The sequence below is a fragment of the Bos indicus genome, chromosome 10 (assembly GCF_029378745.1).
Source record: "Bos indicus isolate NIAB-ARS_2022 breed Sahiwal x Tharparkar chromosome 10, NIAB-ARS_B.indTharparkar_mat_pri_1.0, whole genome shotgun sequence".
Classification (NCBI taxonomy): domain Eukaryota; kingdom Metazoa; phylum Chordata; class Mammalia; order Artiodactyla; family Bovidae; genus Bos; species Bos indicus.
In genome coordinates, this window is record NC_091769.1 from 39,069,504 (window position 1) to 39,141,592 (window position 72,089).

Here is a 72,089-nt window from a genome sequence, read left to right on the forward strand (position 1 = left end):
ATGCCTTCCCTGATCAAGAATTAATGATTGAAAGGATGTGAACATGTGGTGACAAACTGGCCAGGAGAACTGGTATCAACTTAAACAATAAATAAGCAATATGGCAGTCACAGAATCTTTAGTTCCTTCCTGAAAGACATAGATAAGAGTATATTTGCATATTCCTGCAATTGTATTGCAATTACTAAAGCCTCCTCCAAATGGTAACCATGAGCATGTAGCATGCAGACCTGTTACAGCCTGAGGATAGCAGTTTAAACCCCTGTGACACCACCCTGATACCTCACCATCAAACAGAGAATTGTGCACTAACTGATCATACCTGGATTAATTCCTTCCTTCACCTTGCCTTTAAAAATGCTTCTTGAAACCATTCAGAAGGGTTTTGTTTTGTTTTTCTGAACATTAGCTTCCCTGGACTCCTTGTCTTGCCCCTGAAGTAAGTGCTGCACTTTCCTTCACCACAGCTCAATGTCAGTAGATTGGCTTTACTGCATGTGAGCTAGTAGACCCAAGTTTGGTTTGGTAACAATTTTATTAAAATTAGAGAGCTGTTTATTTTCATTCCTGATTTCTTCTATATTTACAACAATGTGGATTGTTGACTGTCATAATTTTTGCTTTGTTCTTGCTTAAACTTCTTCCATGGAGTCTTCATTCATTACATGAGCTCAATTTTTATATTATGGATTTAAATTATACTATTAAATCTAAAACCATCATTTAGACATTTATAAATAATAAAAATATAAGAAAAACTTAAATTCATTGGGCATATGTCAAGTAGAAGGAATATTTCCAAGTACTTTAAATTCATTACTTTGTTTAATTTTCAAAATAGCAATGTTTGTTACTGTTGTTGTTCAGTCGATGTCATGTCCAACTCTTTGCTACCCAGAAACTGCAACATGCCAGACTTCCCTGTCCTTCATTATCTCCCTGAGTTTTCTCACACTCATGTCCATTGAGTCAATGATGCCATCCAGTAATATCATCCTCTGTTGTCCCCTTCTCCTCCTGCCTTGAATCTTGCCCAGCATTTGGGTATTTTCCAATGAGTTCATTCTTCACATCAGGTGGCCAAAGTACTGGAATTTCAGCTTCAGCATCAGTTGTTCCAATGAATATTCAGGGTTGATTTCCTTTAGGATTGACTGGTTTGATATCCTTGCTGTGCAAAGGACTCTCAAGAGTCTTCTCTAGCACCACAGTTTGAAAGCATTAATTCTTCAGTACTTAGCCTTCTTTATGGTCCAACTGTCACATCCGTACATGACCAGCAGAAAAACCATAGCTTTGACTACAGAACTTTGTCAGTAAAGTTGTCTGCTTTGAATACGCTGTCTAGGTTTGTCATAGCTTTTCTTCCAAGGAAAAAGCCTCTTTTAATTTTATGGCTACAGTCACCATCTGCAGTGATTATGGAGCCCAAGAAAATAAAGTCTGTCACTGCTTCCGCTTTTCCCCCATCTATTTACCATGAAGTGATGAGACCAAATGCCATGATCTTAGTTTTCTGAATGTTGAGCTTTAAGCCAACTTTTTCACTCTCCTCAATCACTTTCATCAAGGGGCTTTTTAGTTCCTCTTCACTTTCTGCCGTAAGGGTGGTGTCATCTACATATCTGAGATTATTGATATTTCTCCCATCAATCTTGATTCCAGCTTGTGCTTCCAGCCCAGCATTTCTCATGGTGTACTCTGCACAGAAGTTAAACAAGCAGGGTGATAATATACAGCCTTGACGTACTCCTTTCCCAATTTGGAACCAGTCCATTTTTTCCATGTCTGGTTCTAGCTGTTTCTTCTTTTCCTGCATACAGATTTCTCAGGAGACAGGTAAGGTGGTCTGGTATTCCCGTCTCTTGAAGAATTTTCCACAGTTTGTTTTGATCCACACAGTCAAAAGCTTTAGCGTAATCAATGAAGCAGAAGTAGATTTTTTTGGCATTCCTTTGCTTTTTTCTATGATCCAATGGATGATGGCAATTTGACCTCTGGTTCCTCTGCCTTTTCTAAATCCAGCTTGTACATCTGAAAGTTCTCGGTTCCCATATTATTATTATCATTAACCCCATTTGTAAATAAAAACCAACTAAAATTAGTAGAAATTGGCCAGACTACTTAAGTCTATGGACAGAGCTAGAGTTTCAGCTCATATTATCTATTGATAAAGCCCATAATAGAACCTCTAAATTCTATTTTCTTATATTTCACTCAAATGTCTATTACTTCAGAATATACAAACTCACTTTTTTAAAAAATCCCAATCTGAGCTCTCTCTAGCATTTATATTCCTTTTTAAATTAATTTATTAATTTTATTTGTGGTTGTGCTGCATGTTCATTGCTACATGTGGGCTTCTCTAGTTGCAGTGAGTGGGGGCTACTCTTTGTTGTGCTGTACAGGCTTCTCATTGTGGTAGCTTCTCTTACTGTGGAACACAGGCTCAGGTTGCCGGCTTTCATAGCTGCAGAACAGGGGCTCGTTAGTTGTGGCTCGCAGGCCCTAGAGCATGTGGGTTACAATAATTGTGGCACATGAAATTTAGTTGTCCACTGCTGCTGCTGCTGCTAAGTCGCTTCAGTCGTGTCCGACTCTGTGCGACCCCATAGACCGGAGCCCTCCGTCCATGGGATTTTCCAGGCAAGAGTACTGCAGTGGGGTGCCATTGCCTTCTTCGAGTAGTTGTCCACAGTGTGTGGAATTTTCCCAAATCGGAGATTAAACCCATGTCCCCTGCAATAGCAGGTGGATTCCCATCCACTCTACCATCAGGGATGTCTCCTAACATATATATTTCTTATATTGCCATGATTAGTCCTACTTGGAATTCATGATTCTTTCTTGTAACTTACTTCTTTCCCTCACATTTGGTACTAATTTTGTTCTCCCTTGGTAATATTTCCGGCTTAAAATTACATTCCTGTGTAATTTTCTCTGCTACTACCCTGGCCTACACTTTCCTTTAAATGTTTGGATTACTGCCTTAATGCCTAATTATTCTCTCCTAACTTCCGCTTCCCCAGATTACACTCCAATTTGCCATTTCCTAGCTATGTGACCCTAACAGATTAATTTATCTTCCAGTGTATCAACTTTAAAATATGGATAATAATATCTACCTAATAGGGTTGCTCTAGATTTCAAAACATAACATTAAAGGATTTCCATAATTTGGCCCAACTGTATCTGAACTATTTTAGTTCCTCAAGCAATGTTTTTTAGAAAGGCTAGTTGGGTTTTCCTTTGTCTTCTGAATCTTTATATCCAAGTCCTTACAGTTCACTTAACCTAACATGTCTGTCTCTTCCCCTCCTGATATCTAGTTTCTATGTGTGCATCAAGTTCCAGCTCAGGCCCCACTGTCTCATGGTCAGTAAGTTTTGGGATCACTTTATTTTAACACTTACATAGGTGTGAGACTGTTGAGTGTCCCTTGGTTCACGCTTTCTCAGTTATATGGCATCTTACCTTTTATGCCTCACAATACCTAATTTAATGCTTCCTATTCAGGGGGTTGGAGGAGGGCATGGCAACCCATCCAGTCTTCTTGCCTGGAGAATCTGCGTGGACAGTGGAGCCTGGCGGGCTGAAGTCCATGGGGTCACAAAGAGTTGGACATGACTGAATGACTAAGCATGCACATACAGGGTTTAGTAAGTATTTAGTAACCATTTGTTGAATTATTTTGATTCTTAGATCAATTTCTTGTTACACAGTTTGTTCCCAGGGGTTTATGCTGAAACTCAATGGAAAATGTCATTTTTTCCCACAGCTGCTATTCCTCACTTGTATTATTGTGTTGTCATCATGAAGTATAAATCTCACCTCCAGCTACAAGAATAGTTCGATTTTTAACGACTAATTAGAATTATTCCAATATTATCCCCCTGTGGTTGGCTCAGAAATGGTGAATAAGTATATTAGGCTGAAGTTCGTCAGTGCATGGCAGTCACCAGGTTTCCATAAGAGCAAACCCAGGTCTTTTATGTATCATTTAGGTCAGTGGGTTTCAAACTCAGTGTGCATCAGAATCATCTAGCAGACTTATTAAAATACAGATTTCTGAACCTCATCCCCAGAATTTCTGGGGTCATAGATGAGGCCTAAGAATTCTCAAAACTCTGCTAATTGGAAGATCACATTCTGAGGATCACTGGTTTGGGGCTTTGCTACTCAAAGTGTGATCCACATATCAACAGCTTTGACCTCATTTGGGAGCTTGTTTGAAATTCAGGGTTTTGAACCTGAAGACCTACTGAATCTGTATTTTCAATTTAACAAAATACCTGCCCAGGTGATCCACATGCACGTCAAATTTCAGAAGTACTAGTTTAGGGGGAGACATTTATTTTCCTGCTGGCTGTCCAAGAAGCAGATAACAGATTGCTATTGCTAGTCATCTTATGATCATAGGTGGAGCAAGCTTTTAATCAAAGCTGGTGATAGAAAAGGCAGAATGAAGCTATAGAAAACACTGGGTCCTTCATTGAAATTGTTAATCTGGGTTCACCTTTGTGCTACATAATAATTTTATTTTATTTTTTGTCCTTGAACAAAAAATACCCCTTATTGTTAAGGGCATTTTAAGTTGAAATTTCTATTTCTTACATATTAACTATATAAGTCTCTGACATGAAAAGTATTCATATATACTGCCTTGGATTAGTAAGACATTGCTGTCATATTATCTAAAAGCTTATGAATTTATTTTCCAATAAACTGGTATATCAAAAGCACCAGTATTTGGTGACAGCAATTTGTGTTATTTTTATTTTTTTTTTAATTTATTTATTTTAATTAGAGGCTAATTACTTTACAGTATTGTATTGGTTTTGCCATACATCAACATGAATCTGCCATGGGTGTACACATGTTCCCAATCCTGAACCTCGCTCCCACCTCCCTCCCCATACCATCCCTCTGGGTCATCCCATTGCACCAGCCCTGAGCACCCTGTATCATGCATCAAACCTGGACTGGTGATTCGTTTCTTATATGATATTATACATGTTTCAATGCCATTCTCCCAAATCATCCCCCCCCACCACAGAGTCCAAAAGACTGTTCTATACATCTGTGTCTCTTTTGCTGTCACACATACAGGGTTATCTTTACCATCTTTCTAAATTCCATATATATGTGTTAGTATACTGTATTGGTGTTTTTCTTCCTGGTTTACTTCACTCGTATAATTGGCTCCAGTTTCATCCACCTCATTAGAACTGATTCAAATGTATTCTTTTTAATGGCTGAGTAATACTCCATTGTGTATATGTACCACAGCTTTCTTATCCATTCATCTGCTAATGGACATCTAGGTTTCTTAAAAAGTTAAAACTGTTAATATAATAAGGAAGAAAAACACACAAGGAAAGATAATTTTCTTAGGCAGTTGAACAAATGTTGAAGGAAACAAGAAAGGAGAGGATTAAAGACAAAAATATTGCTTGAGGTGAATATAGCTAATCTCAGACTGTAAGCACAATTAATTGCACATTTCACCTGAGAGAAAGAAAAATAATAATAACATAATCCATAACTACTTTTGAGTATTACCACATGCCAGACATTGTATTGTTTCTATACTTTACATAATTTAATACTGATTTATGACAGACAATATTGAAAACAGATGTATGTAATACGTATATATATATATATATTTTCAGTCACTCAGTGTCTGACTACTTGTGACCCCATGGACTATACAGTCCATGGAATTCTTTAGGCCAGAACACTGGCGTGGATAGCCTTTCCCTTCTCCAGGGGATCTTCCCAACCCAGGGATTGAATGCAGGTCTCCTGCTTTGCAGGTGGATTTTTTACCAGCTAAGCCACAAGGTAAGCTCAAGAATACTGGAGTGAGTAACCTATCCCTTCTCCAGTGGATATTCCTGACCCAGGAATTGAACTGGGGTCTCCTGCATTGAGGGTGGATTCTTTACCAACTGAGCTAACAGGGAAGCCAATATGTATAATACTCCTATTTTATTTATTAGGAATCAGAAGTTATGAAAAATTTAGTAACTTAAGTCAAACAACTAGTAAAGTATAGGACTGTACATCAGACATAAGTCTTCATTCCATAGAGTTGGTTATTTTCCATAAAGTAAGAATAAAGCTGAAGAGTTGAAATAGTCTAACTGTCTTCCTGGGAAATTTTCTCTTAGGAAAGTGATAAAGGCAGTATAAGTTAGTTTTATGTACTTTCAGTTTTAAGGCATATTAATTATAAACCAATTTTTCAATATTTTAAAGTATATAAGGTATTAACACTAGTATAGGTATCTAATAACTATTAATTTTCTCACATGAACAAGATCACCCGTATCCAATAAATTTCTGAATGGTCACACCAACAATTAAAAACTAAATAATAATGTTTAATTAATGTATTTTTTACATATAAAATATAATCTATTTTTTTTAATGTTAAAATATTCAGTAACAAATTTGGACTAAATTAACAAATTAAAAGTTACCCTCTAACTGACATATGAAAAGCTATGGTAAAACTGAGACTATTTTAACTATTTATGAACTTTTGTGCGTGTTCAATTACTGCTGGCATTAAGGCAAGAGAAAAATAAATATTGCTGTTCTTCAGCTGGCATTTTAAAAAAGAAATTAAGGCTATTCCTTGGAAAGAAAAACCATCATCCTCTAGAAAGTCTTTGTGGTGATTATACCTCTTAGGGAAAATCTTTCTCTACTTGATCTACAGTAACTCTTACATTATTTGCAGAGATGATTTTATGTAAGTATTATTTCATAACCACCAATTTTACATATCACCCTCTTAAGTGAGAAAATATAACCTTAGGGAGAAAAGGAACTATAAAAGAAATATTCTTTTGATCTATAATTAGCAGCATATCATTCATGGTAATTTAAGAACAAGGAATACAGCTATAGGCACTAAATCTGTTTCATGTACATACAAGATATTAATGAACCCTTTTAAAATCTGGGGGCTTTTTCTGTTAAAATGACTACAAAATGGATATTCTTTGCAGAACATTTCAATACTATGTCAGAAAATATCTAAAACAGTAAACAAAATTGTAAATGATTTGAAAAGAATATTATTTACATGCAAAGTGTTTCTATTACTTTGGAAGGCAATATTATAAATATTGGTTATATATTATGCAACAATCAGTGATGAACTCAGACTTTCAAACACTAAAATGAATGCATGGCAATATTTTATACTAATGACTTTTACTACTTTTTAAGAGTTTTTATGTTAATTTTGAAATAATTTCAAAATTATAGAAGACTAATACAAATGATTCCTATATGAAAATTCATTAATTCACCAGTTAACATTTCAAGAGAGGATCTTGTGTTTAGTCAGACTTGGTAGTTGGAGATGCTATTTCACTTCTCTGAGTTTTAGTTTGCAGCTCTGTACTATAAGGGAAATATCTAACTTCTCTGAACTTTAATCATAAAGATGTCATGAGAATTAAATGAGACATTATATTAAAAGCACCTTCCTTCAAAAGTATCTTGCACAGTGTTGGTGATAAAAAAAAGGTAGCTTAAAAGAAGACAAATAGTATATGTTTAAATAATAGTTATAGAATTCAGACTTTAACTTAAATGTATTGAAAGACAAACCACTTCTTTTATCCTTTTCAGGATGCATTTCATTGGGCCAGGAACAAAAAGGTCAATGTCATTTTGAAAATAAAATATTTTGTATAAAGACAATCTATTTCATTGAATGATATAGTATTTATAATGCATGCTTTAATTATATATCTCACAATACAAATCAATAAAGCTGTATAGCTAGTAAGAAAAGAGTCAAGGTTTCAAGATAGACTTTTATATTATGGAAAAAAATTATCTATTGACATATATAAAAAGCATTAGTTTTAGATAAGAAGAAATTGCTTCATAATTTTCTTGTAAGTAAAAAATTACCTCATGTCTATGTTTAAATCAACAATTATCTTAGAAAATTGATGTACTCAATAAATAACCTTTTTATTGATGAGAGATAGATCCCAAGAGAATGCTTTGCCCCTGAAGTTTTTCTCCTTTCATCCTAATTGCTCCTGTCCAATATGGATGCAAAAAAAAAAAAAAATTAAAATCACTAAGACAAAGAGCGCTGCTCACAACCCAGTTCTGCAAAGGCTAAGGTGTAACTCCCTGCAGAGCTGCCCAACAGTGTACCCTGAAAGGGCTTCAGGATGAAAGACAGGATGAGGCATTTTGTGCTTTGGACAAGCAGACTCTTAGATACCTTAGGAAGAATTTTAATGACCTCAAGTTTTTGCATCTTACCATAAAAAGGGCTTCCCTGGTGGCTCAGATGGTAAAGAGTCTTCCTGCAGTGCTGGAGACCCGGGCTCAATCCCTGAGTTGGGAAGATCCCCTAGAGGAGGGCTTGGCAATCCACTCAAATATTCTTGCTTGGAAAATTCCAAGGACAGAGGTTACTGGCAGGCTACAGTCCATGGGGTTGCAAAGAGTCAGACTCGACCGAGTGACTTCACTTTCTTTCTTTTCATTCATAAAAAAGCTCTAAAATTTTTGAGGTATCTATTCTTTGTCATTAGCAGCAATCTTACCAAGATACATGATTAGCTGCATGTATTTCCTAGCTGAAAGTCACATATAAACTGGCTTTCCCCCTACTTCTTCAGAGCAGTCACTCAGACTTAAATTAGTGACTGTCTTCTGGGCTCTAGTCCTATGCTGAGGATTAAATCCTGAATACAACTTAAACTCACAATTCTCATTTTGAATATCTTTCTTTTAAGTTGACATTAACATTTGCCCAACCACAGGTGGAACCAGTGGCATGTCCTTCTGGAAGCACATGACTGCCTGTCCAAGCCAGCTTGTGATTCCCTTCTTTGAAAACTTATTGTGATATTATGATTTATAGTAAGAAATATACATTTGGCCTTTGATTTTTCCTGTGATAGGAGCAATGATGGTGTTTTGTTATGTTAATGAGATGACTTTTGGAAAGTCTTTAGGTAGCCAAAGGATGAGGGCAGTTGGTAGGGGAAAAAACCAACCCCATAATTAAAGAGTTGAAATATTTAGAAACAACCAAAGTTATCTTCTCTTACCTTTGGTGATTTCAACCTCAGGAGACAGGAGAAGAACTAGAGGTTGAATTGATTGCTTATAGCCAATGATTTAATCAGTTGTACCTATGTGATAAAGCCTCCATAAAACTGCAAAAAGGACTGTAGAGAGCTTCTGAGTTGGTGAAAAAGTGCCTTGGAAAGGGCATGGAAGCTTTTTTCCCAATCCTGCCTACCTTGCTGTTTGCATTTCTTCCACCTGGCTGTTCCTAAATTATATCCTTTTATAACAAACCAGAAATCTAGTTGATAAACTTGCTCTGAGTTCTGTGAGCAGCTCTAGCAAATTAGTCGAGCCCAGGGAGGAAGGCATGGACACCTTTGATTTTTAGCCAATTGGTCAGAAGTACAGGCAACAACTTGGACTTGGAAGCAGGGTAGGGGCAGTCTTGTGCTACTGAGCCCTTCACGTGTGGAATCTGATGCTCTCTCTAGTTAGATGGTATCAGAATCCAGTTGAATTTTTGACACTATTCTGGTGCCAGAGAATTGCTTGGTGTTGTGTGGGAAGTGGGTAGGGGAATTAGATCTAGGAACACAAAAGAATTCCAAAGAGTGGTTTGGTCTTGGATCAGAGCTTGTCCCATTTTATGATTTTTTTTTAAGCTTTCTATGTTTAATGCTTTTCTCCCCAGTGACGTCATTACTTTTTATGGAAATTGCCTTGTGCATGCATGTGGAAAGGTAAAGAATCTTCCTGTAATGCAGGAGACACAAGAGACATGGGTTCAATCCCTGGGTCAAGAAGATCCCCTGGAGAAGGAAATGGCAACTCACTCCAGTATTCCTGCCTGGAAAATTTCATGGACAGAGGAGCATGGTAGGCTATATAGTCCATGGAGTCACAAAGAGTCTGACACGACTGAACACACACACACAAACATGCAAATCTTACTCTCATCACCTACCTGGAGTGTAAAGCAACCTCTTTTTGTCTCTACTTGTCTGATACTGAGTTAAACTGTGGCTAAATCTGACTTTATATTTTTAATGATTTGCCACCTCCACTTATTTTGAGATGGGCCTTTACTCATTCCTTATAGTGCAAGGAGTAGAAATGGGAGCAGAGGGCCTCAAGATTCTTCTCCCCCTCTGGAGGAGATTCTTCACACGTGTTTTTGCTGCTAGTCTTACTGCCACAGTAAATTTTCCCTCAGTTGGAACACCGCTTCTGGCCATCCTGTTCCTGCCCACACATTATTACCTTATCCTCCTGCTCAACTTGAAGCTCAAATTGTGGCACCTCTCATTTGCGGCCCTCCTTTTACTTCCACCTGCACCTCTTTCCTAAAGCCTTTAAGTGATCCCTTCCAAAATTGCCTTCAATCTTTTATTTTTAGACACTACCATGACTAAACTATTTTTAAAAATTCATTGAGTTTTGAATATGCAGATATATTCATACTTTAGAAAGTTTTTTGGTATTTCTATCATCTTTCTCATAAGGATATCCAATGGCCTTAAGGCTTCAGCAAAGCATGTCATTAATAAAATGTGTAGGTAAATCACAAACTGGGAGAAAACGTTTATAAACATGTATCTGATGAGGGACTCATATCCAGGATATATTAAAAAAAACTCTACAAATCAATAATAATTATAATACAAACTGTCATATAAAAAGAAATAATATTTGAGTAGACCCTTCTAAAAATATTTTGGTGCTCAAAAATTGCTTGAAAAAACTCTTAACAGGGAAATGAAAGTAAAAAGTACAATGAGATATTGCTAACTATTCATTTGGTAACTAAATTTGGAAATACTGACAATGCAAAATGTTGGCAAGGATGTGGAGCAAAATAATTTCATATATTTCTGGTGGGAGTGTAAAACAATCAAGTCTTTTAGAACACATTTTGGCAATTTTTTGCAAAAAAATCATACAACTACTCTATGACCTATTTATTCCATACCTTGGTATTTGCCCAAAAGTAATGAAGACATGCCATAGAAATATTGTACATGACTAATTATCAACTTCATTTATAATAGCTCAATGCTGGAAGTAACTCAAATAACCATCAACAGTTAAATAAATTCTGGTATGTGAATTTCAATAGAATAACATGTAGCAGTACAGATTAATGAACCAGAGACATATGATAAGACAGATGAATTTTTAACACATGTTGAATAAAGAAGTGACTCCATTTATATATAATTTATGTAGGCAGAATTAATCTGTGTTAATAGAAACCATGTTAGTGGTTGCCTCCAGGAGCAGAGCTTTATTGGAGAGTGAAATGAAATGTCTGGGTTGATAGAAATGTTCTTTTTCTTGATTGGGAAATTGATTACATGAGTATAGACATTTGTCAAACTCATGCTACTCTTTTATTAAGATACATACATCTTATAATATTTAAGTTAACTTAAATAAAGCAAATTGTTGTTCATTTGCTCAATTCTGTCTGACAGTTTGCGACCCTGTTGACTGCAGCACGCCAGGCTTCCATGTCCTTCACCATCTCCCAGAGCTTGCTCAAACTCATGTCCACTGAGTCAATGATGTCACCCAACCATATTGTCCTCTGTCCCCTTCTCCTCCTGCCTTCAATCTTTCCCACCATCAGGGTCTTTTCTAATGAGTCAGCTCTTCACATCAGGTGGCCAAAGTATTGGAGCTTCAGCTTCAGCATCAGTCCTTCCAATGAATATTCTTTCTTTAATATGTAAATAGATTTTCCCATAACTGTAGTTCCTAAGGTTAGATGTACATATTAAAATTAGCTTGACATTCTTAGAAAAATAATTTGGGATATTTCACTGATCAAATGGCATATCTCATGTTGTGGATATCTATGCAAATGTTAAAGAAAAGTGATTTTACAAAGATTTTATCAATTAGATTTCCCTGGCTTTCTCTTTCCTTGCTGTGTTACAATGTAACCCTTTCTGATGTAGAACTGGACCAGTTAGAGAAAACACGATAAGTATCAGATCAGATCAGATCAGATCAGTCGCTCAGTCATGTCCGACTCTTTGCGACCCTATAAATCGCAGCACACCAGGCCTCCCTGTCTATCACCAACTCCCGGAGTTCACTCAGACTCACATCCATCGAGTCAGTGATGCCATCCAGCCATCTCATCCTCTGTTGTCCCCTTTTCCTCTTGCCCCCAATCCCTCCCAGCATCAGAGTCTTTTCCAATGAGTCAACTCTTCGCATGAGGTGGCCAAAGTACTGGAGTTTCAGCTTCAGCATCATTCCCTCCAAAGAAATCCCAGGGCAGATGTCTTTCAGAATGGACTGGTTTGATCTCCTTGCAGTCCAAGGGACTCTAAAGAGTCTTCTCCAACACCACAGTTCAAAAGCATCAATTCTTTGGTGCTCAGCCTTCTTCACAGTCCAACTCTCACATCCATACATGACCACAGGAAAAACCATAGCCTTGACTAGATGAACCTTTGTTGGCAAAGTAATGTCTCTACTTTTGAATATGCTATCTAGGTTGGTCATGATAAGTATAGATAAGTCAAATAAAGTTTGTCTTAAAATCTCTACCCTTACCTTGTAAGATCCCTTTATATATTTTCCTGCTGAGCTCTTAGAATATACACATACATAAGTATGTGCTAGAAAAAAAAAAAAAAAAACGAGATGTTATTTAACTATCTTATTCTCTACATTGCTTTTATTCACTGAAAATACTTGGCCTCTTAAATTTTTTGAATTAGCTTTACCATTTGGCTTGTTCTTCATTAATTAATTACATAAATTTTAACACGAGGTTGTTCTCTATCTATTTGCATGAATCATGTTTTTGACTTTTTTAAATTACACTTTGACAGCAGGAAAAGGCAAGATTATCAGCAGGCAGGAGAATGGGATACTTGGGAACGTTTCATTCAAAGGCTATAAAACAGGGATCTTTATCCTTTGAGAAAGAAGATGTATTAAGACAATGCTAATACAAAGTATTAGCGAAGTATTCAGTGCCTTATTTAGAAGAACTAGGCATTTTGGAGTCAGAAAAGCTCAGACATTAGAGAATGATAAATTTTCTAGGAAGGCTACATTTCCTAGTCTGGTGAAGTTCTGAGCAAGCTATTCTGTTTATAGAAACTTACATTAGTTTCAGTTACCCAAACCAATTAATTCTCCAAAATCACTGCAGATGGTGACTGCAGCCATGAAATTAAAAGATGCTTACTCCTTGGAAGGAAAGTTATGACCAACCTAGATAGCATATTCAAAAGCAGAGACATTACTTTGCCAACAAAGGTTCGTCTAGTCAAGGCTATGGTTTTTCCAGTGGTCATGTATGGATGTGAGAGTTGGACTGTGAAGAAGGCTGAGCGCCGAAGAATTGATGCTTTTGAACTGTGGTGTTGGAGAAGACTCTTGAGAGTCCCTTGGACTGCAAGGAGATCCAACCAGTCCATCTGAAAGAGATCTGCCCTGGGATTTCTTTGGAAAGAATGATGCTAAAGCTGAAACTCCAGTACTTTGGCCACCTCATACGAAGAGTTGACTCATTGGAAAAGTCTCTGATGCTGGGAGGAATTGGGGGCAGGAGGAGAAGGGGACGACAGAGGATGAGATGGCTGGATGGCATCACTGACTCGATGGACGTGGGTTTGGGTGAACTCTGGGAGTTGGTGATGGACAGGGAGGCCTGGTGTGCTGAGATTCATGGGGTCGCAAAGAGTCGGACATGACTGAGCAACTAAGCTGAACTGAACCGAACCGAGACAGTTTTCATAGACAGTTTTAGTTCCATTTTCTGTTTTTCATAAACAAATCAATCCAATTCTTAAAAAAACATGTTCAGTGTGCAATATAACTATGGAAACCGCGCTTTCTGGAGGAGTACCATCATTTCCAGATATAGATTCTACTATGATAACAGGTATAACTTCCATGAAGAGATCTTGTTCAATTCCTCTATAGCTAGATATTTTGTTTTATATAAAACTTTGCAAGATTTCATGTGGTTTTAAATGTTTGATTCATTATCTTTGTTAACATGGTCTAATTAATGTGTCAAGTGTAAAAACAAACATTATTGTTTTTAAAAACATTTCCTTTATTATTATCTTTAAGTTTGTTGACGTAGGTAACCTGTTCATTGCAGTAACATTAAAAGTGGGCACTATAATACATCAAATACTATAAATATTTACTACAGTACATCAAATATTTTGAAAGGGGCTATAATATTGTGTAGGAGAAAATTATATAATGAAAAGAGAAGCATTAAAATATTGTTTTGCTCAAAAAACCATAAATAGCTAAAAAACGTAAAAGTCCACTTTAATACTAAAGCAATTTAAGATATTAAGCAAATGAATGGCTTAGAGGAACATTAAGATTCAAGTCCATTAATTTTTGTTCATAGGCAGTTGAAGGCAGAGAGCTTTTTGTCGTTGTTGTTGTTAGCTAATAATTATTCTGGACCTTTTGAAGATTTTTGTTTTATGTCAGAAACTAGAAGAAAAACTAAAACTGTACATAGGCAAAGGACATTGGATCAGAGAAAAGTTTCTTTTTCAATAAAAGGATGATTGAATATGCAAAAAGTAGTCATTCCCAGCTTTGATTTCTAAAGTGCTCACTATCTCAATCATAAAGTAGAGGGACAGTGACATTAAGGACTAAAGCTGTTTTCAACAGATTCTTAGTAAGATCACCTTACTGGAATTGTAATGAGAAGAGACCATAACATACAGAAAAGTTCAAGATTCAGTTTCTTTGTTAAAAGAAAATGAAACGGCCTTTATAATATTTTACAATGGATTAGGATTTTAAGCCCTAACAGTGTTCCCTATTTTTAATGTTCACTTTTTTATAAAATCAATATACTTCAAAATTTTTTAAAAATTAAGATTTTATATTTTTATTAATGCTAATAGAATTGTCACTTTTTCTCTGCTAAATGTTAAATGTATAATACTTCTAAATATGAGCTCAATAAAAGAAATGGATTTAGTAATAAACTAAAATTAGCAAGTGTTCAAAATAAAATAAAATAAAATTAGCAAGTGTATTTACATAAAATCCTGAAGCAATAAAAATGCATGTACTGAATAATAAAAGTATGATATAATTTTTAACTTTGAGAAATATAAATATTTAAAAACATGGAACATAAGATAAAATCTTAAAATGCCTCAATATTTAACTTAGTGACATATGGTATATTTCAAGGAAACTGCTGCAGTTTTAAAGATACATAACCTAGCAGCTTCACATTTGTAGGAAGAGTTGATGAAAAGTTAAGTCATACTTAAAAGATGCAATGCATTGAATACAGGACAGCAGATCCATTTATCTAGCTATACTAGTGATTGGGGCAGATCACCAATGTGATGTCTTGCTGACTGATAATGAGTGTGAAAACATTACAAATTAGTGGACTGCTCAGGCTTCAATTTTTTAAGTGTGGCTTTGGAAACAATTAAAAATGTGTCTTTTAATAGCAACTACATATTTTAAATAACATGTACCTAGGAAACAGATACAAAATAACATCTGAAAAGTTAAAAGGACTATTTAAAGCAAATAAAAATACATTTCCATTTATAAAAATAGTAGAATTAGAATATGACAATAATACCAAAAAAGCAGTGTGTTTGGGGGAGGGGGATAGAGAAGGAAAACATGATGATATAAGGTTTTCTACCTATGTGTGAAGTACATTAATATTATAGGAAGGTAGCCTGTGATAAGCTAAATATGTATTTTATATACATTATTTTCAGACTCAGAACTATTAATATTTGGGGCTGGATAAATCATTGTTGTTGAGGACTGTCCTATACATTGTAGGATGTCTAATAGCATCTCTGACTGGCCCCTAGATGCAAGTTCAGTTCAGTTCAGTTCAGTTGCTCAATTCTGTCCAACTCTTTGCCACCTGATGGCTTGCTGCATGCCAGGCTTCCCTGTCCATCACCAACACCCAGAGCTTGCTCAAATTCATGTCTATTGAGTCAGTGATGCCATACAACCATCTCATCCTTTGTCGTCCCATTCTCCTCCTGCCTTCAATCTTTCTCAGCATCAGGGTCTTTTTCAATGAATCAGTTCTTCCCATGAGGTGGCCAAGGCATTGGAGCTTCAGCTTTAGCATCAGTCCTTCCAATGAATATTCAGGACTGATATCCTTTAGAATTGACTGGTTTGATCTCCTTGCAGTCCAAGGGACCCTCAAGAGTCATCTCCAACACCACAGTTCAAAAGCATCAATTCTTCGGTGCTCAGCTTATACTCCAACTATCACATCCATACATGAATACTGGAAAAACAACAGCTTTGACTAGACGAACCTTTGTTGGCAAAGTAATGTCTCAGCTTCTTAAATGCTGTCTAGGTTGGTCATAGCTTTTCTTCCAAGGAGCAAGTGTCTTTTACTTTCATGGCTATAGCCACCATCTGCAGTGATTTTGGAACCCCTCAACATAAAGTCTATCACTATTTCCATTGTTTCTCTATTTGCCATGAATTGATGGGACTGGATGCCATGATCTTAGTTTTTTGAATGTTGAGTTTTAAGCCAGCTTTTTCACTCTACTCTTTCACTGACTTCAAGAGGCTCTTTAGTTCCTCTTTGCTTTCTGCCATAGGGTAGTGTCATCTGCATTTCTGAGTTATTGATATTTCTCCAGGCAATCTTGATTCCAGTTTGTGCTTCACCTAGCCCAGCATTTTACCATGATGTACTCTGCATATAAGTTAAATAAACAGAGTGACAATATACAACCTTGACATACTCCTTTCCTAATTTGGAACCAGTCTGTTCCATGTCCAGTTTTAACTGTTGCTTCTTGACTTGCATACAGGTTTCTCAGGAGGCAGGTCAGGTGATCTGGTATTCCCATCTCTTTAAGAATTTTCCACAGTTTGTTGTGATCCACACAGTCAAAGGCTTCGGCATAGTCAGCAAAGCAGATATTTTTCTGGAACTCTCTGGCTTTTTCTATGATCCAATGGATGTTGGCAATTTGATCTCTGCTTTTTCTAAATCCAGCTTGAACATCTGAAAGTTCTCAGTTAATGTACTGGTGAAGCCTAGCTTGGAGAATTTTGAGCATTACTTTGTTAATGTGTAAGATTATTGCAATTGTGCAGTAGTTTGAACATTCTTTGTCACTGCCTTTCTTTGGGATTGAAATGAAAACTGACCTTTTCCAGTCCTGTGGCCACTGCTGAGTTTTCCAAATTTGCTGGCATATTGAGTGCAGCACTTTAACAGCATCATCTTTTAGATGCAAGTAGCACTTTCTTTAACTGTGAAACTAAATTATTTAACTTCTATGCAGAGAACATCATGAGAAACGCTGGGCTGGAAGAAGCACAAGCTGGAATCAAGATTGCCGGAAGAAATATCAATAACCTCAGATATGCAGATGATACCACCCTTATGGCAGAAAGTGAAGAGGAACTAAAAAACCTCTTGATGAAAGTGAAAGAGGAGAGTGAAATAGTTGGCTTAAAGCTCAACATTCAGAAAACTAAGATCATGGCATCTGTTCCCATCACTTCATGGCAGATAGATGGGGAAACAGTGGAAACAGTGTCAGACTTTATTTTTTGGGCTCCAAAATCACTGCAGATGGTGATTGCAGCCATGAAATTAAAAGACACTTACTCCTTGGGAGGAAAGTTATGACCAACCTAGATAGCATATTCAAAAGTAGAGACATTACTTTGCCAACAAAGGTCCCTCTAGCCAAGGCTATGGTTTTTCCAGTGGTCATGTATGGATGTGAGAGTTGGACTGTGAAGAAAGCTGAGTGCCGAAGAATTGATGCTTTTGAACTGTGGTGTTGGAGAAGACTCTTGAGAGTCCCTTGGCCTGCAAGGATATCCAACCAGTCCATTCTAAAGGAGATCAGCCCTGGGTGTTCTTTGGAAAGAATGATGCTAAAGCTGAAACTCCAGTACTTTGGCCACCTCATGGGAAGAGTTGACTCACTGGAAAAGACTCTGATGCTGGGAGAGATTGGGGGCAGGAGGAAAAGGGGACGACAGAGGATGAGATGGCTGGATAGCATCACCAACTTGATGGACGTGCGTTTGAGTGAACTCCGGGAGTTGGTGATGGACAGGGAGGCCTGGTGTGCTGCAATTCCTGGGGTCGCAAAGAGTTGGACATGACTGAGTGACTGAACTTAACTGAATTGAAAGTGTCTTCAGGCATTGCCAAATGTCCCCTATTTCAAAACTTGAGAAATATTGTCTTAAATAAACCAAGAAAACACTAGAAATCAGTATAATAGTAAATCAGTAAATTTGATAAAAATATCTTTAACTAAATAATCAGTTAATCCAAAAGAAAGCAGGAAAATAGGAAAAATACATGACAAGAGCAGATGAATCAAATAGAAAACAGAATCACTCAAGCTAAAAGCTCAGGTGTCATCTTAGATTTCTCCCAAGATTCCTACTCTCACTTGCTATAATCACTAAATTTTGCATTTTCTTTTTCCTTAACATCTCTAATTTCCATTTTCTTCTCTGTATTTACAAAGCTTTGTTTACCTTCAGGCCTTTCATTAGGATCATTTCATTAGAGCCTTGTTCCAATCCAGTCTTCCCTCTGCACTGCTGCCAGAGATAGCTGGCTATATTATCCCCCTGCTTAAGATGCTTCAGGGTTTTTTGATTTTCTACAGCAAGAGATGAAACCCCTTAAAACAACATACACAGTCTCAACGATATTCCTCCCTACTTCTCCAAGCTTATATGTATCTAGTGACCACATTCATTATTATACTCCTTTCTCTAATCCAGAGAGTCACAGTCTTTGCTCCTGCAACTGGGAATTACCATTCACAGCAAGATTACTTCAGATATTGATTATATTTAAGCTACACTGTATGCCTACATTGGGAGAAGGCAATGGCACCCCACTCCAGTACTGTTGCCGGGAAAATCCCATGGTTGGAGGAGCCTGGTAGGCTGCAGTCCATGGGGTCACTAAGAGTCAGACACGACTGAACGACTTCACTTTCACTTTCCACTTTCATGCATTGGAGAAGGAAATGGCAACCCACTCCAGTGTTCTTGCCTGGAGAATCCCATGGACGGAGAAGCCTGGTAGGCTGCAGTCCGTGGGGTTGCACAGAGTCGGGCATGACTGAAGCGACTTAGCAGCAGCAGCAGCAGTATGCCTACATTATCATATCTCACCTTTCAGCTAATGAATACCTATCCTGCTTTAACTTTTCAACCTTTATTTGAAATCTCTTTTTATCCTCATATGAGGATATCCTCATCCATTTGCCATGATTATAGCTCATTAATCTATTTCATCAACTGTAACAATTTATTATACCTATTTTGTCTATATTTGTGTTGATCTTTGTCTATTTCACAATCATGTCTTCTCCCTTATATTTTTATCTCCATTGCTTAGCATGGCAACTACTGTTTAAAACATGATTGGTACAAGTTTAGTATACACAGAAAAACAGTAAAATATGGTATGGAAGAAGAAACAAAAGAATGCTACATTTCAGCACAAAGAAATGTCTCATTTCTCTCTTTTCTGTTTGATGATATTCCAAATATATTTTAACTACAGAATAAATGAAAATCGCCTATAAAAGGAAACCCATACTAATGTGGCTAGTCTAATTAAGAGAAAACATTTATATTTGGAGCACCACACACACAGATGCATGCCAAATATCTAAAGTGTAGCCAGTCCAGTGAAAGGAGTAAGAAGGGAGGATACAATAAGAAGGCTAAAAACGGCAACAAAGCAGCGATGTTATAGAAGTGAATAAGCAAATAATGCTTAATGAAAGTGGGGGCATGTATGGCTAATCCTATTATATTATTGAATTGACCTCAAGCAATAAATGTTGGCCATTTTGTCGTCAGCATGATATAGCCTCTAGGCCACATGCTGAGAATCTTTCTCCATTGTTTGAGACAGATGACATCAGTTCTGCCCCGATACACGTCTGAGTCAGTGTCACAGTTTGCAGATGCAATGCAGCAGTGCCGCATTTTCAACATACCATGAGAAAATCTGACCTGTCACTTCTTGGTCAAATCTTGCTTAATCACATATAATTGTAAATGTAAAGTGACAAATCAGGAGAATTTTCTTTGGTCAGAAGATGAGAGTGCTATAAAATGGCTAAGGTCAGTGTAATTTTGATGATCTTTAAAATATGATTTAAGATTAACCTTTGAGGTATTTTTACATGTGTTTCATACTGCTGAATTTATATAATTAGTTTTTTAATACTTTCAGATTCAGATTAAGCTATGAAGACTAAAGTTTAGTTAAGATGTAAGAGATAGTCTTCATTGGAATATTTTTAAAAGAAATGCAGCTTTGTTACATCTTGTTATATGTGTTAGGTTAGCCATCAAAAGTGTTTCTAGTTAATACCAAGATTTCCCAAATGAATAGATTAAATCAATTATTTATAATCATAGTGTTATTTATAAGTATAAAAGAATCATATTATAAGCATTTTAAAACTACAGATAAAACTTTTCTTTTTCTCATCTCAGCCCTGCTTACTCCACAACCTGATATGTAATGATGACTTCCTTAAAAAACCATTTTATTTTTCCAGTAGGGGTGATGTCAACAAAATGGTGAAAAGAGACAATGAACTGACCAACCCAATCTTACATACACACAATTAATAAACAATAAAGTACCTTGAAGTAAAGATATCCCAGTAGTCACAATTCAGCTCAAGAAATGTTACATTATCAGCAATATAGACCATTCTCTAGAGTCCCGTGCAATCACTATTTCTTCTGCTCCCCAAAGGTAAGTATTATCCTAATTTTTCACAGCAGTTTTTAAATTTTATCATCATACACCTCACACATGGGAGATAATGAATATTTGTTCTAAAACCATAATTTATATTTGCCTGCTTTTGAACTTAATATAAATGCAATTGTGCAGTATGTATGTTTGTGAGATTCCTCTATGTTGAGGTATATCTCTGTAGTTCATTTCCTATATATATAACTTATATATTATGTTGTATATATAATTGTTTTGTAGGCTCAATTTTTAGGTTTGCTGTAAAATTGAGAGGAAAGTATAGCGATTTCCCATGTATCCCCTTCCTCCACACATGCATAGCTTCCCTGATTATCCACACCCTCTACCAGAATGGTGCTACAACTGATGAACTACACTGTATATCATAATCACCTGAAGTCTGTATTTTACATTGGGTTTCATTCTTAGAGTTGTACATTTTATGGGTTTGGACAAATGCCTAATGATATCAATCCACCGTTATAGAGTCATACAGTGTATTTTTACTGCTCTAAAAATCCTCTACGCTACACCTGTTCATCCCCTTACTACACCCTATCTCCTGGAAACCTCTGATCTTTTTATTGTCTTCATAGTTTTGTCTTTTCCAATTCATAGAATTGCAATCACACAAATATATTGTCTTTTCAGATTGTCTTATTTTCATTTAGTAATATGTATTTAAAAATAAGATTCCTCCTGTTTTTTCATGACTTTATAGCTCTTTTCTCTTTAGCACTGCATAACATTCTATTGTCTGGATGTACCACAGTTTATCTTTCCATATAATGGAGGATATCTTATTTATTTCCAAGTCTGGGTAATTGTGAATAAAGCTGCTAAAGACATCTTTGTGTAGCAAATCACTTTTTACAAGATAAATTATTCTATCTCTGTCTCAAATATTCCTAATAATAAATCAAGTTCATGATTAATGAGTATGGATATAATACAGAGGAAAGAGGAATCACTGGGTTAGAGGGTCACATAATGACATCATATAGTTTTAATTTTCAGTGATCTCTGTGCTAAGTAGTTATCAGTCATAGGAACTGATATGATGATCCAAAGATCAGGATATGTATTGACTGGTGAAAAATACTTTTCTAAAATATGACTCATTGCTTTATCTCAAGGGACTAAGAGGGAATTTATATTAGGTATTTATTTACAGAGTCTACTGCTTGTGGTATTAAATTTCATAATGACAACTGTAAGACAAGGATCGCATATTATCTCTAAGCCAGGAAAATGTTTTGTAGCCCAGGGAAGTAGGAGAATATTGATTCATTTGAGAACAATGGCTACCAGCACTGTTAACCCATTTTATATTAAGCTGCAAAAGCCTAATCTAATAGTAATATATACCACAGAATTTTTGTTAAGTGCCAGCTGATCCTTTGTAGTAGCAAGTATAAAGAAAATGAATTTTTAAGTTTTATGGATTCCCCTGTGATATTCTTTTGCAAACTTAAATAAATCATGTTCCTGTAGTTATATAAATGGTGTTACTTTCTTCTGTTCTTCTTTGGAAGCCAAGGTTACTAAAAATACGTAGTGCCAGACCATAGAGAATTAAATCTGATAGCATATGTTGGTGGAGTCAGGAATTGTTAAAACAGGCACAGTATGTAGTATGTTGAGAGATAAAAGTGGCTTAATTATTTAGTTATGCTGTTTCAACCTTCACAGTTGACTTTTCAGGACTGAAGCTTTAAGGAGGCCATTCCAAAGAAGAGAATAATTTTTTTTTGCTTATTGTCATTTGGGTGACATCTTGGTTGAAGACAGAAATATGAATGAGAAAGCCAAAATGAATTAATTAAACTAGCTGGAGATTTGTTCCTTGGCCTAAACAGGTGATTTTTTCAAACTTGGCTGCACATCAAATTCAGCTGAGAAACTTTAGCTGCTACTGAAGCCTGGGTTCCACGCCCAGGTACTCTGATTTTATTGGTCTCAAGCGTAGCCTCAGTTTCCTGTTTCTAATGTACAGTCAGCTTGAGAACTACTGACCCAGTCAGGTAACAGAAAGGAGCATGGATTTTCAAGAGTCAGAATACACCCAGTTAGAGCTTCAGCTGTAAGTATAATTTATGAGGGTCAATAAAACCTGATGAGGCTCAGCCTTCGAAACAGCCATCAAGAGAATAAAATAAAATTATTCGTGTGAAAACTGATGGCCTAGAATTTGGCATGTAATGGGCATTAATAAATATTTTTTTATTCTTTTCTGCATCATGCCTCCACATCATAGCCCTTTAAAGAATAGGAGATCAAATATAACAGTCATTATTTATTGCCTATGTGCTGTATCTATTTTCTTTATACTCTAGTTCTGGTTCAGAGGACATTGCTGGGTCATATGAGGGATAAAGAAGTTAGTAAACATGTTATTCTTCTACCTCATCCACCTCTGATTTGTTGCTTCCTGTTCATTCTTCAGATCTCCATTTGAATGTTAGGTCCTCTGGACAGATTTTCCTAACTGCTGCCACTACCCCAACCTAGGCTGGATTTCCAGTACATCCCACCTACCTGATGTTGGTAATGAATCTGTAGAATTTACTGCTGTATCTCTCAAGGCCCATAGTACCATTTAATAATTTTAACTGAATGAATAAATGAAAGAATTTAAGATACTATAATGTTATAACAATGAGTACAAGGCAATATTTAGCTGAGTATCAAATAGATGGTAGTGATATTAACATAATTTTTAAGAGTATATGAAATGCTTTTACATAAACAATTTTATCTAATTCATCTATTTTTTTTTCCCATTTAGGTTTTCAAAAAACATTTTTTGACTGTCCACTCTCTTAATGACAAACGCTGATCTAAGTTTTGAAGATAATAGAAGTTAACAAGACCACGGTGTCTTAGTTCTCTTTGAACTCAAAATCTAGTCAATGTAGACAGGAAAAAAAAAAAGTAAACATCATAGTACTATTTCAGTAGTAGTAAACGTTCCAAAGTAAAGGATATGAAAGAAAGTGGTGTCGGTATGTGTGTCAGGGACATTGCTTAAGGAGGTCTTCTCTCAGAAACAAACAGCAGGTAGGGATCCAAGAGACAACGATGAGATGGCCATGTTAAGTTTGGTGGGTGGAAAATTACAGCTCAGTGGAACTGAAAGTGTAAATTCCTCCAGGTATGTCTGAGTTGCTGTGTTCTGTGAACAGTGAAAAGCTCATGTAACTACATCGAAAGCAAGGAGAGAAGGGTGGGAACTGAAATTGAGGATAGTCTAGACGACTAGAGACCAACACACTACAGCTTCATATGTCATGGAGAGAAGTTTGTTCTTCATTCTAAATATGATAGGAAGTTATTGGCATATTAAAGATTCTAGATGCTATCAAGTTTATATTTAAATCTATCAGATTTACATTTAAAAAAAAGCTTGCTTTGAGAATGGAATCGGCAGTGAGGGCGAGTATTGGTAAAGAATGGGGAATATATGAGCACCAGAGTGGAAACACTGTCATCGTCCATGCAAGTGATGTTGGCAAATCATCCTAAGGAACCATTAGTGGATAGAAAGAATGCATTTTGGATTCACAGTAGGCAATGCTCACTGGTGGACTGGGTGTTGGTTGGGGTGGTATTAGTTGCATATGAACAGTCCAGCTATATCCCTCGTGATGGGGGCTTGATGGTTGGGTAATATGTGTAAGACTAGGTCCTTCCCCTGCATCCTTGGAGACTTAAAAAACACAGGGCTCAGGCAGTGATTCCTGATCACTCCTCCTGAGGACAGCTTTGTGATTGTCAGAAAAAAACTTTGCTTAAGATTAAGAATCTCAACAGTTCTTTAAAGGACTACTAGGGTTTAGAAAGTAGTGTGCCAAGGCATGAAGGTAGAGAAGAAAACAACTTGAAAAAATTGGAGAGACACTGAGTATATCAGTTTGTGTGGATCAAAGATTCCTGTAGGGGAATAGTGAAAGATATATATGAAAAACAAATGCGGGTTTATTTTATGGAGAACCAAGAATGTCATATAGAGTCCATGCTTTATGGTTTTATGAAACTCAGGCTTTTTTCAAAAAAAACCTTGTGATAGCATACCAAGGAGATTGATGTAATAGTGTCCAATAATGACTTAGAGTTGGGGAAAGCCTGAAAGCAAGGAGACTGTGTAAATATCATCCAAGTAGGATTATTTATCCATCCAAGTGAATGTCCACTTGTTCACTTAACATTAATTGAGCACCTGCGGTATGCTAAAAACAATGGACTCTGCTCTTATCTAAAAGTGGAATCAAATATGTTCTGAAAAAGCTGTAGCTGGACACATTCCTAAAAAGAGGTTAAAATATAAAGCTCTTAAATCACCAAAGAAAAATATCTGGAATAGCAGCTTGCTTTTATTAGTCTGATTCTCTGATATTATGATTCATAGCTCTAAAGTGTGTTTGCCACATGAGATTGATTATTTCCAAGGACAGATTTTTAAATATCTCCCTGTAAAATTAATTGAATATTTTATATACTCACAAATGTGTGTTTTGAAAGCCTCCCAATTGATGAATATTTAAAATAACCAGATATTCAGCCAGATATAACTTAAATCAAACTATTATTGTATTTTATAATATTGATACACCTCATTCCATGCACTTTAAATGTTTTACCTATAGAAAAATTAATTGTTATAAAACTAAACAATACCACTTACCATTGGATGTTGCACTCGTCTAAGCCCTTTTAAATTTATATGTGGAAAAAATATATAAAACTAAAACACAAGTCTTTTCCTCATTTTTGATTACATGATATATTGTATGGATTTTTGTTAGGTGGAACTTTTAACAATAATATATAAAAGCCCAGCGCAACTGTATTTGACACTATCATCCGTGACAAAAGGAGGCAGAGAGGGAGCACAATAAAGTAAATATTGAGTATGTTGTAGGAATTTGAAAACAAGGTCAAAATATCTGGTTTTCCAGCCTTAAGAAAAGAACAGTGGCTAAAGATTGAAGGAAGATATATTAAATCCAATGGGAAAAAGCAAACAAACGAGAACAGAATAACAGGAGGCAATGGTGAAAGCAACTACCGGCCACAGCACTGGTGGTTTGCACGGAACAGCACTGCACTGGAGCCAGCCTCCAGCTTCTCATTTCTTCACAAAATGTTTCAGTTCCAAGACTTGGAACTCTTTCTCTGAGCACATGCCTTAATTTTATGTAAATGTCAATGTTAAAATAAAGTGCTTGAAAAACCAGTTAGATATCACATTTTCATCAGTTTTAGGAAGTGAGTTTTACCTACCCTTCTAGTCTAGAATAGATTGTCATCACATATTAGCAGAAAAAAAAATTTAAATACTCCTGATAAAACCACATATCAGTATTTACATAGTGGGAGAACTTTCCCTGTCAACTCCCAAATGTTGATTTTTTTTTTGCAATGAATTTTACTGAACCTCTATATTTTTTTTTTCCAACTACAATTTTATTTTATTTTTAAACTTTACAAAATTGTATTAGTTTTGCCAAATATCAAAATGAATCTCTATATTTTTACAACTATGCTTTGAATCCATTACAGCCCAGCAATACTTATATTGGGTTATTTATGTTATCTTAGAGAGTAGAACGTAACTTTGGGCTTTAATTACAGGTGTGAGTTAAGTAAATTTTTCAGAAATGAAAGATATTTCATAAATTCATTAGACAGATTTGAACAGGGTTATAGCTACAATAGATGCTTGGGAGTTTGCTCTCAATGAGCACTTTCTTCACATCATGTTTTTGAAAACTATGTTCTGCTTTCAAAGTATTATTTGTGTTAGAAAATACATTGATAATATCTTATTTTCTTCTAGAGAACTTTAGAAACTTTCTACAAAATCTGAAAAATGTGCATACGGTTCTTGTCTCTAAAGAACTTTAATAAAGTAAATTACTGAATAAAATTTCAGATGATTACATTAAAACAAGTAAAATTGCATAATACAAAATTCTTTATTAAGAACCATATTAGTTAATGAATAGTGTTACAACAGATTTAAAATCAAGAGCATTTAATCAAGGTATAGCATGGCTTTAAAGCTCATTTAATAAGCAATTACTTCTGTTTCACTGAAAACCAGCAGGCTGTGTCTTCAGTTAATTTCCATGTGAGGCAAAGCAAATGCCACGAGGTCTTTCTTTAAACACAGACAAAGTAAACCCAATCAAAATCAACACAGTTCACCACTATGAGATGCATGAATTTTTTAATGAATTAGTTTGCTTTTAAATAAACTTGAATAAAGATTCTGAAGTTATGCTCAGCAGTCAATTAATGCTCCTCCATTTAGTGCAGTCTCTTTAAAAAACAAAGGCTATCAGAATGTAGGTATATTTTTATAGAATAGCTAAGGTTTATTAGTTACTCAGCTGAGAATTTTTAATGTCTTTTCCATATAGAATATCATAATGCATTAAATTGTCCATGTGACAAAACTCCATGTAAAGATGAATTAATCAATGACATTCTATTTATTCTGACCTTATTTACTCTGATTTTAGAAAATAATGATGAATTATTGAGTACAATTGATAGCTCAGAGATATTAACAGTTACTAGCGACTTCACTTTCACTTTTCACTTTCATGCATTCTGGAGAAGGAAATGGCAACCCACTCCAGTGTTCTTGCCTGGAGAATCCCAGGGACGGCGGAGCCTGGTGGGCTGCCATCTATGGGGTCGCACAGAGTTGGACACGACTGAAGCGACTTAGCAGCAGCAGCAGCAGTAGAGCGTGTATAACAGATGAGAATAACAACTTTTGAGCAACAATTGAAAAGAAAAATTAGTAACCTAATAGCTGAAACTATATGTACATTCTTTGACTTCTTATGACATCTAACTTTTAGACAGAGGCTAGTGTGCCTAGAGAGGAATGAGCTAGACCTTTCTGAAAATTATAGGACAAATTATAGAGTTTTGATTTACTTTTTTTTTAATTTTATTTTATTTTTAAACTTTATTTTATTTTTAAACTTTACATAATTGTGTTAGTTTTGCCAAATATCAAAATGAATCCGCCACAGGTATACATGTGTTCCCCATCCTGAACCCTCCTCCCTCCTCCCTCCCCATACCATCCATTTACTTTTAAGAAAAGGGCAAATCATTGAAATGTTTTAAGCAGAGGTGAATTCTTTAGATGTGTGCTTTGAGAAGATAATCCTGGCTACCAGATAATTCTGGAGAATTTATTAATGGGAGTCAATATTGGAAGTAGGCACAAAATTTAGGATAGAATTCCTAAGAAAAGAGAATGGTTACTTATTTAAGGATACCTGTACAGTTGGAAGAGAGAATTGTACAAGGCTAGTGCCTTGATCCTGGATTCCCAGCCTTCAGATAAAGAAAATATATTTTTATCAAGTAAAATCAATAGGACTTGGTGATGGTTGCATAAGGAAGTAAAGGCTGACCCAAAGTGTCTGATATATTTAACTAGCAAAATTATACGCCATTAATTAAGAAATGCAAAAAAGCAAAATGGCTGTCTGGGGAGGCCTTACAAATAGCTGTGAAAAGAAGAGAAGTGAAAAGCAAAGGAGAAAAAGAAAGATATAAGCATCTGAATGCAGAGTTCCAAAGAATAGCAAGAAGAGATAAGAAAGCCTTCCTCAGCGATCAATGCAAAGAAATAGAGGAAAACAACAGAATGGGAAAGACTAGAGATCTCTTCAAGAAAATTAGAGATACCAAGGGAACATTTCATGCAAAGATGGGCTCGATAAAGGACAGAAATGGTATGGACCTAACAGAAGCAGAAGATATTAAGAAGAGATGGCAAGAATACAGAGAAGAACTGTACAAAAAAGATCTTCATGACCAAGATAATCACGATGGTGTGATCACTCCCCTAGAGCCAGACATCCTGGAATGTGAAGTCAAGCGGGCCTTAGGAAGCATCACTACAAACAAAGCTAATGGAGATGAAGGCATTCCAGTTGAGCTATTTCAAATCGTGAAAGATGATGCTGTGAAAGTGCTGCACTCAATATGCCAGCAAATTTGGAAAACTCAGCAGTGGCCACAGGACTCGAAAAGGTCAGTTTTTATTCCAATCCCAAAGAAAGGCAATGCCAAAGAATGCTCAAACTACCGCACAATTGCACTCATCTCACATGCTAGTAAAGTAATGCTCAAAATTCTCCAAGGCAGGCTTCAGCAATATGTGAACTGTGAACTTCCGGGTGTTCAAGCTGGTTTTAGAAAAGGCAGAGGAACCAGAGACCAAATTGCCAACATCCGGTGGATCATGGAAAAAGCAAGAGAGTTCCAGAAAAACATCTATTTCTGCTTTATTGACTATGCCAAAGCCTTTGACTCTGTGGATCACAATCAACTGCAGAAAATTCTGAAAGAGATGGGAATACCAGACCACCTGACCTACCTCTTGAGAAACCTATACGGTCAGGAAGCAACAGTTAGAACTGGACATGGAACAACAGACGGGTTCCAAATAGGAAAAGGAGTACATCAAGGCTGTATATTGTCACCCTGCTTATTTAACTTATATGCAGAGTACATCATGAGAAACGCTGGGCTGGAAGAAGCACAAGCTGGAGTCAAGATTGCCGGGAGAAATATCAATAACCTCAGATATGCAGATGACACCACCCTTATGGCAGAAAGTGAAGAAGAACTAAAAAGCCTCTTAATGAAAGTGAAAGAAGAGTGAAAAAGTTGGCTTAAAGTTCAACATTCAGAAAACAAAGATCATGGCATCTGGTCCCATCACTTCATGGGAAATAGATGGGGAAACAGTGGAAACAGTGTCAGACTTTATTTTTGGGGTCTCCAAAATAACTGCAGATGGTGGTTGCAGCCATGAAATTAAAAGACGCTTACTCCTTGGAAGAAAAGTTATGACCAACCTTTCAATAGCATATTGAAAAGCAGAGACATTACTTTGCCAATAAAGGTCCATCTAGTCAAGGCTATGGTTTTTCCAGGAGTCATGTATGGATGTGAGAGTTGGACTGTGAAGAAAGCTGAGTGCTAAAGAATTGATGCTTTTGAACTGGGGTGTTGGAGAAGACTCTTGAGAGTCACTTGAACTGCCAGGAGATCCAACCAGTCCATTCTGAAGGAGATCAGCCCTGGGATATCTTTGGAGGGAATGATGCTGAAGCTGACTGCAGTACTTTGGCCACCTCATTCAAAGAGTTGACTCATTGGAAAAGACTCTGATGCTGGGAGGGATTGGGGGCAAGAGGAGAAGGGGATGACAGAGGATGAGATGGCTGGATGGCATCACTGACTCGATGGATGTGAGTCTGAGTGAACTCCAGGAGTTGGTGATGGACAGGGAGGCCTGGCGTGCTGTGATTCATGGGGTCACAAAGAGTCGGACACGTCTGAGCTACTGAATTGAACTGAACTGAACTGAATACCTTGGATGTTGGACTGTGAAGAAAGTTGAGTCCCGAAGAATTGATGTTTTTGAACTGTGGTGCTGGAGAAAACTCTTGAGAGTCCCTTGGACTGCAAGGAGATCCAACCAGTCCATTCTGAAGGAGATCAGTCATGGGTGTTCTTTGGAGGGAATGATGCTGAAGCTGAAACTGCAGTACTTTGGCCACCTCATGGGAAGAGTTGACCCCTTGGAAAAGACTCTGATGCTGGGAGGGATTGGGGGCAAGAGGAGAAGGGGATGACAGAGGATGAGATGGCTGGATGGCATCACTGACTCGATGGATGTGAGTCTGAGTGAACTCCAGGAGTTGGTGATGGACAGGGAGGCCTGGCGTGCTGCAATTCATGGGGTCGCAAAGAGTCGGACACGACTGAGCGACTGAACTGAACTGAACTGAATGCCTTGGAAAAGATGATCAAGAGAGATTCTCTAGCCTATTCTATGTAGGGAGAAGGTGCCAGCTATGAACAGGGAGAGAGCCTTCACCAGAGATGGCACCCCACTCCAGTACTCTTGCCTGGAAAATCCCTTGGACAGAGGAGCCTGGTAGGCTGCAGTCCATGGGGTCGCTAAGAGTCGGACACGACTGAGTGACTTCACTTTCACTTTTCACTTTCATGCACTGGAGAAGGAAATGGCAACCCACTCCATTGTTTTTGCTTGGAGAATCCCAAGGACGGCAGAGCCTGGTGGGTTGCCGTCTATGGGGTTGCACAGAGTCGGACACGACTGAAGCGACTTAGCAGCAGTAGCAGTGCCTTGGTACTGGACTTCTCACCTTCCCGAATGATGAAAAATACTTATCAGTTGTTTATAAGCTACCCAATCTATGGTATTTTATTAGATCAGCCTGAATGGATAGGACATCTACATATAGGAGACAACTGAAACCAAAGACATCTTGATATTAACTCAGAAAACAAAATAGAAGGTACAGAAAATGAACAGAATTTAAACTGAATCTTAATTTGGACCTAATTTTAATGGTATCAAAAAGCTCATATTCTAGAAGGAAAGAAAGAAGAAACACACACATACAAAACTATTAAAATATACATTGTTAATGGCCCTAATAGTCTAAATTCTTTCTTTGAGGTCCAGGAAAAAGCATATGATTGGTTTTAACAAGGAGTTCTGGTCAGTGGAATATAAGAAAACACATAGACATCCAAGAGCAATTCGTACAAGAAAAATTGAGATCATTTTTGTGAAAATGTAATCTAATCTCAAATGAAAGAAAGGTTGAGGCTTCTCATACTGTGGATGTAGCACAACCTGTGACTAGTGGACACAAAATAAAGGGGGAAGGGTGAAAGTATGAAATGCTTCAGGACACAGTCTGCCAATAAAATGTTTGCATTTTGGGAGCATAAAGGAATCAGAAGATAATGAAAATATGCACATCATTCTTTGGAAGCACAGAGAACATAGTTTCTAACTCCCTCTAATGGAATCATAGAGTTTTCGTAGACTAGGTAGCATTTGTTAATAGGAATTTTCAATGTGAACAAAGGAAGAAGAATTTTTTAAATGAGAAAATATTTTTGATATAAATTATTTTAGGAAATATATACAAAAGTATTTTTTCCCCATAAATCCATGAGATGAAATATCTGAAGAGAGAGAGAATATGTGGAACAAATTCCACCGAAAGGAAAAGTGATGGCAGAGGCGAGGGTGAGGTGGAAGACGAAAGGGAAGGAGAGAACTACTGCAACAGAGGGTTGACTTTGGACAAAATTTGTCACCCAACACTCACAGAGAGCATAGGAAAAGAGGATGATTAGAAATTGACCTATGAAGACTAGAATTTAAGAATAGTCATGTTTCATTGTGAAGAATATGATATTATTGAGAGAAGAAATAAATGTGTGGAATTGTTTGGGGAATCTAAGTAGAATACTGATATGTGTACCATGAAAGTGAAAGTATTAGTTGCTCAGTCGTGTCCCACCCTTTGAGACCCCATGGACTGTACTCCTCCAGGCTCCTCTGTCCATGGGATTCTCCAGGCAAGAATACTGGAGTGGGTTGCCATTCCCTTCTCCAGAGGATCGTCGCAAACCAGGGATCTGCCTGCATTGCAGGCAGATTCTTTACCATCTGAGCCACAAGGGAAGCCCTTTGTTTACCATGGATGTTTCTAAACAGCAAAAGTGCCTATTAAATTCTGTGTGCTGTGTGTAGCCTTTGATCTATATATAAATGTGTTTTATATATGGTGTTGCAGCAATATACACAATACATATTGTATATTGAGTTGGCCAGAAAGATTTGTTGAACTTTCTTGGCTAACCCAATAACTTGTGTGTGTGTGTGTATGTATGTATCTATCTATCTATCTCTATATATAATAACGTGAAGTACCTTGTGTCTTATAAAGGTAGCTAAGGAATGGCTGATATCTATCAGCATAAGCACTTGAGTGGGTTGTTCAGTGACTCAGTCATGTCCAACTTTTTGCAGCTCCTTGAATTGCAGCAAACCAGGCTTCCCTGTCCTACAACATCTCTTGGAGCCAGCTCAAACTCATGTCCATTGAGTCGGTGATCCCATCCATACATCTCCTGCTCTTTTGTCCACTTCACCTGCCTTCAATCTTTCCCAGCATCAGGGTCTTTCCTATGTCTCAGCTTTTCACATCATGTGGCCAAGATACTGGAGCTTCAGTTTTATCAGTCCTTCCAATGAATATTCAGGAGTGATTTACTTTAGGATTGACTGGTTTGATCTCCTTGCAGTCCAAGGGACTCTCAAGAGTCTTTTCCAACACCACAGTGCAAAAGAATCAATTCTTCAGTGCTCAGCCTTCTTTATGGTCCAACTCTCACATCCATACGTGATGACTGGAAAAACCATAGTTTCCACCATACATACTTTAGCCTGTAAAGTAATGTCTCTGCTTTTTAATATGCTGTCTAGGTTAGTCATAGCTTTTCTTCCAAGGAGCAAGTATCTTTTAATTTCATGGCTGCAATCACCATCTGCAGTGATTTTGGAGACAAAAAAAATAAAGTCTGTCACTGTCTCCATTGTTTCTCCATCTGTTTGCCATGAAGTGACGGGACCAGATGCCATGATCTGAGTTTTTTGAATGTTGAGTTTTAATCCATTTTTTCATTTTCCTCTTTCACCTTCATCAAGAGGCTCTTTAATTCCTCTTCACTTTCTGCCATAAGGGTGGTGTCATCTACATATCAGAAGTTATTGATATTTCTTCCAGCAATATTGGTTTGAGCTTCTGCTTCATCCAGTCTGGCATTTTGCATGGTGCACTCTGCACATAAGTTAAAAAGCATGGTGACAATACACAGCCTTGATGTACTCCTTTCCCAATTTAGAATCCGTCCATTGTTCCATGTCTGGTTCTAACTGTTGCTTCTTGACCTTCATACAGATTTCTCAGGAGTCAGGTCAGGTGGTCTAGTATTCCCATCTCTTGAAGAATTTTCCACATTTTGTTGTGATCCACACAGTCAAAGGCTTTAGCACTTCAATGAAGCAAAAGTAGATGTTTTTCTGGAATTCTCTTGCTTTTTCTATGATCCAGCAGATGCTGGCAATTTGGTTTCTAGTTCCTCTGCCTTTTCTAAATCCAGTTTGAAAATCTGGAAGTTCTAGGTTCATGTACTGTTGAAGCCTAGCTTGGAGAATTTTGAGCACTACTTGGCTAGCATGTGAAATGAGTGCAATTGTGCAGTAGTTTGCACATTCTTTGGCACTGCCTTTCTTTGGTATTGAAATGAACACTGACCTTTTCCAGGTACTTGAACACATACTGTACTATTTTAAACTATTGTCTGTTTTTGAGGAAATCATATTATTTAGAAAAAACAAAGTCTTAAAGCAGCATATACCTCAAAAAATATTGATTCTCTTTTGAAAAGTTAATTAAAATAATACAATCCACCATTTATTGAGCAATTACTATGTTCCAAACACTGCACTGATAATTACACATCTGTTATCCACTTTAATCCTTTAATCCTTTAATAGATGCCAAAACTGACTGACTCAATCATTTGAGCAAGATCTCTGCATCCTGAATGATAGAGCGAGGTTTCTAACTACTGGTGTGTTCAAGATAAAAGTTTTTGACCCAAACCACTCCCTAGGTTTAACCTGGTAATGATTTATTTTAACTTTGCAAACCAAATCTAACAGGTTGAATTAAAAAAAAAAAAAAAACCTACCTTTGCTTCTTTTTATATTTCTTGAATTTAGCCCAAGAGCAACTGGGCTTCCCAGGCTTCAGTCTTGGCAGACTTTGTGTTGTTCCCTGCCCCACAGCACACACTCAAAGGGAAACACATAAATACATACACAAAAGCATATACCTGACTCCAAAAGCCTTAATGGATGATATATATTTTTAATGAAATTTCCATGATACAGTGGAGAAGAGTGGACATCATAAAAATCCTCTTTAAATGCCAGACTTCCACCATGGTTCCTTTCACAGGGTGACTTTTGTAATAATCTTTCTACTTACACTCTATCTTTCCCTTCTAAAATTTTTTCTAGTCCCTCTCTCTCTCCTCACTTTTCCAAGTATAACTATGACAGTTCATGCTTTCTTCTCCTATAATTAGAGCTCTCTGGAAAGTTCTATTCTTTTTTCTGTACTTAGGTACTTGGAGTCCATCTACCAATGGACCTAGCTAAAAAAACTCATTTTCTTTAAGGTTTAGCCTGCTGTGGGTTGAGGAAATCATCTAATATTTATTTTCAGTTATGAAAATTTTAGATTATATATCTGATGTGGGACTTCCCTGGTGGCTCAGTGATAAAGAATCCTCCTGCCAATGTAGGAAATGTAGGTTCTATCCCTGGGTTGGGAAAATCCCCCGGAGAAGGAAATGGGAACCCACTTCAGTATGTTTGCCTGGGAAATCACATGGAGAGAGGAAACTGGTGGGTTGTAGTTCATGGGGTCGCAAAAAAGTGGAACATGACTTAGCAACTAACAACAATGTATATAAGACAGTCATTAAACTTATTTTATGAACATTTTTGAATGCTTGTAATAGTTATTTTATTCTAGAAATAACTAGAAATATGAAATCATACCCTAAATTGTAACACCTAATTTTATTTATGGATTAAGTGCTAAATTATGAATTCCAAATTTGAAAACAATATACACAATGTATTTTTTACTTGTGATTTGGAAAAGCATGAGTTAATAATTTGTACTGCTTTTGTAAGAAAAATACTAAACTTAAATTTGACTTCCTTCTCAGAAATTCATATCTGTTATTTCTTTATTCACAGAAACATATCTTGTGAATAACTTGTTAGCTTTATGTTCTTATTCACATTATCTTTACCGTATTGATTTTTTAGGAAACTACATTGGAGATTTAAGTCTACAACAATTCATTATAGAAGTGTAGATATTTATTGCAAGTAAATACGAAATCTGCCTGATTTGCTATATTTCACACATATAGAAAGGGCCAGAAAGAAATAGGGGAGGCCTCTCATAGAATCATTGATTTAATTATTAATATGAGACACTTTAGAAGAAGCTGAAGTTTAAAAATTATATGTTCAACACATATCAATTGGTAATTAACACCACCTATTTCAGAAATTATACTGATAAAAATAAAGGAGCAAAAATTAAAATTTGCTAAGTGTAAACCTTTTAAAGAAACTCTTTATTTTTGTTTCCTCTGCTTGAAACTGAAGTGAAATAATGAAACAGCATTTTGAGGCAATTCCGAATGGGGCCACAGAGCTAAATGTGCTAGAAAAGCAGAGAATTTTTGCACAGATGGTCTGCCATGAAACTTGCCAAATTCACCCAATACACAGGAGTTCTGGGAAAGGTTTTTCTGCCAACAGGCAATATAGTGCCTTTCAAATTTGGATGGCCAAAACCAAAGTCTGAGGACATCATATTATGAAACTGCTTCTCTCTGAGGAAGACCATAAATAACAAGAATATTATATTGTATAGTTATGATGAAAAACCATTTCAGATCCAAATCACTGGACTGAAAATGTAGCCTTAATATGCTCTTGGAGCCTCTCTTGCTCCGCTCCAATCTCTTCCCAGCAGTAGAGCCAGAGCGATCTGTTTAAAATGCAAATCTCATTTTGTCACTGCCCTGCAGAAAACTGTTCAATGGCTTCCCTTTGTTCTTGGGCTGCTGCTGCTGCTAAGTCGCGTCAGTAGTCAGTAGTGTCCGACTCTGTGCGACCCCATAGACGGCAGCCCACCAGGCTCCGCAGTCCCTGGGATTCTCCAGGCAAGAACACTGGAGTGGGTTGCCATTTCCTTCTCCAATGCATGAAAGTGAAAAGTGAAAGTGAAGTCGCTCAGTCGTGTCCGACTCTTCCTGACCCCATGGACTGCAGCCTACCAGGCTCCTCCATCCATGGGATTTTCCAGGCAAGAGTACTGGAGTGGGGTGCCATTGCCTTCTCCAGAGAAAACCCCAAATACTTGACATGTTGCAGTCCTGCATAGTGTAACTGTCTTGTTCATTCTGACTGCAGACCACACTGATCTGTAGCTCTTCTTGACCCAGACCTAGTAAACCTCATTCTGGCCCATGGGCATTTGCTGTTTCCTATTCATGGAAGTTCTTTCCAGACCTCCAGATCAATTCACTTCTGATCTTTTCCAAGTTAACTGGAGGTCATACCAAAAGGTTTGTTTTGTTTTCAGGAAAATTTTCTCTGATCAATTCCCATCTCCCCCTACTAGATCAGATTGCCTTGTTCATGGAATCTCATGTAATGAAAGTGAAGTCACTCAGTCATATCTGACTCTTTGTGACCCCATGGACTGTAGCCCACCAGGCTCCTCTGTCGATGGAATTTTCCAGGCAAGAATACTGGAGTAGGTTGCCATTTCCTTCTCCAGGGTATCTTCCCAAACCAGGGTCAAACCCAGGTCTCCCGCATTGAAGGTGGCTTTTTTGACCACTGCGCCACCCCTGGGAAGAAGCCCATTATATACTTTAAAAGGGTAAATTTTATGTTATATGTAGTGTATTTCAATAAGGCTGTTACTAAAAGACAAAAAAAAAAAAAAAACCAAAAAACAATGTTCTAATGTAGCAATTAAAGAGAAAAATATTCAGCTATCAGTAGCAATGGTTTATTTTATATATTTTTGATGCTGTCAAATAAACAAACAAACAAATCTTGACTTTGGTAAGGAGAGACTTTGTTCTAAAATACGATTGTAATGGGGGAAGGAGAACAACTGTGATGGGTTTCCTTGATGGCTCAGATGATAAAGAATCTGCTGCAATGCAGGAGACCTGGGTTCAGTCTATGGAATGGGAAGATTCCCTGGAGAAAGGAATGGCAACCCACTCCAGTATTCTTGCCTAGAGAATTCCTTGAACAGAGGAACCTGATGGGCTATAGTCCATGGGGTCACAAAGAGTTGAATGTGACTGAGCAGCTAATATTATTGCAATAAGGAGGACATGCCCACTCAGGAGAGCTCTAAGTATCTCAAAGTCAGGCAGAAAAGGCTTTTATAGGGAGGAATACATGTGGCTAGAGAGGATGAGTAGGTGACATGGTGGGACAGTTGACCAGGTAATGTCTTTCCTTGTGGTCAGCTGGTTCCCAGGAGGAGCAGTGAAGGGGAGGTTGTTCAGTATTCTAATGCTTTATTATGCTCAAGGATGGGCCAAAGTTTAGGATCCTGAGGGACATGCTGAAGCATGACTAAAGGTGGATCAATTTAAATTAGGGAACATTTAGTCCAGACTAGTTGGCAAGGACACGCAGTTCAGCTAATTGTTTATGAAACAGTGACTGGGATTTGGAGAGTCTATTTTTGGCCTTGCCATTGGTAAACAAGAGGAACAATATTATCTAAGTCACATAGAGAGGAGTGATTCTTTGCAGTAATCGTTTCCTGGGACACAAAGCAGTGGGATATTTCTATTTCTTCTTCTTTTTTCGTTTTTTATTTATTTGAGTGCACAGGGTCTTAGTTGCAGCAGGCAGGATCTTTAGTTGTGGCATATGGGACCTAGTTTCCTGACCAGGGATTGAACCCTGACCCTGCTTTTTGGAAGCATGGAGTCCTAACCCATGGATCACCAGGGGAGTTCCCACTGGGAGATTTTTTTCTTAACCATCACTTCTTTCCAAGAGTATGTGGTTCAGGTAACCTTCAAGATTGTCAATAGAATTGATAATTCTAATTAACAATCTAATTGTTAATTAGAATTCCCCCAAAGGCTGTTTTTGGTTACGTTTATGAATACTATGGTTAGTGCAGAAAGTGAAATGGAATAGACCCAAAATCAAATTAAACCAGTAAATTCTCCCCGCCCTATGCATAATCAGCATGGATATCTATAGCAGATGGGAAGGCCGAGGAGGAGGCTCAGGTTTGTAGCACAAGAATTTTCTGTTTGAAATATTGTTGCTTTATTGTAAAATATCAAAGTTCACAAATTTATTATTGCTTTGGGAAGCATTGCTGTGGACATCTTGATAGAGAGGGTTAGAACCTAGTTTTGGCAATAATTGTAGGGAGTATTAAATCTTTTATGAGAAACACATTAGTGTAAATCACCATTTTTAAAAGTGAAACATGAATCACTACCCAAAGAATTGGACTTCAGTGCAAGAAATCCTGATTTATCTGCAATGTTGATACTGTATATGTAAATGTCACTTCTCAGAAGCATAAAACTCTGAGTATAATATATTGGTTAGTGTAAGCAGTATAATATATATTTTTTCAGACTATGCTAGTTTCATTAATCATATATTTTAAGAATTTTAAGCTTACTTTTTATGAGCACTGCATTACATGTGGCATTGATATGCATGTGTAATTTATCACTTGGCAAGCGAATTATCTTACACTATTTTATGTGCTTGATATATTGATTTTCAGTTGTGATAGATCATTTTAAGATTGTATGGCTTTACTCATGGTGATTTATCCACAGAATCACATAGGCTGTCGGGCAAGCTGATGCAGCCCTTTGAACACTTTCTATCAGCTAAAAATAGAGTTGTTAACTGGAATTCTTAACCCCAACAGGGAAACATATTTAGCAAGTTGAAAGAAATAACTTTCATCCAAGATCTAATTAGTTGTTGAATAAGTGCCCATAAAAAATAGTTTCAGTGTCTTTCTTCCATATGCTAATCTTATAACCTATTTTCTAAATCAGTAAGCAATGAAGTATATAGTCAAAGAAAGAGAAAGATGTCATCAGTTTGCTTGAAAGGTCTGTCTTCTATTACTGCTGATTGTCTTTTAATGCTTATCAGCTCAAACATGCACATTTGCATTCACTAGAATTATTACTTGCTTTGAACAGAGTTCCAAGGAGAGAAAAATATGCAGTGCTCAAACATCAAATATGTGATGGCCACTGGGGAAGATACTCCATAGGGTAACCAGATAAAGTGAAAGGAATAGTTTTGGAATACTTCCTAGAATTTGTAATAAATAATATTAAAGCCACTCTGCAAAAAATATGCCATCTTGTCACTGGTCCCAAGGTACTTAAATCACAGGAGTAATTGAAGCAATGTATGCCAAGAGGTTTCCTCTTTACTCTCCTCTCTTATACTCCACTGAAATTGTCATTTTCTCCTTCTTTTCCTCCTCTTTGTTTGTATTGTTACTGTTGTTATTGTTTATAAGTATTGCTCCTCACTTTGGTTTCCTAGAGTCTAAGAAGGCTTGTCCTTAACTTCCATAAAGTTTCTGCTTAAATATGTGTTTCTGTCTTATTAATATGTTCCCTGCATAAAGAAAGTATCTTAGCACATTCTAAGTGCTTGATAAATATTGTTTAATAAGTTAAAGAAAAAAATGAATGAGTTAGTGAAATCAGATTTGAAATGATTTGACTCCATGTCTGGAGTCAGACAATTCCTTAGCCCTTTTTCTTTGATCTTAGACAAGTTGCCTCATCTTTTCAATCTCAGTGTTCTCATATAGAAATGCAGATAAAGACAGTACCTTATCTCAAAGAGCTTTTGTGAGGATTAAATGAAAGATATAGATAAATCACTTATGTCACACTTACCTGGAAGATGATATGCTCACAATAAATATTAGCTATTGTTAATTTTATTCTCATCACTTAATGCTCTTCCCCTAAGTTTCTTCATGCATTTGTATATTTTTCACAAATATATTGATTGGCTTGAAAATAAGAGTTCTAAGTAATAAAGGTGAGGCTCTTTTTTATTTGTTTGACTAGAATGCTGCTAAGTCACTTTAGTCGTGTCCAACTCTATGTGACCCCATAGATGGCAGCCCACCAGGCTCCCCCGTCCCTGGGATTCTCCAGGCAAGAGTACTGGAGTGGGGTGCCATTGCCTTCTCCATTTAACTAGAATAGCTTGCACCTAAAATGAAATACGTTGTCATTCAGTTGCCAAGTCATGTCCAACTTTCGTGACTCCATGGACTGCACCACGTCAGGCTTCCAGGTCCCTCACCTTCTCCTGGAGTTTGCCCAGGTTCATGTCTATTGCATCGGTGATGATGGCAAACTGCCACAGTATAGTTGACATGAGAACCCCATGAACTCTGTAAAAAGGCAAATGAAATATAAGATTTCAGTTTTAACATGTTACCTTTGAAGCAATTTTCAATATATTAAAATGTGGGAAGTAACTGATTTTATTAGATGAGAAATATGTTGACTCTTCTAACTTGTGTATTCGGAGAAGGCGATGGCACCCCACTCCAGTACTCTTGCCTGGAAAATCCCATGGATGGAGGAGCCTGGTAGGTTGCAGTCCATGGGGTCGCTAAGAGTCGGACACGACTGAGAGACTTCACTTTGACTTTTCACTTTCATGCGTTGGAGAAGGAAATGGCAACCCACTCCAGTGTTCTTGCCTGGAGAATCCCAGGGACTGGTGAGCCTTGTGGGCTGCCATCTATGGGGTCGCACAGAGTCGGACATGACTGAAGCGACTCAGCAGCAGCAGCAGCAGCATGTTGTGTATTCAGAAGGAATGTACTTAGAGAAAACAATCAAAGGGAAAAGTGTGTTTGGGGAAAAAACATACTGTGTCTTTTTTTTGAGGTATGGATTTGAACTACCATATAACCAAGTTGTATAAAAAGACCATATAGCTTTCATATGTCATGAATCTATAATGGCAGTAATGAGGGGAAAAAAAAGAAATTGTAAATAATTAGCTCAAACCTACCTGTACAAAGGGGCTTCCCTGGTACCTCAGATGGTAAAGCGTCTGCCCACAATGCAGGAGACCTGGGTTCGATCTCTAGGTCGGGAAGATCCCCTGGAAAAGGAAATGGCAACCCACTCCAGTATTCTTGCCTGGAAAATCCCATGGACCTAGGAGCCTGGTAGGCTACAGTCCATGGGGTCACAAAGAGTTGGACACGACTGAGCGACTTCACTTCACTTTTTCTTCTTCACCTGTATTACAGGCATTTTATTGCACTTTGCTTTACTGTACTTCATAGATCTTGCAAATTTCATAAACACTGAAGCTTTATGGCAAACCCTGCATGAGCAGGTCTACTGGAGCCATTTTTCCAACAGCATTTGCTCACTTCATCTCTCTATGTCACATTTTTGTACTTCTCAAAATATTCAAACTTTTTCATTATTATTATATTTGTTTTGATGACCTGTGATCAGTGGTCTTTGATGTGACAGTGGTGACACTATTGCAAAAAAATTATGACTTGCTGAAAGCTCAGATGGTGGTTATTATTTTTAAATTAAGATATGTACATTTCTTTAGGCCTACTGCTATTGAAAACTTAATAAACTACAGTATAGTATAACATAACCTTTTTTTTTTTGCAGTTCTCTATTTATTTTAATAAGGCACAAAAATTTAAGACATTTTGTGTAAATTATTGGCAAAAGAAAACAAAATGAGGAAGTTCTTATTTTACATTCTCCTGGGTTTAAACATTAAGATTTATATTACCCCATAGTTTTTTTTATTTTTCCTTTTTTTTAAAATATAAATGTATTTATTTTAATTGGAGGATAATTACTTTACAATATTGTATTGGTTTTGCCATACATCAACATGAATCCACCACGGTGTACACGTGTTCCCCATCCTGAACCCCCCTCCCACCTCCCTCTCCATACCATCCCTCTGGGTCAACCCAGTGCACCAGCCACAGCATTCTGTGTCATGCATCGAACCTGGACTGGAGATTCGTTTCACATATATTATACATGTTTCAATGCCATTCTTCTAGATCATCCCACCCTCTCCCTCTCCCATAGAGTCCAAAAGACTGTTCTATACATCTGTGTCTCTTTTGCTGTCTCGCATACAGGGTTATCGTTACCATCTTTCTAAATTCCATATATATGCGTTCAGTTCAGTTCAGTTTAGTTGCTCAGTCGCGACTGACTCTTTGCGACCCCATGAATCACAGCACGCCAGACCTCCCTGTCCATCACCAACTCGCATAATTCACTCAAACTCATGTCCATCGAAGTGGTGATGCCATCCAGCCATCTCATCCTTTGTCATCCCCTTCTCCTCCTGCCCCCAATCCTTCCCAGCATCAGGGTCTTTTCAAATGAGTCAACTCTTCCCATGAGGTTGCCAAAGTACTGGAGTTTCAGCTTTAGCATCAGTCCTTCCAATGAACATCCAGGACTGATCTCCTTTAGTATGGACTGGTTGGATCTCCTTGTAGTCCGAGGGGCTCTCAAGAGTCTTCTCCAACACCACAGTTCAAAAGCATCAATTCTTTGGTGCTCAGCCTTCTTCACAGTCCAACTCTCACATCCATACATGACCACTGGAAAAACCATACCCTTGACTAGACAGACATTTGTTGGCAAAGTAATATCTCTGCTTTTCAATATGCTATCTGGGTTGTTCATAACTTTTCTTCCAAGGAGTAAGTGTCTTTTAATTTCATGGCTGCAATCACCATCTGCAGTGATTTTGGAGCCCCCCAAAAATAAAGTCTGACACTGTTTCCACTGTTTCCCCATCTATTTGCCATGACGTGATGGGGCCAGATGCCATGATCTTAGTTTTCTGGATTTTGAGCTATAAGCCAATGTTTTCACTCTCCTCTTTCACTTTCATCAAGAGGCTTTTTAGTTCCTCTTCACTTTCTGCCATAAGGGTGGTGTCATCTGCATATCTGAGGTTATTGATATTTCTCCTGGCAATCTTGATTCCAGCTTGTGCTTCTTCCAGCCCAGCGTTTCTCATGATGTATTCTGCATAGAAGTTAAATAAGCAGGGTGACAATATACAGCCTTGAAGTACTCCTTTTCCTATTTGGAACCAGTCTGTTGTTCCATGTCCAGTTCTAACTGTTGCTTCCTGACCTGCGTATAGGTTTCTCAAGAGGCAATTCAGGTAGTCTAGTATTCCCATCTCTTTCAGAATTTTTCACAGTTCATTGTGATCCACACAGTCAAAGGCTTTTGCATAGTCAATAACGCAGAAATAGATGTTTTTCTGGAAATCTCTTGCTTATTTGATGATCCAGCAGATGTTGGCAATCTGATCTCTGGTTCCTCTTCCTTTTCTAAAATCAGCTTGAACATCTGGAAGTTCACAGTTCACATATTGCTGAAGCCTGGCTTGGAGAATTTTGAGCATTACTTTACTAGGGTGTGAGATGAGTGCAATTGTGCGGTAGTTTGAGCATTCTTTGGCATTGCCTTTCTTTGGGATTGGAATGAAAACTGACCTTTTCCAGTCCTATGACCACTGCTGAGTTTTCCAAATTTGCTGGCATATTGGGTGCAGCACTTTCACAACATCATCTTCCAGGATTTGAAATAGCTCAACTGAAATTCCATCACTTCCACTAGCTTTGTAGTGATGCTTTCTAAGGCCCACTTGACTTCACATTCCAGGATGTCTGGGTCTAGGTCAGTGATCACACCATCGTGATTATCTGGGTCGTGAAGCTCTTTTTTGTACAATTCTTCTGTGTATTCTTGCCCCTCTTCTTAATATCTTCTGCTTCTGTTAAGTCCATACCATTTCTGTCCTTTATCATGCCCATCTTTGCATGAAATGTTCCCTTGGTATCTCTAATTTTCTTGAAGAGATCTCTAGTCTTTTCCATTCTGTTGTTTTCCTCTATTTCTTTGCATTGATCACTGAGGAAGGCTTTCTTATCTCTTCTTGCTATTCTTTGGAACTCTGCATTCAGATGCTTATATCTTTCCTTTGCTCCTTTGCTTTTCACTTCTATTCTTTTCACAGCTATTTATAAATCCTCCCCAGACAGCCACTTTGCTTTTTTGGGGATGGTCTTGATCCCTATCTCCTGTACAATGTCACGAACCTCTGTCCATAGTTCATCAAGCACTGTATCTATCAGATCTAGTTCCATAAATCTATTTATCACTTCCACTGTATAATCATAGGGGATTTGATTTAAGTCATACTTGAATGTTCTAGTGGTTTTCCCCACTTTCTTCAATTTAAGTCTGAATTTGGCAATTAGGAGCTCATGATCTGAACCACAGTCAGCTCCCGGTCTTGTTTTTGCTGACTGTATAGAGCTTCTCCATCTTTGGCTGCAAAGAATATAATCAGTCTGATTTCGGTGTTGACCCTCTGATGATGTCCATGTGTAGAGTCTTCTCTTGTGTTGTTGGAAGTGGGTGTTTGCTATGACCAGTTCATTCTCTTGGAAAAACTCTATTAGCCTTTGCCCTGCTTCATTCTGTACTTCTATATGTGTTTGTATACTCTATTGGTATTTTTCTTTCTGGCTTACTTCACTCTGTATAATAGGCTCCAGTTTCATCCACCTCATTAGAACTGATTCAAATGTATTATTTTTAATGGCTGAGTAATACTCCATTGTGTATATGTACCACAGCTTTCTTATCCATTCATCTGCTGATGGACATCTAGGTTGCTTCCATGTCCCTGGCTATTATAAACAGTGCTGCGAAAAACATTGGGGTACACGTGTCTCTTTCAATTCTGGTTTCCTCATTGTGTATGCCCAGCAGTGGGATTGCTGGGTTGTATGGCAGTTCTATTTCCAGTTTCTAAAGGAATCTCCACACTGTTCTCCATAGTGGCTGTACTAGTTTGCATTCCCACCAACAGTGTAAGAGGGTTCCCTTTTTTTAACTTTTAAATGCACTGGGAAACAGAAAAAATTCTGTGACTCTCTATTGCTGTATTTGCTTTATTGCAGTGGCCTGGAACTGAACCCTCAATATCTTCAAGTGAAGTGAAGTGAATGTCACTCAGTCGAGCCTGACTGTTTGTGACTCTATGGACTGTAGCCTGCCAGGCTCTGTCCATGAAATTCTCCAAGCAAGAATACTGGAGTAGGTTGCCACGCCCTCCTCCAGGGCATCTCCCTCACCCAGGGATGGAACTCAGGTCTCCCTCATTGCAGACAATATCTTTAAGGTATGCCTTTAAAAATAAATTTCCAAATAACTGTCATTGCCGGAGCTACCACTAGATGTCATGCACTTCTTATTTTGTCTTCTCACAGATAGTAGGTTCTATTAGAGAATAGTATGCCCCTCAGAATTTAAATCCTAGGCTCTTGGTGGACATGGGTTTTAAGGGCTTTAGGCATACATTAGGATTTGACAAAATTAACTGTCACTAAGATTGAATCTATCTATGGAAATAAGATCTATTTTGATCAAATTGACTTGTTAATTTAGTCAAATTTAGATTTAATTAATTTAATAAGTCTGCTTTATGAATTTGAGAAATCCTTGCCAAGTTTTTATCTAATTTTACCTATAAGTATAGATTTGAAACATGGATATAGGCCCTGTTGTGCTATGTATTTATTCAATTTTAGCCTCTGAGAAGTATTTTTATATTCCCGTCATGCAAAGTCAATGCATATTGAATCTGTGTTATGACTTTAGCAGAGCCATTTGTTGAAGCAGAACCATCTTAGACTCTATTTACAGCATTCTGTTACTGGAATAATAAGGAACAGCACAACCTCTAAAATATGCTCACAGATCAGGAAGAGAATGCTATCTTGTGTTTAAAATAAACTCTTAAGGAGCTTGTTTACCCACTCTCATTTAAAAAAAAAAAAAAAAGAACATTTAAAGTTTTAGTTTGAAAATGGTGTGTATTTCTTCCCTAGTAACTTTTGGAGGTAGTGTAGCTAAGAGAACATGGAAGATTAAAATTACATGGTAAATTAGAAGATTTGTATTAAATTGTTTAGCTTTTATTTATACCTTCCTGGTGGCTCAGACGGTAAAGCATCTGCCCGCAATGCGGGAGACCTGGGTTCGATCCCTGGGTTGGGAAGATCCCCTGGAGAAGGAAATGGCAACCCACTCCAGTACGCTTGCCTAGAAAATTCCATGGATGGAGGAGCCTGGTGGGCCACAGTCCATGGGGTCACAAAGAGTCGGACACGACTGAGCGACTTCATGACTTCACGAAATATGTCACAGGTTCCATAGCCATTTCTCTCACCTGAATTATCATATTCTAATCTTTAATTTATATATGTGAGAATCACATGAGATAATATGTAAACGCTTATTACAGAATTAAAAGGTCCTGGTCATTCCTCTAATTCACATGTGAACTTGGACTTTCTCTTAATCTCTCCCAGAGTAATTGGTGGTGAGGGAATATAGGTTACATATATGAGGATAAGGGACAGGGAACAGACATATTTCTCCTGCCTTCTTTTCTAGCCCTGCTATTTTGGAATTAGTTCCATTTGTGGAATTTCTTTGCTCTGTGCAGGCGTCTCTAAGCTTTGAAAATCAGCCTTCTTTATCTTTAAATAGCACCAACATTGGGCTGAATTTGCTTTCAAATTTTCAGGGCAAGATAGGTGTTTATGTTGAAGCACTACAAAACTAAAATTGAATATTAAAATATTTTGTTGTTAAAAAAAAAAAAAAAAAAAAAGTCTGCTGTGTATCCCACTGGCATTTTTCCCCTGGCCACCTTTGTCTTCAGGCTCCAGTTCCGGGCCATGCTCTGTTCTCCCTCCCTCCCCTGATTCCCTGCTCTCATCTTAGACATCCAACCTCCTTTTCCCTTCTTTCACAAGCTCTGTACATTTTTTGCTGACTTTTTATGTAGACCCAATTACCTATCTTTGGATTTACCATCTCTTTTCCTATATGAGGTCCTTGAGACACACAGCCCTTATTTAATGACACCGCAGGCATCAGACAAGGAGTCCAGAGCAGCAAATGCTCAAAAAACCCAAACACCCTGATGGGTTTCAGGAAGGCATTTTAAAACAAGTGTTCGGGCGGGGTGGGGGTGGGTGGAGTTTAAAGGCAAGTGATCAGATCGTGCACAGTTCTCTGGTTGATGAGGAAATAGGACAGTGTCAAAGGGAGTAAAATTATCAATCTTTAGGCATCAGTAGATCCAGGGGCTACATTCTCATGGTCATCAAGTTGTTAATGTCTTCCATTTGGTGAAGCGTTTAGCGTCTGCAAAACAACTCAGGAATGTGCATCAAGTGCTATTATGTAATGTAGGCACTTTTAGAGAAGAACCAAAGACCTTCTGACCACTTTATGGCTGATTTACTGCTTAAATTCTTACCAGTTCTCCTGGTACAACTTTTATTTTTGTTGCTACATGTTCACATACTTGTTTTTTAAAAATTTATTTATTTATTTTAATTGGAGGATAATTACTTTACAGTATTGTGATGGTTTTTGCCATACACCAACATGAACTGGTCATAAATACATATGTGTCCCCCCCATCCTGAATTCCCCTTCCACCTCCGTCCCCTCAAGCCTCTGTGCGTGAGTGCCAAATTGAATCTCAGAGACAGAGTTTGGGGTGAGGTAGTAAAGAACAGCTTAATTGCTTTGTTTGCTTTGTCAGGCAAAGGGGAGACAGTGGGCTTATGCGTCAAAAACAAGGGAATTTGGTGAGTAGTTTTCTAGCAGTGGTTAGATGACAGAGTTGTTGATAAGGATCAAAGTGTGTGCAGGGCCTGCGCTCCTTTAACATGGCCTCAGGTGGTCTCCTTATGAACTTCTCTGGTTCCTTTAATCTGACCTCCAATGATGTCCTCCTTGTCTCTGCATCCCCTCCCATCTTCAGGGCAGGTCATGGAGGCTGAAGTCTATTCCCTGCAGGTAGGAAATGGGAACACAGAAAGGCTTCTGTGGCCAGGAGCCCCACATGGCCCTGCTCAGTCTCACTTTCAGTCATTAATTCTTGAGCCAGGCTTTTGTGAACTCAAGGGAAGCCTGGGAGACTGCAACTTTTCTACAAACAAGAGGCAGGCAGAGGACATGGGGAGAGCGGTCTGTCCCAAGAAGGCCCTTTAAGGTCCTTCTCAGTTACACTAGTGTAAGCAAGTACTATGGTGTGAGAAATAAAACCTTTCCATTTTCATATTACAGATATTATTTTCTAACATTTTAAACTCAGATTCATAGAATTAAGTTGATTCTACTCTTTCATGAAATGCTGTTATACTCATCTGTGCAAAACGCTTTATTTGACTCTTTTTATTGTTATTTCACTGTATTTCCCATCCTCAGTCCCATAGTTTTCTTATTCTTATGAATTTAATATACATATGTCAAGCTTTATTTTTATATATTTATATACATGTAAGTTTAGAACTGAAAAACAACCCTCACTATTCTATGTGTGTGTTTAAAAGCAGTAAAAACATCTTTATTCTAAATTTCACTCTCTTCCTAACTGTTCTCAAATATCTATCTATTTTGAAATGTATACTGATTGCTGTATGTAGATCTGGCACCAAGTTGTATATCGTTTTGTATATCTTTTCTTTTCTGTGTCAATGAGAAATTATAATAAAACTGGGTTTACCTCTTGTTGAGTATTGAGCTAAAGACAGGGAGAAAGAAGAAACTATTGTTATTTGCAGCAACTAAGAACACTGCGGATCTTTCCCCAAACAATGTCTCTCCAAACAGCAAAACTGGGTAAATTTTAAGCTAAGGGTACATGCATATTCATGAAGGGACTTGGTCAGAGGAGAATTCAGCATAGAATTGGGGCCAAGGTCAACAGGGTCCCAGCTTTAGTTGACTGAAGCTGCAAGTATCAGCATCAGGGAGACCTTAGTTCTTGCAGAACTCAAAGACATGAATCAGAAACTAGGACCAGTTTTATCACTGAACTATTGTTTCTTGATTGCTTTTCCTTTGTTTCTGCTTTCCCTTACTTCCCTTAACATCATTGATTACTGGGACCTGCTCAAGGGCAAGCATTATGGCCAGGCTTAGATCACAAAATGGCTCCATCCCAAAATGTTTTCTCTTTAGTCAAGAAAGCCATGCCTGGTTCTCTTTCTCTGGGGACAAGTACCTTATCTGCTTACAAAATGGGGCATATTTCTTATCTGTAGCATAAGAATAATTGCACTTCAATAATACATAGTATTTACATGAAAACTTATTCAATGGTGAAGGGGTTCAGAATAAGTGCCCCCAAAATTTGCCAGTTTCCCTTGAGGATTACTTTGAGCTAAAGGGAATCAAGACCAGCTGACCCAGGAAAACCTCTTTACTTTCCATGTAAATATCTAAAAGAAATATAAATTTCTATATTTGTAGGGAAAATCTGCAATAATCAAAGAAATTTACATTGGAAAGGGGGCCTATACCTGGAAGAGAGCTAAAACTGAAAATAATTTTTTACCTAAGAAACTTATTTTCATAACAGGTTAAACTCTGTTTGCCAAACACTTCGTCCTCTCACATTCCTGTGAATTGTCTTCCTTTTTGTATCTCAGACCCCTACCCTTTTTTATAGTCCAAGAAGTTTTGTATCTCAATTGCCTAACTCCATCTTCAGTCTCTTATCTTTATGGGGATTCCTTATATACACAATTAAATAGTTTTTTCTCTTGTTAATCTGTCATATATCATTGTAATTGGTAGACAAGCCACAGAATCTAGAAAAATTTTCCTCCCCAAAATGATTATTAATTATATGAGACTAAATGTACAAAAGATCCTCACGACCCAGATAATCATGAAGGTGTGAACACTCACCTAGAGCCAGATATCCTGGAATGTGAAGTCAAGTGGGCCTTAGAAAGCATCACTACAAACAAAGCTAGTGGAGGTGATGGAATTCTGTGGAGCTATTTCAAATCCTGAAAGATGATGCTGTGAAAGTGCTGCACTCAATATGCCAGCAAATTTGGAAAACTCAGCAGTGGCCATAGGACTGGAAAATGTGTTTTCATTCTAATCCCAAAGAAAGGCAATGCCAAAGAATGCTCAAACTACCACACAATTGCACTCATCTCACGCGCTAGTAAAGTAATGCTCAAAATTCTCCAAGCCAGACTTCAGCAATATGTGAACCGTGAACTTCCAGTTGTTCAAGCTGGTTTTAGAAAAGGCCAAGGAACCAGAGATCAAATTGCCAACATCTGCTGGATCATGGAAAAAGCAAGAGAGTTCCAGAAAAACATACATTTCTGCTTTATTGTCTATGCCAAAGCCTTTGACTGTGTGGATCACAAGAAACTGTGGAAAATTCTGAAAGAGATGGGAATACCAGACCACCTGACTTGCCTCTTGAGAAACCTATATGCAGGTCAGGAAGAAACAGTTAGAACTGGACATGGAACAACAGACTGGTTCCAAATAGGAAAAGGAATATGTCAAGGCTGTATATTGTCACCCTGCTTATTTAACTTCTATGCAGAGTACATCATGAAAAACACTGGGCTGGAAGAAGCACAAGCTGGAATCAAGATTGCCGGGAGAAATATCAATAACATCAAATATACAGATGACACCACGCTTATGGCAGAAAGTGAAGAGGAACTAAAAAGCCTCTTGATGAAAGTGAAAGAGGAGAGTGAAAAAGTTGGCTTAAAGCTCAACATTCAGAAAACAAAGATCATGGCATCTGGTCCCATCACGTCATGGGACATAGATGGGGAATCAGTGGAAACAGTGTCAGACTTTATATTTTGGGGTTCCAAATCCCTGCAGATGGTGATTGCAGCCTGAAATTAAAAGACACTTACTCCTTGGAAAGAAAGTTATGACCAACCTAGATGGCATATTAAAAAGCAGAGACACACTTTGCCAAGAAAGGTCTGTCTAGTCAAGGCTATGGTTTTTCCACTGGTCATGTATGGATGTGAGAGTTGGACTATAAAGAAAGCTGAGCACCAAAGAATTGATTCTTTTGAACTGTGGTGTTGGAGAAGACTCTTGAGAGTCCCTTGGACTGCAAGGAGATCCAACCAGTCTATCCTAAAGGAGATCATTCCTGGATATTCACTGGAAGGAATGATGCTAAAGCTGAAACTCCAATACTTTGGCCACCTCATGCGAAGAGTTGACTCATTGGGAAAGACCCTGATGCTAGGAGGGATTGGGGGCAAGAGTAGAAGGGGACGACAGAGGATGAGATGGCTGGATGTCATCACCTACTCGATGCACATGAGTTTGGGTGAACTCTGGTAGTTAGTGGTGGACAGGGAGGCCTGGCGAGCTGTGATTCATGGGGTCACAAAGAGTTGGACATGACTGAGCAACTGAACTGAACTGAACTGAATATGAAAATAAGGCTTCCCTGGTAGCTCAGTGGTAAAGAATCCGCCTGCCAATGCAGGAAGCACAAGAGACACAGGTTAGATCCCTGGGTTGGGACTATCCCCTGGAGAAGGAAATGGCAACCCACTCCAGTACTCTTGCCTGGGAAATCCCATAGACAGAGGAGCCTGGCATATCACAGTTCATGGGGTCACAAAGAGTAAGACACAATTTAGTGACTGAGCATACACAAATCTGAACATAGCAAACACACCTAGACTTTACATCTAACATCTGAGATTATGTGTCTAAACACATGTTTTCTGTTTCTTACTTGTGGAACAAAACCTGTAAATTCTACATTGAGTAATACAATTAAAAGGAAAAAATTTCCTGAGAATTGTCATGTACTCTAAGTTATAGGTTTCCAGATTTGGCTGTATGTCAGGGACACTTGTGGCTTCCCAGGTAGCACTAGTAGTAAAGAAACCACCTGCCAATGCAGGAGACATAAGAGATGTGGGTTCGATCCCTGGGTCAGGAATATCCCCTGGAGGAGGGCATGGCAACCCACTCAAGTATTTTTGCCTGGAGAATCCCCATGGACAGAGGAGCCTCACAGTCCATGGGGTCGCAAAGAGTCAAACTATGACTGAAGCAACTAAGCACGGACTCATGCACAGGGATACTTGGGGATCTTATGAAAAATATATATTTCTCAGTCTCTCTAGCTCTACTCAGTGAGAATTATTGAGAGTTCTGACCATTCTCCTAATTTACAAGTCAACTCGGTAGGCAGAAGTCATGGAATTGATAGCTTCCGGTGAACGATGCCAGATTTGTGACCTCCAAAGAAGATTTAGCTTCAGGAACAGGGGCCTGGATTGATCACTCAAGAGCTTTTGTGTAGCAGAGTTTTATTAAAGTGCAAAAGGCCAGAGAAAGCTTCTGACATAGACAGCAGAAGGGGGCTGGGGAGTGCCCCTCTAGCTAGTCTAATCAAGGCCTTGTATACTTTTACCAGACCCTCTCCCATACATACATCTTAAATTAACAAGATCTTAGACTAACATACGTCTTTTTTTTTTTTTTATGATTACTAAGGATGAAATTATTTTATTTTTTTTTAATTTTATTTTATTTTTAAACTTTACATAATTGCATTAGTTTTGCCAAATATCAAAATGAATCCGCCACAGGTATACATGTGTTCCCCATCCTGAACCCTCCTCCCTCCTCCCTCCCCATACCATCCCTCTGGGTCGTCCCAGTGCACTAGCCCCAAGCATCCAGTATCGTGCATCGAACCTGGACTGGCATCTCGTTTCATACATGATATTTTACATGTTTCAATGCCATTCTCCCAAATCTTCCCACCCTCTCCCTCTCCCATAGAGTCCATAAGACTGTTCTATACATCAGTGTCTCTTTTGCTGTCCCGTACACAGGGTTATTGTTACTATCTTTCTAAATTCCATATATATGTGTTATTATACTGTATTGGTGTTTTTCCTTCTGGCTTACTTCACTCTGTATAATAGGCTCTAACATACATCTTAAATTAACAAGATCTTAGACTAACATACATCTTAAATTAACAAGATCTTAGACTATCAATAGAAAGGTCTTACTAGACCTACTCCCACAATATGCATTTTAAGATAAAAGGATTAGTCAGAAGTTTCCTGTTAAGAAGGAGAAACATGTCCTCAAGCAGGATATATTATAGTTTAAGATGAGTTGTTTTGTTTTGTAATCATCAGCCCTAGACTTAAAGAAGGTTAGTCTTAAAGATTGTTGTCATAACAACTCAGACTTTAAGAAAAAAAATTCGTGTCTTCTGTGACTAAGACAAAGCAATGTAGAAAAAAATAGTTTTTCCTTTGCTTCTTGAAAGCCCAGGACCCCTTTCTCCCCCTCGAAGGCCCTGGACCCCTTCCTCCTACCTAAGAATTAGCTCTCTTAGTGAAAGTGAAAGTGAAGTCACTCAGTCGTGTCCGACTCTTTGCGACCCCATGGACTCCTCCTCCGTCCATGGGATTTTCCAGGCAAGAGTACTGGAGTGGATTGCCATTTCCTTCTCCAGGGGATCTTCCTGACCCAGGAATCAAATCCGGGTCTCCCGCATTGTAGGCAGAGGCTTTACTGTCTGAGCTTTCTCCTAATAATTGAAGTGAGGAAAGTAGGGGTGTGTGAGGTGTGTGGAGTCCATCTACATATCACTCATCATGTAGCTATCTCTAGGTATCTAGAGAAAGAAATAGAATTATCTAGATCATATATAGAGACAGAATATATATATCTTCATCAGGATGGATTGATCTCTTTCTTTATAAAGAGATTCAGGTCAAGAGAGAGAGTTTGCTGTCCTTGTTTAGTCTCTAAGTCCTTTTTGACTCTTTTGTGACCACAGGGGCTGGAGCTCCACCAGGATCCTTCTGTCCTTGGGATTTCCCAGGCAAGAAGAATGGGTTGAGATCTAGATCTCATTTACGTCTAGAACCCGTATATACATATCTTCATCTATAGTATATCTCCATCTATATCTATTATCTATATTTTTATATAGTCTCAGGCAATTCTGATATAGTCAGTTCTGAGTACCCCTGCTTAGTACACATAGCATTTCTGAGACTGATTAGAAATGAATAGTCAGATCTGCCATTACTATTCTACCACAGAAGAGGTTAAATTTGATGGTATTGACGTTGTCATATGTATTTTGAGACTCAAAAATGCTATTTGTTTGTTATGCATTTAAAATAATAATAAAAGTAATAGTATTGATAGTTAATGCAGAAAAGCCTCAGAATAAAGAGTCTCATTGCTAATTTAGCTATAATTTGAAATTTTTAACATCTTGATTTTCTTTTTGGTCTAATGATTTCTAGGTCTAGGGGTTTTGGTTTTCTTTTGCATATAGTATTGATGAATAAAAGAATTTTCTATATTATTTTGGATCAATGAACTTAGTGGTGATTCATTTCAGATCACTTATGTTTATACTCTATGTGAAATTTCTAATTCATTTGTTATTTAATTTAAAATCTTTTTTATGTGTAGGGGAATATCTATCAGTAGAAAAGAGAAGCTATAAGTGTGTGGATAAGCTGTCTAGTCAGAGTTTAAATGCTAGTCTGAAGATCATAAAAATGTTCAAAATTCATCTCAGCACTTGTTCACTCATAGTTTGAGTGCTTGGTCAATGCAGATAAATCCAAAACAAATTCCTAAGTGGATGTGTACTTATTGGTTTTAGAGGGGAAAATGGCTGACAGATTTACAATTCAGTTGTGGCTAAATATGCTGGCCTCAGCCACTGAGAAGGAATAATTGCTAAATATTTTAGTCACCATTCAGAATTGTACCACAATCACTTCTAGAGCCAATTTTGATAATTTCCTGTGAATATATAAACTCTGATCTGACTGGAACTAATTATTATGGATCCATGTAGGACTCATTTTTTTAAACCAATTGCTGAATGATTTCTAACAGTAGGAGCTGAAAAAATATCTTCTAAACACAAGTTGTTCAGATAACGTTTCACTAAGGAAAAACTGTAGACCCAAATTTACAAATAGTACCTTAACATTCTTTGAGAAGAGGTTTCACTTATAAAATCATGGCAGAAGTGATTATGAAGGTATTATACTGAGCTTGTATTCAGGAGTTTTCTCCCCTGCTGCTGCTGCTAAGTCTCGTCAGTCATGTCGGACTCTGTGCGATCCCATAGACAGCAGCCCACCAGGCTCCCCCGTCCCTGGGATTCTCCAGGCAAGAACACTGGAGTGGGTTGCCATTTCCTTCTCCAATGCATGAAAGTGAAAAGTGAAAGTGAAGTCGCTCAGTCGTGTCCGACTCTTAGCTACCTCATAGACTGCAGTCCGCCAGGCTCCTCCGTCCATGGGATTTTCCATGCAAGAGTACTGGAGTGGGCTGCCATTGCCTTCTCCGTAGATTATCCTAGACTCTCCAAATCTCAGTAGTTTACAACATATGCCTCCCAAACCTCAAAGACTCGCTCCCTTGCTGCATTTTATGTGAATCAGCTGGAGGCTTTGCTCAGGCATGCAGGCTGTCTGAACAGCCACTGCCAGTCATTGAGAGTAGGAAGAGCATGGTGACGCATGGGCTGATTCTTAATCATTCTTCTGGGAAGTTACTGCCTCACTTCTGTTCACAGTTTATTAGCTGAAGCACCTACTTTATGTGGTAACAAGCCTAATCTTCCTTCAAGGAGGGACACGAAATATTGGTGAATAGAATTTAGTTTATCATACTGAAACATCCAGATGACCAAAAGATGCTTGTGAAAAATGTAACCCCCAACTAGCTTTTGATTAAAGTGCCATTAAAAAGGAAATCATATTTAAATAGTTATTATACATTATACAAAGTTAGATGTGATTTGGTTTCTGTGTTATTCTGCTTCATGAATGTCTATCTTCCTAAATTGATACAGCAGGCAAGCATATAATTTTTAGAATGTTGTATGGATAATGATTCCTATTGAAAAATTAAGCTTGAATTCTTGATTTAAAAAATATGGTATTATGAGAAAATAAAATGTGATATAATTTAAGCTTGCAAAATTATAATGACAACATTTTCAAATATTTACTGAGTACCAACTGTGTGCTTATGTACCATGCTCAGGATTTAGGGTTTTACCTGTTACTTGGGTGAATTTCCAAATGGATTCCTTTATGTGGTCATGTGAGGAAATTGTGATACCTAAAATGGTAAACACAAAGTTCTTGAAGATAGTTGAAATGACTTTGATTAAAAAGAGAGCTGGTTAAAACTATTTATTCAATCCAGAAATAAATTATAGGTAGATGTTAATGATTTTAAAAGAAAATGATCTCTCTTTCTTGGAACAATAATAGTCATTTCATCTGATGATTTAGTTTTATCTCGAATATGTATTTCCTAATGCTTCTGTAATAAATTCCCATAAACTTTGTGGCTTAAAACAATACAAGTTTATTATCTTTCAGTTTGGGAGCTCAAAAGTCCAAAATGACCTTATAGCCTATTATAAAGGTGTAAGCAGAGCTATGTTTCTTTTGGAAGCTCTAGGGGAGAATCCATTTCTTTACTTTTTTCAGCTTGGGAGAGCCTGGTGGTCTGCCATCTGTGGGGTCACACAGAGTCGGACATGACTGAAGCGACAGCAGCAGCAGCAGAGACCTCTTGGAATTCTTGCATCCTGGCCCCTTCCTCCAGTTCACAACCCATTACTCCAACCTCTATTCATTCTTCTATTTGTTCTCAGTCTCTGATGCTTCTGACTCACTCTCATAAGGACCCTTGTGATCACATTTTGGACCATCCATATGATCCAGGATAATCTCATTTTAGGACCTTTAACTTAATCACATCTGTAAAGTCTTTTTTGTTTTTGGTCATGTAGGGGAACTTATTCCCAGTTTGGGGGATTACGACATGAATGCCTTCAGGTAGAGGAGGAGTTCGTTATTCTGTCTTCTATAGCTTTTCTTCTTAAAGAATGCAGGAGATGTCTACGGGTTTCCAAGTACTTGTGGGACCATAAGAGCTGCAGGTTTAGAATATAAATGAAAATTGTGTTCTTTTGTATCCATAAAAACTGCATAGGATGGCCAAATACCTTTCCTCACTCCTAGCTGCAGATCATTTTATCATGAAGATTGATAACCACTGCAGTTTTATCCTATATGTTTCAGGGTGCTATTATTATCCCCATTAAAAACCCTAATTAGCTCTTCAGTTTCTCTGCACTATTTTCATACATAGCTGGGCTACTCAGCTTTGTATGTATGTATGTATGTATGTGTATATATGTATATATATAAAGACAAAGCAAGAAAACACGATTTAATTGCTTAGACTTTTTTTTTTTTTTCCAGTTAAGTAACTGAAAAGTTGTTGCTAAACCATGAAAGACACTGGGATTCTTGGCCTCCGGAGGAAAATTCAATTTGGGGCCAGAGACGAGGCTTGATCACTCAGAGCTTTTGTGTAATCAAGTTTTATCAAAGTATAAAAGAGATAGAGAAAGCTTCTGATATAGATATTAGAAGAGGGCAGAAAGAGTGCCCCCTCACTAGTGTTAGCAATGGAGTTATATACTTTTTAATTAGTTATTACAATGAATCAAAAGAATGTCTGGAGGTTGTAAAGATCTTACTAGACCCACTCCCATAATTTACATTTAAGATAACAGGATTAGCCAGAAGGATTTTTCCAGAAACTGTCCTCAAGCAGGGTACATTGTTGTTATATAATCCTTAATGCAGAGTTTAAATCTGTACTAAGGATTTAGTACAAATCCTTAAATCCTTAGTACAGAGTTCAAATCTCACACGCTAGTAAAGTAATGCTCAAAATTATCCAAGCCAGGCTTCAGCAATATGTGAACCGTGAACTTCCAGATGTTCAAGCTGGTTTTAAAAAAGGTTTAGAACCAGAGATAAAATTGCCAACATCTGCTGGATCATTGAAAAAGCAAGAGAGTTCCAGAAAAACATCTATTTCTGCTTTATTGACTATGCCAAAGCCTTTGACTGTGTGGATCACAAGAAACTGTGGAAAATTCTTCAAGAGATGGGAATACCAGACCACCTGACCTGCATCTTAAGAAACCTATATGCAGGTCAGGAAGCAACAGTTAGAACTGGACATGGAACAACAGACTGGTTCCAAATAGGAAAAGGAGTACATCAAGGCTGTACATTGTCACCCTGCTTATTTAACTTCTATGCAGAGTACATCATGAGAAACGCTGAACTGGAAGAAGCACAAGCTGGAATCAAGATTGCCGGGAGAAATATCAATAACCTCAGATATGCAGATGATACCACCCTTATGGCAGAAAGTGAAGAGGAACTAAAAAGCCTCTTGATGAAAGTGAAAGAGGAGAGTGAAAAAGTTGGCTTAAAGCTCAGCATTCAGAAAACGAAGATCATGGCGTCTGGTCCCATCACTTCATGGCAAATGGATGGGGAAACAGTAGAAACAGTGTCAGACTTTATTTTGGGGGGCTCCAAAATCACTGCAGATGGTGATTGCAGCCATGAAATTAAAAGACGCTTACTCCTTGGAAGGAAAGTTATGACCAACCTAGATAGCATATTGAAAAGCAAAGACATTACTTTGCCAACAAAGGTCCATCTAGTCAAGGGTATGGTTTTTCCAGTGGTCATGTATGGATGTGAGAGTTAGATTGTGAAGAAAGCTGAGCACCGAAGAACTGATGCTTTTGAACTGTGGTGTTGGAGAAGACTCTTGAGAGTCCCTTGGACTGCAAGGATATCCAACCAGTCCATTCTGAAGGAGATCAGTCCTGGGTGTTCTTTGGAAGGAATGATGTTAAAGCTGAAACTCCAGTACTTTGGCCACCTCATGCGAAGAGTTGACTCATTGGAAAAGACTCGGATGCTGGGAGGGATTGGGGGTAGGAGAAAAAGGGGAGGACAGAGGATGAAATGGCTGGATGTCATCACTGACTCAGTCGACGTGGGTTTGGGTGAACTCCCGGAGTTGGTGATGATCAGGGAGGCCTGGCGTGCTGCAGTTCATGGGGTCACAAAGGTCATACAGGACTGAGCGACTGAACTGAACTGACAGAGTTTAAACTGAGTTGTTTGTTGTGTAATCATCAGTTTGAGGCTTAAAGATAAAACGTTTTATGTGGTTAAGACTAAGGAATGTAGAGGAAAAAAAAAAAAAACATTTGTCCTTTCCTCCTCCTTGAGAATTCCAGACCCCTCTCTCCTTGGGGACCCCTGGACTTCTTATCAACCTGATTAGGAATTGACTCTCTCATAACTATTTAATAGGAATGTGTCAAGATTACCCATTGGCTGTAGGGATTTTTTTCTGTTTGTCATTCTATGTAACACATTCCATGTCACTACCTCAAACAGATCACTTAAATCACTCTGGCTAGGAGGAAAATAAAGGTTAAGTCAACTGAAGAGCTATACACTAAAGGTTGTCAGAATTGCCATCTATCAATTCTTTAGAAGAAAACAAGAATCAATATATAGAATCACCTTTAAGACAATAGCTTGTTACTTTATAAACATTTGCGGAGAAGGCAATGGCACCCCACTCCAGTACTCTTGTCTGGAAAATCCCATGGATGGAGGAGCCTGGTAGGCTGCAGTCCATGGGGTCGCGAAGAGTCAGACATGACTGAGCAATTTCACTTTTACTTTCACTTTTATAAACATTTTAGAGTTATTTTCCATGGGATTAATTTTCCTTATTTGATTTGTTAATATCAAGTTCTTATTTTTGAATTAATATTTGCAACATATATTGAATTCTGATGTTTGCTAGTCTGCATATCTAATCCAGTGTTTTTATGAAGCAGATACAGTTGATATTAATCCATGTGTAATCGAAGTGTATCTTGTCTTCTCATCCTTAGCAATTTAAAGTCTTTGTATTCAAATGAATGTTTTGTTCACAGCTAAACTGGATACAGGCAAGATTTCTTCAGGTTGCCCATACACATCTATTTAAAAAGAAAAAATAAAAAGCAAACAAATCTATTGAGCAAATTGAACTTACAATTGTTTTATAATAGAGACAGAGAGGGGTTTACATATGGTGTTTGTGCTATTCATAGTGAGTTCCATAAATGGGTGCCTGACCATAAATTATTTGTTACATGATCACTGATGAAGTAAGCACATCAGTTTTATGCCATAAGGATAAGAGATTACTGTAGAGTTTCTAAATACTACTTTCATTATTTATGCTTGTCGCATTTTGAACCAATATCAAACAGTTCCTGGACTGGCACTGGTTGCAATGTTACATCTGAGAAGGACTGCTATACTGTATAGTAGATAAGTTAGAACAACTTATTTGAAAGTGCCTTGCAAACCAGGGTTCTACTTGAGGTTTTACTTTATACAGCTTTCCTTAATCAGGGTCTAAATTTCTGCAAACTTTATGGCCCCACCCTCAAATTAAAATTCCTCCTTTTTGTTCCTTGATCAATTTATTGAGGTCATAACCTATTCAAAACAACTTATTGAGAACTATTTATGAAATCTCCTCAGTTTTTTTTCTCAAAAATGTGATCACAAGAAAACTCAAACTCATACACAAAAATAATAAACAAGAATATAAATCAGATCTATGTGATACCAAACTACATGTGATACATGTAAAGAGATGTAAAAATCTCTTTACAAAAACATTTTATTATATTAAGGATACACATTAGAGAGTTAGGTGTTTTTTTTGTTTGTTTGTTTTTAATCTTCTTTACAGTTTGTATATACAATCTAGAAATCTTGAAAAATCAAGCTGAAAATACTCTGAAAATTTAAGTTGAAATGTTCTTTATATAGTTGATGAGTAATTAATGCTAGTTACTGCCATTATCTTTGGAAAAGATAACTTTGTATAGAGTAATAAAGAGAGACTTGAAACTCCAGATTGCTACCAAAAGGGGCAAATACAGACAGTGAATAAGTAGTAGGAACAGAAAAATGGACTGCTGCTAAGGTTGAGAAACTCAAACCCAGGGGGGAAAAATCTATTATATATTTTTAATGTAAATATACATTCTTGATGCATTAACACTGTATGAGATTGTTTATGAACCTAGCTTTCCAACCCCCTAATACTAGACCAAAACTGGCGTCAGTTCACAAAGTTTTTATCAGTTGGCTGCAACTTGATAAAGATAAGGATTACGTGTGTGTTCTCACTCAGTCATGTCTGACACCTTGCTGTAGCCTGCCAGGCTCCTCTGTCCATGGAATTTTCCAGGCAAGAATACTGGAGTGGGTTGCCATTTCCTACTCCAGGAGATCCTCCCAACCCAGAGATCAAACCTGCATCTCCTGCACTTCCTACATTGGCAGGCAGATTCTCTACCACTGTGCTACTTGGGAAAGCAATACAATAAAAATACTCACATTAAAGAACAGATTTTTATTTTTAGATTTCCAAAGCAAAATTTAAAAATCATTTTATTCTCTAAAACATTTTTGAAATGTTTACTTGAGTGTGGACTTCAAAAGTTAAGGCACTGCAAGTCTAGGGCAAATGGTGTTTAGCCATTTTCTATATTCAACTGAATTTTCATATTCAACTGAATTCATTTTCTATATTCAACTGAAGATATAAATACCTCAGGTATATGGAAACTGTATGTGAACACTGATTAATTGGTTTAATGCACAGATGCACATAGGAAAGATAACAATCATTCAGCATAATTGAAATATTCTAGTAAAAGCCATGGTAATATACTTTTCACAGTTTGAATTACTTAAGGAAGTTGGGGAGTTAAGTGGCTGATCATGCCACAAGTTTACAGCAAATTATTTCATGGCTCAGATGGTAAAGAATCTGCCTGTAATGCAGGAGACCTGAGTTGGATCACTGGGAAGGGAAGATCTGCTGGAGAAGGAATGACCTCTCACTCCAGTATTCTTACCTGGAGAATTCCATGGTCAGAGGAGGCTGGTGGACTACAGTACATGGGGTCGCAAACAGTCGGACATGACTGAATGACTAACACTTACACTTCATTTAATTTCTGAAAGAAGAAATACTTTTTCTATTGATCTTTTATCTACCTATATCGTATTATACTGGTTTTGTCATTTCGTGCTTGCACGGGTAAAGGAAATGCCTACTTTTTTTTGCTAAGATTGGGTAGCCATTTTGCTCTCTGCAAAAGACAATGTGGTTTGGCTGTGATGTGCATATTTTTCTCTTTGCTTTTGTTTTTTTCAAGAAAAGATGCAGGAAATTGAACAGAAGGGTATGGCAGAAAAACCTACCAACATGAAAGAAATAACTATGTATTCTCACCCATTCTCTATGAGAGCATAATGGATACTAGCACAATGAGAACATTACAGTAGCTCATTGCTATTGCATAAACACTTAGAAAGGATGGATTTCATTTATATAAAAATTCTCTTAGGCAAAGAGCCATATATGGTTGGAAAATAGGTTTAGTCCTTGGTATAGAAACTGAGTCCCTAGAGCCTGTTTATTGGCTCAAAATAGTTATATAAAGAAAGAAAGAAAACACTCTGATAAATTGAAAGAGAATTTGAAGCTCCAGAGGAGAATCCAAAGGAAAGAAAGTTAGCAGAGAAGGGTAGCAAAGCAATGGCAGAATATTTTATTCTATGGAATGTTAATCCTCATTAGAATATCTTTAATATTAGAATATCTTTAATTTAAAAATAAAAATCTAGAGAACCAAAAATTATGAGGAGATAGAAAAACTTGAACTAAGTTTTCTTTGCTATCTGATAGTGTGTAGTTCTCTGTTGACATTTTGGTTGTGCTAAGGTGGAATTTCTGTTATAGTTATTGTTTTCCTACTACTGAGGATTAACTGTTTCATATTAGATTGTGTAATAAAAATAGGCCATTTTATATTGCATCAGTTAGGATTGTATTTAGAAATAAATAACATAAAACCCAAGCAACTATGGTTTAAATGAGAAAAAATGTTTTAATCTCATAGCAGAATGAAGACCTGGGAAAGGCAAACTCTCCCCCAAAATACCATCAGGGAAGTCAGACACATTCTACCTTTCTGTTTCTCCATCTTTGGCATGTGTTCCTGACCCTGATGCTTGCTAGCACTGGTGCAGAATGACTGCTCAACCTATAGGCCTCATGTCCACATGCCAGATAAATAGAAAGATAGACTGCTGCCAGCCTGCCAAGGCTGTCTCTTTTTGAAACAGCTTCCTTTGGAAATTCTAGTTGTTAATTTCTGCTATTTCTCACTGGCAGAACTGGTTTATCTGGCCAGGTCTAGTTGGAAGATTGCTAGAGAGAACAGAAAACCAGCATACTAAAAACTTCTGTCCCAAATTTCTTCAAATTAATGCAAATGTTGGAAAGCAGAAACATTTTAGACTCTTCCTTTCTGATATTGACAGTATTCATTTAAATCAGTTATAGTTAATGATAAATTGATGACAAAATGTTAACAAAACTATTCAGCAAATTTTTAATTGAAGTATAGTTGATTTACAATATTGTGTTAATTTCTGCTGTACAACAAAGTGCTGCAGTTATACATGTATGTATATACATTCCTATTATATTTGTTTCCATTATGGTTTATCATAGGATATTGAATATAGTTCTCTGTTGTATACAGTTGACCTTGTTGTTTATTGCAACAGATTGTTGATGTCCTAACTAGAATGCTTTTAAAATTATTAAAACATTTTCCTATTTAGTAATTTCTTGCTTTTACTGATAAATTGAGGCACAAAGATATTGATAAATATTGATATTGCAATAACTATACAGTTATAAACACTGGAATAATTAAAATAATTTTCCAGATTGTGGTAATTGTCCAGATAGACAATTTTCAAAATTGATAGTAAATACTTATCAAGTGTTTGTTGTGTGTGTGTTGTATTGTTTTAGGAATTATTTTCATATCTATGTTAACTTCCAGCTATGCAACCACAAGAAATAATTAATGGGAATGGAGAATGATCAGTTCAGTTCCCTGATATTGTACTTGTTGAAGATTTACACCTTTCTCAGAGAACTGTCATACATCTGACTTCCAAATACAGTTATTACTGGAAAATATTTAAGTTACAGTCTTTAACTTCCAATTCCTTTATATTAAGGAGTTAATTAGAAACCTGTTTGGGCTTCTCTGATGGCTCAGATGGTAAAGAATCTGCCTAAAATGCAGGAGACCTGGGTTCAGTCCCTGGGTTGAGAAGATCTCCTGGAGAAGGAAATGGTAACCAACTCCAGAATTCTTGCCTGAAGATTTCCATAGACAGAGGACTCTGGTGGGTTACAGTCCATGGGGTTGCAAAGAGTCAGACACGACTGAGCGACTTTCACTCACTCGCTAATAAGAATAGATAGAATGGATCTGAGACTAAGCTTGACTTCTAAGGTTTTATGATATAAAAACATAAGTCAGAGGGCACTGAATTGAGGAATGGAAGAGTCTAAAATGCTTTACTTTCCAATTTTGGCTAAATCTGATGCATGAAGGAAGCTAAAGAGTTAAACATTTAATGAGACCTGTTATAGCTTCTGGAACTTAGAGAGTATCAGTACAAAATCTTAATGGTATCCCTCCTTGAAAATGTATTTCTGCTTGAATAATTTTAAAACATATATCTTCCACTTATGCAGTATTTTTGTAAGAGGTTTTCACATCTGACTTAGTAGAACACCCAAATTCAAGGAGATAAATGATGTCCTCTCTGGTCGGCACCATGTTGAGATTTTTCATCTCTAATTCTGTTATCCTATGGTTATCATCTCTGCTGAATTATGTATATATAATGTCAATTAAATCTAAAACCTTTCAATGAGTTATTCTTAGAACTGGAAACAGTGAATCTATTCTGAGTTAACGTGATATTCTCTCTTCATTATCCTTTATTGGCTTAACAAAAAACCTGGTCTCTGAACTTTCCTCTAGCATATCATTTTGAGGGACAACTGGCTTAAAATTGGAAATTCTTTCTACCTATCAATAATTTCTCAAGTGGACGACAAAAAGCTAGTTTGTATTCCTCAAGACCAGCAATTGGTTATTAATCTATATTATTAAATTGTTAAAATTATGTAGAATAAAAGCTCTTCTAGAACCTATCTATTCTGCCTTGACATTCTCTTGGCAAATATCACCACACATAACCTCTTGACTGAGTCTTTTCCAATGAGTCAACTCTTCGCATGAGGTGGCCAAAGTATTGGAGTTTCAGCTTTAGCATCATTCCTTCCAAAGAACACCCAGGACTGCAATCACCATCTGCAGTGATTTTGGAGCCCCCAAAAATAAAGTCTGACACTGTTTCCACTGTTTCCCCATCTATTTGCCATGAAGTGATGTGACCAGATGCCATGATCTTAGTTTTCTGAATGTCTCTGTTTTTCAGGGCTCCAAAATCACTGCAGATGGTGATTGCAGCCATGAAATTAAAAGACACTTACTCCTTGGAAAGAAAGTTACGACCAACCTAGATAGCATATTCAAAAGCTGAGACATTACTTTGCCAACAAAGGTCTGTCTAGTTAAGGCTATGGTTTTTCCAGTAGTCATGTATGGATGTGAGAGTTGGACTGTGAAGAAAGCTGAACGCCAAAGAATTATGCTTTGAATAGTGGTGTTGGAGAAGACTCTTGAGAGCCCCTTGGACTTCAAGGAGATCCAACCAGTCCATTCTGAAGGAGATCAGTCCTGGGTGTTTTTTGGAAGGAATGGTGCTAAAGCTGAAACTGCAGTACTTTGGCCACCTCACGCGAAGAGTTGACTCATTGGAAAAGACTCTGATGCTGGGAGAGATTGGGGGAAGGAGGAGAAGGGGATGACAGAGGATGAGATGGCTTGATGGTATCACCGACTCGATGAATGTGAGTTTGGATAAACTCCGGGAGTTGGTGATGGAGAGGGAGGCCTGGCATGCTGCAATTCATGGGGTCACAAAGAGTTGGACACGACTGAGAGACTGAACTGAACTGAACTGAATCACCTTCTGCAGTGATTTTGCAGCCCAGAAAAATAAAGTCTGACACTGTTTCCACTGTTTCCCCATCTATTTCCCATGAAGTGGTGGGACCAGATGCCATGATCTTAGTTTTCTGAATGTTGAGATTTAAGCCAACTTTTTCACTCTCCTCTTTCACTTTCATCAAGAGGCTTTTAGTTCCTCTTCACTTTAGTTCCACTTCTGCCGTAAGGGTGGTGTCATCTGCATATCTGAGGTTATTGATATTTCTCTTGGCAATCTTGACTCCAGCTTGTGCTTCTTCCAACCCAGTGTTTCTCATGATGTACTCCGCAGATAAGTTAAATAAGCAGGGTGACAATATACAGCCTTGACATACTCCTTTTCCTATTTGGAACCAGTCTGTTGTTCCATGTCCAGTTCTAACTGTTGCTTCCTGACCTGCATATAGGTTTCTCAAGAGGCAGGTCAGGTGGTTTGGTATTCCCATCTGTTTCAGAATTTTCCCCTGTTTATTGTGATCTGCACAGTCAAAAGCTTTGGCATAGTCAATAAAGCAGAAATAGATGTTTTTCCAGAATTCTCTTGCTTTTTCGATGATCCAGCGGATTTTGGCAACATGGGTCACAGCCTGTTTAATCAATGAAAATGTGATCCATGACATGTAGAGCCACCCAAGATGGACGAGTCACGGTAGAGAGTTGTGACAAAATATGGTCCACTGGAGGAGGCAATGGCAAACCACTTAAGTATTCTTGCCTGAGAACCCCATGAACAGTGTGAAAGGCAAAAAGATAGGACCCTGAAAGATGAACTCCCCAGGCCAGTAGGTGCCCAATATGCTACTGGAGAACACTGGAGAAATAACTCCAGAAAGAATGAAGAGACAGAGCCAAAGAGAAAACAACACCCAGTTGTGGATGTGACTGGTGATGGAAGTAAAGTCCAATGCTGTAAAAATAACAATATTGCATGGGAACCTAGAATTTTAGGCCCATGAATCAAGGCAAATTGGAAGCGGTCAAATAGGAGATGGCAAGAGTGAACATCAACATTTTAGGAATCAGTGAATTAAAATGGACTGGAATGGGTGAATTTGACACAGATGACCATTATATCTACTACTGTGGGCAAGAAAACCTTAGAAGAAATGGAGTAGGCCTCATAATCTACAAAAGAGTCCAAAATGCACTACTTGGATGCAATCTCAAAAATAACAGAATGATCTCTGTTCGTTTCCAAGGCAAACCATTCAATATCACATTAATCCAAGTCTATGTCCCAAACAGTAATACTGAAGAAGCTGAAGTTGAAGACTTATATGAAGATCTACAAGACCTTCTAGAACTAACACCCCAAAAAGATTTCATTTTCATTATAGGGAACTGGAACACGAAAGTAAGAAGTCAAGAGATCCCTGGAGTAACAGGCAAATTTGGCCTTGGAGTACAAAATGAAGCGGGTCAAAGGCTAACAGAATTTTGTCAAAAGAATGCACTGGTCATAGCAAACATCCTCTTCCAACAACACAAGAGAAGACTCTACAAATGGACATTACCAGATGATCATAATGAATCAGACTGATTATATTCCTTTCAGCCAAAAATGGAGAAGCTCTATACAGTCAACAAAAACAAGACCGGGAGCTGACTGTGGCTCAGATCATGAACTCCTTATTGCAAAATTCAGACTTAAATTGAAGAAAGTAGGGAAAACCACTAAATTATTCAGGTGTGACCTAAATATAATCCCTTACAATTATACAGTGGAAGTGAAAAATAGACTCAAGGGATAAGATCTGATAGACAACTGCCTGAAGAACTATGGATGGAGGTTCGTGACATTGTACAGAAGGCAGTGATCAAGATCATCCTCAAGAAAAAGAAATGCAAAAAGGCAAAATGGTTGTCTGAGGAGGCCTTAAAAATAGCTGAGAAAAGAAGAGAAGCAAAAGGCAAAGGAAAAAAGGAAAGATATACCAATTTGTGATGAAAGTGAAAGAGGAGAGTGAAAAAGTTGACTTAAAGCTCAACATTCAGAAAACTAAGATTATGGCATCCAGTCCCATCACTTCATGGCAAATAGATGGGAAACAGTGAAAACAGTGGCTGACTTTATTTTTCTGGGCTCCAAAATCACTGCAGATGGTGACTGTAGCCAAGAAATTAAAAGATGCTTACTCCTTAGAAGGAAAGTTATGACCAACCTAGATAGCATGTTAAAAAGCAGAGTATTACTTTGTCCACAAAGGTCTGTCTAGTCAAGGCTATGGTTTTTCCAGTGGTCATGTATGGATGTGAGAGTTGGACTGTGAAGAAAGCTGAGTGCCAAAGAATTGATGTTTTTGAACTGTGGTGTTGGAGAAGACTCTTGAGAGTCCCTTGGACTGCCAGGAGATCCAACCAGTCCATCCTAAAGGAGATCGGTCCTGGGTGTTCATTGGAAGGACTGATGTTGAAGCTGAAACTCCAATCCTTTGGCCACCTGATGTGAAGAGCTGACTCATTTGAAAAGACCCTGATGCTGGGCAAGATTGAGGGCAGGAGGAGAAGGGGATGACAGAGGATGAGATGGTTGGATTGGCATCACTGACTTAATGACCTGAGTTTGGGTAAGATCTGGGAGTTGGTGATGGACAGGGAAGACTGGCATGCTGCAGTCCATGGGGTCACAAATAGTCAGACACATCTGAGTGACTGAACTGAGCTGAACTGAACCTCCTCTTTAAATAATTAGAAATCTAGCTCCACTCATCCACAGTATATTTACTACTGAGTTGATGTTCCCATCATATAACCCAGTTTTCTATTTTCATAGCTGCCATTCCCTTTGCAAAGGCACCCCCTCCTCTATGTGGGCTCTAGCAACCAATCAGGATGTTTTCTCTACACTTTTTTTCTCTTTCTCAAACCCTTGCTCTTTCTGTTCAGGCTCTGAGACACCACTCTATGCTCCTGTCATATACGCTTCTCATAGACTCTGATAACATATGTATAGTTTCTGATGCTCTTCCTCCCAGATGCTTTTCACTCTATTTGGGTTTCATCCCCAGACCTGTACCACTGCTCCATCCCCCCAAAAACTCCTGACTTGTTCAGGCCACATAATAGTTTTAGATTGAGAGGGAGAAAGGAAAGAGGATAGAAGGAAGGTAGGGAGGAGGGGAAGAGAGGATGAAGGGAAGAGAGAGAGGAGGATGAATAAAGAAATACATGGAGGAAAGAAAAGAGAAAGCAAAGCAAAAAGGAAGCAATACCATTATTTAAAATTTCAGAGAATACTTGTCTTTTTTTAGGGGAGTGAGTTGGACACTTACCCACATACATTTGGATACACTCATTATTTCACCTCCTTAAGTAACATTTGGAGAAGGCAATGGCACCCCACTCCAGTACTCTTGCCTGGAAAATCCCATGGATGGAGGAGCCTGGTGGGCTCCAGTCAATGGGGTCACTAAGAGTCATACACGACTGAGTGATTTCACTTTCACTTTTCACTTTCATCCATTGGAGAAGGAAATGGCAACCCACTCCAGTGTTCTTGCCTGGAGAATCCCAGGGACAGCGGAGCCTGATGGGCTGCCGTCATGGGGTCGCACAGAGTTGGACACGACTGAAGCAACTTAGCAGCAGCAAGTAACATTTAACTAGAGGTTGCTGAAAACAGTAATTTTGTAATAAAAAACAAAGTATGCAGAGAACGATTTAAATGTGCTCAATGACGTTTGAGGTCACTTTAGTCTGTTTAATCACAGGGTTCTTGGGGGGGAAATAGATGAGTACAGGAGTATGAAGAAAGTTTTTAGAGATATTTGTATGGTCAGTGATTCATTATGTAGTTTTTTGTTTTTGTTTCTAGAAAACAAATACCAGAGAGACAGAAAGAAGATTAGACAGTACAGGATTATTATCCTTCTGGTTTTGGTTTATAGGTTGATCATTATAATTTGATTGCCCACAGCAGTGACTAAAATCTGCCACACAGTAGAGAATAAATCTTGAAATAACGTCTACACTGAGTGCATTGGCAGTGATGACAAGTCACACCCATCAAATGCTTCGGAAGATCTTGGACTAAATGAGAGTTTTGCATATTTCCAGTTTCAAATTCTCATGTACTTGGATCAAAATCCTCATTTTAGGCAAATATGGTCTGTATTCTTACACAGTCAATATTTATGATGTTAAGCCTGTGAAAATGACTTTAAATCATCATATTTGGCAAAATATTATATGTAACAAAATCAGAATTAAATACAAATATAATTATTCTGCTGAAGAAGGGAAAACATACAAGAGTTGTTAGTTCACGCTGTTCAAAAAAATGCACATATACACAGACATACATGCACCACAATAACAGGCAGTAGTTGTGGCTTATACTTCAGTAAGCATTCTTTGAAGGAAATATATATTTTCCTAGCATCACTTTTATGTCTGCCTCTACAAAAAAGATTATTTTCATATGTAGGTCACCTAGAATAAATTTCTCCACTACTTGTATAATTCTAGAATAGAAATAGTCACATTAAATAATCAGTCTCCTATTAAAATAAAAACATGCTCCCCTACTGCTGCCCCATGTCATGTTAAAGAAATGACCATAAAGTTGATGGGGAAAATTATTAATGTTGAATACTGAACATTTACTCTTCTTACACCACATGTATACACATCTCAATTTTCACTAAGAGAGGCCCATCACAGGACCTGCTCTGTGCAGTCTATAAATAACAGATAATGAAAAAAGAATAGTAGAAGTGCCAGGAAAACTTAAATTAACCTACATATTACAGACCTTAGAGTGACAGTTATTTATATTTAATTATGTTTTACTTGAATCAGTATTCATTGCAAGTATTTTTGTAGCAAGATTTCTTCTTCCATTGACAAAATTTTCACTTGGATTAATCAGATTAAGTTTAGTTGAATAGTATCTTCAGATAGATTTGGTATATTTTTGAGTGTATGATCTTGGATTCCTTTTTGTTGACTTCAAACATGGACAATAACATATGATGTCTAGTGAGGTACAGATCAGATCAGATCAGATCAGTCGCTCAGTCGTGTCCGACTCTTTGCAACCCCATGAATCGCAGCACGCCAGGCCTCCCTGTCCATCACCAACTCCCGGAGTTCATTGAGACTCACGTCCACAGAGTCAGTGATGCCATCCAGCCATCTCATCATCTGTCGTCCCCTTCTCCTCCTGCCCTCAATCCCTCCCAGCATCAGGGTCTTTTCCAATGAGTCAACTCTCTGCATGAGGTGGCCAAAGTACTGGAGTTCCAGCTTTAGCATCATTCCTTCCAAAGAAATCCCAGGGCTGATCTCCTTCAGAATGGACTGATTGGATCTCCTTGCAGTCCAAGGGACTCTCAAGAGTCTTCTCCAACACCACAGTTCAAAAGCATCAATTCTTCGGCACTCAGCCTTCTTCACAGTCCAACTCTCACATCCATACATGACCACAGGAAAAACCATAGCCTTGACTAGACGAACCTTTGTTGGCAAAGTAATGTCTCTGCTTTTGAATATGCTATCTAGGTTGGTCATAACTTTCCTTCCAAGGAGTAAGTGTCTCTTAATTTCATGGCTGCAGTCACCATCTGTAGTGATTTTGGAGCCCAGAAAAATAAAGTCTGACACTGTTTCCACTGTTTCCCCATCTATTTCCCATGAAGTGGTGAGACCGGATGCCATGATCTTCGTTTTCTGAATGTTGAGCTTTAAGTCAACTTTTTCACTCTCCACTTTCACTTTCATCAAGAGACTTTTGAGTTCCTCTTCACTTTCTGCCATAAG

General features: G+C 37.7%; 1 long non-coding RNA gene across 1 annotated transcript; it reads left to right on the top strand.

Annotated features, from left to right (window-relative positions):
- The first annotated feature begins 20,017 nt into the window (after positions 1-20,017).
- On the top strand, positions 20,018-24,240 carry LOC139185151 (uncharacterized). Its single transcript, XR_011568680.1, has 4 exons — positions 20,018-20,223; positions 20,667-20,869; positions 23,319-23,419; positions 23,661-24,240. It is a non-coding gene; the product is annotated as an uncharacterized lncRNA (long non-coding RNA).
- The last annotated feature ends 47,849 nt before the right edge of the window (positions 24,241-72,089 follow it).